The sequence below is a fragment of the Neoarius graeffei genome, chromosome 8 (genome assembly GCF_027579695.1).
Source record: "Neoarius graeffei isolate fNeoGra1 chromosome 8, fNeoGra1.pri, whole genome shotgun sequence".
Classification (NCBI taxonomy): Eukaryota; Metazoa; Chordata; class Actinopteri; order Siluriformes; family Ariidae; genus Neoarius; species Neoarius graeffei.
The window spans coordinates 12718610-12790698 of record NC_083576.1 but is presented as its reverse complement, the minus strand read 5'-3'; the positions used below and the strand labels follow the sequence as shown (position 1 = coordinate 12790698).

Sequence of the window (72089 nt, the reverse complement as noted above, 5' to 3'; positions counted from 1 at the left end):
AGTTGGGACAAAGTACAAATTGTAAATAAAAACGGAATGCAATGATGTGGAAGTTTCAAAATTCCATATTTTATTCAGAATAGAACATAGATGACATATCAAATGTTTAAACTGAGAAAATGTATCATTTAAAGAGAAAAATTAGGTGATTTTAAATTTCATGACAACAACACATCTCAAAAAAGTTGGGACAAGGCCATGTTTACCACTGTGAGACATCCCCTTTTCTCTTTACAACAGTCTGTAAACGTCTGGGGACTGAGGAGACAAGTTGCTCAAGTTTAGGGATAGGAATGTTAACCCATTCTTGTCTAATGTAGGATTCTAGTTGCTCAACTGTCTTAGGTCTTTCTTGTCGTATCTTTCGTTTTATGATGCACCAAATGTTTTCTATGGGTGAAAGATCTGGACTGCAGGCTGGTCAGTTCAGTACCCGGACCCTTCTTCTACGCAGCCATGATGCTGTAATTGATGCAGTATGTGGTTTGGCATTGTCATGTTGGAAAATGCAAGGTCTTCCCTGAAAGAGACGTCGTCTGGATGGGAGCATATGTTGCTCTAGAACCTGGATATACCTTTCAGCATTGATGGTGTCTTTCCAGATGTGTAAGCTGCCCATGCCACACGCACTAATGCAACCCCATACCATCAGAGATGCAGGCTTCTGAACTGAGCGCTGATAACAACTTGGGTCGTCCTTCTCCTCTTTAGTCCGAATGACACGGCGTCCCTGATTTCCATAAAGAACTTCAAATTTTGATTCGTCTGACCACAGAACAGTTTTCCACTTTGCCACAGTCCATTTTAAATGAGCCTTGGCCCAGAGAAGACGTCTGCGCTTCTGGATCATGTTTAGATACGGCAGCTTCTTTGAACTATAGAGTTTTAGCTGGCAATGGCGGATGGCACGGTGAATTGTGTTCACAGATAATGTTCTCTGGAAATATTCCTGAGCCCATTTTGTGATTTCCAATACAGAAGCATGCCTGTATGTGATGCAGTGCCGTCTAAGGGCCCGAAGATCACGGGCACCCAGTATGGTTTTCCGGCCTTGACCCTTACGCACAGAGATTCTTCCAGATTCTCTGAATCTTTTGATGATATTATGCACTGTAGATGATGATATGTTCAAACTCTTTGCAATTTTACACTGTCGAACTCCTTTCTGATATTGCTCCACTATTTGTTGGCGCAGAATTAGGGGGATTGGTGATCCTCTTCCCATCTTTACTTCTGAGAGCCGCTGCCACTCCAAGATGCTCTTTTTATACCCAGTCATGTTAATGACCTATTGCCAATTGACCTAATGAGTTGCAATTTGGTCCTCCAGCTGTTCCTTTTTTGTACCTTTAACTTTTCCAGCCTCTTATTGCCCCTGTCCCAACTTTTTTGAGATGTGTTGCTGTCATGAAATTTCAAATGAGCCAATATTTGGCATGAAATTTCAAAATGTCTCACTTTTGACATTTGATATGTTGTCTATGTTCTATTGTGAATACAATATCAGTTTTTGAGATTTGTAAATTATTGCATTCTGTTTTTATTTACAATTTGTACTTTGTCCCAACTTTTTTGGAATCGGGGTTGTAGTTCATTGATTAAAGACAGGTGTTCTTTGTTAACGGCGTGCGTGCCGGAGCTCGTTAGGCATGCGCGCAGCCCGAGGTGCGCCTTCAGGTGCGCAAGCCAAGTTCTGACACAGTTCTGCACAAGTGCAACATGATCGCATGACAAATCATGGTCAAGCTGCCAGTGTAGCTGCAGTCTTTTTAGTTGCGAATTACGAATATTTCCTCGTGTTCATAATTCGCCATGTCAAAACAAGCAAAACTTTCCTCCTTCTTTTGACGTGAAGAGAGGTAAGCAATTTATTATATATTTTTTTCCATCAAAGTTGCATTTTGTGGCTTCGAAGCTAAGTTTTAGTGCCGTTTCTAGAATGCAACATCAAGAAAACGTGGAAGAAACAGCAATAACGGAAGAGCCGGTTTCTAAGCTACCCAAAACTAGCAATGGTAATTATTTTTTGTTACATAATGTACTCAGGCTGCCAGTCAGTGTGTGACCCCCCTTTGAAAAATCCTAGCTACGCCCCTTAAATGTTTAAGTGGAGAACATTTGGTGAATTCTCTGTCCAATCATCTTTAAATACAATATAGACTTTTTTTTTCTTTTTTAACAAGCAATGTCTTCACTTATCAGATTTGGTGTGTAATGCAATTCCATTTCTGTATCTGATCAGTGCTCTAAATGTTCATATCTACAGTGGTGCTTGAAAGTTTGTGAACCCTTTAGAATTTTCTATATTTCTGCATAAATATGACCTAAAACATCATCAGATTTTCACACAAGTCCTAAAAGTAGGTAAAGAGAACCCAGTTAAACAAATGAGACAAAAAATATTATACTTGGTCATTTATTTATTGAGAAAAATGATCCAATATTACATATCTGTGAGTGGCAAAAGTATGTGAACCTTTGCTTTCAGTATCTGGTGTGACCCCCTTGTGCAGCAATAACTGCAACTAAACGTTTGCAGTAACTGTTGATCAGTCCTGCACACCGGCTTGGAGGAATTTTAGCCCATTCCTCCGTACAGAACAGCTTCAACTCTGGGATGTTGGTGGGTTTCCTCACATGAACTGCTCGCTTCAGGTCCTTCCACAACATTTTGATTGGATTAAGGTCAGGACTTTGACTTGGCCATTCCAAAACAATCACTTTATTCTTCTTTAATCATTCTTTGGTAGAACGACTTGTGTGCTTAGGGTCGTTGTCTTGCTGCATGACCCACCTTCTCTTGAGATTCAGTTCATGGACAGATGTCCTGACATTTTCCTTTAGAATTTGCTGGTAGAATTCATTGTTCCATCAATAATGGCAAGCTGTCCTGGCCCAGATGCAGCAAAACAGGCCCAAACCATGATACTACGGTACCACCACCATGTTTCACAGATGGGATAAGGTTCTTATGCTGGAATGCAATGGTTTCCTTTCTCCAAACATAACGCTTCTCATTTAAACCAAAAAGTTCTATTTTGGTCTCATCCATCCACAAAACATTTTTCCAATAGCCCTCTGGCTTGTCCATGTGATCTTTAGCAAACTGCAGATGAGCAGCAATGTTCTTTTTCGAGAGCAGTGGCTTTCTCCTTGCAACACTGCCATGCACACCATTGTTGTCCAGTGTTCTCCTGATGGTGGACTCATGAACATTAGCCAATGTGAGAGAGGCCTTCAGTTGCTTAGAAGTTACCCTGGGGTCCTTTATGACCTCGCTGACTATTACATGCCTTGTTCTTGAAGTGATCTTTGTTGGTCGACCACTCCTGGGGAGGGTAACAATGGTCTTGAATTTCCTCCATTTGTACACAATCTGTCTGACTGTGGATTGGTGGAGTCCAAACTCTTTAGAGATGGTTTTGTAACCTTTTCCAGCCTGATGAGCATCAACAACACTTTTTCTGAGGTCCTCAGAAATCTCCTTTGTTCGTGCCATGATACACTTCCACAAACATGTGTTGTGAAGATCAGACTTTGATAGATCCCTGTTCTTTAAATAAAACAGGGTGCCCACTCACACCTGATTGTCATCCCATTGATTGAAAACACCTGACTCTAATTTCACCTTCAAATGAACTGCTAATCCTAGAGGTTCACATACTTTTGCCACTCTAATGATTAGAGAAGGAATGGCTGAAGGGCCCTTGAGCAAGGCACCTAACCCTTACTGCTCCCCAGGCTGCTCTGGGTATGTTGTACATTGCTCTGGAGTAGAGCGTCTGCTAAATGCCATTAATGTAATGAATTTAAACCCAAAGTCGGTCTTACCTTACAGGAAGTTTGGGTTTTTTTTAAATAAAAGTGTGCATAGGTTTTTTTAAAAAAAACTTGCTTGTTTGGATAAACCAATGACATTTCCTAATGAATTTAGTTACTTCAATGTGTCAAGTTTTACATCACCACGACCCTGATCAGGCTAAGGATGAATGACTGCAATTAAAGCATCATTCATGCTCACGTTCATCAAAAGTAAAAACATCTTACACACACGAGTTTATTTTATGAATCCTGTGGAATCACAGCCCGCCCTGATGCACACCTCGAGTCTCAATCAGATGCCTTGTGAACCTTTCGAACAAGCTTTAAAAAACAACGAAAACAACCACCAAAAATCAAATAGTGCACTTCATGTATGGATCTGTTTTTCTGTTCATTCTGTATAATGTATTTTTTAAATTCAAGTACATCAGACCAAAGAAAACGAATAAAATGACACCTCCATGAAAGTCTGTGGAAACTTGTTCCTTGCTTATCTGAAGGTTATCTGCCTTCAGATAAATAATTAACCAAAATCCATGTGAAAGGCTGCAACAAGATGCAACAGAGGATCTGCTATGAAAAAAAACCCCTTTCTATTTCTTCATACATTGATCAGTTTTGATACAGTATTTATTGAGTTCTCAGTTCAGTATCGCTGGGTTTCACGTGACGTCACATCCGCCTCATTAGTTATTCAAAACTTTAGCTGGTGGTCTATGAAAGCTCAGTTGACAAAGCGTTTGTACGGAGAACGTGCATCGCTCGCATGAAAAATGCCTTACGCTTGTATTGTTTTAGGTTGTTTGAATCGATCAAACTGTGAAACTGATAAAAGTTTCTTCAGGGTTCCTTGTGAACTAATAAAAAAGGCTGAACGAACACAGGATTTCACAAATAGACGTTGAGAAAGGTGGCTTTTGAACCTCTCGCTGAAATCGAAGGGAGCCGAGTCGAAGCCTGCTCGAGTTTGCAGTGATCACTTGGTGAAAGGTTTGTATCTCCCTCTCAGCTACGGCCTTAGTGTTTTCCAAGTACTTTTCTTGCTATGTGTCGTTATTTTATGGTACTTTTTTTTAGTCACGAAGCGCTCAAGTCCCCAGCTGTTTCTTTGTTTACTCCTCACAAAGTCCATATGCATAAAGGTCGCGACAAACTTCTTCCCCAGCCGTACAGTCACAATGTGCCGTGATCACTTCTTCTCCGTCTTGTTTAACTAAGATCCAGGTCTTTAAAGGGGTTTCTGATGATCTTTGTGAATGATTTACCTCAGAGATAAGAGCCAACACAAGTGAGAATCAAGCCAACTGTTGTTTGTTTACATTTCAATTTGCAGCGCTTCGTTGTAAAGACGTGAACAAAAAGCTGAAAAAAAATGGCACGGGCAAAAACAATACAGGATTTATTTGGCAGCGACTTGATAGCGAGGTCCTTTACCCAGCTACATACAAAAAAGTTGTAAGCCTCCGTACTCTTCCACGCTTTCATCTGTTTTGCGGTGTAGAAGGACGTCTGCAACACCAGATAGTTCGAGATGTCGGGGAACTCGACTGAAGGGTTTCGAGATCGTATGACAAACCCTTCTTTCCCAGACTGTACGGGTCGAGTCCATTGCACATAGCAATCTTCTGAATATATCTAAAGCGAGCAGTGGCTTCTAGATTACGAGCGTACTCTGATAAGTTATCGCTAGTTGTTTGCACTATGGCAGCCGTTTAGACCACCAGCTATTTCACTTCCGGTAAAACTGCTAAGAAAAGTCACGTGACTGAAACCCAGCAATAGGTCCATATCTGAATGAATCTTACCACATTTCCCTGTACTGAGAAATGAAAGGAAAATTTACTTATAATGGAAGCTTATGGGCCATTGTTGGGGCATCAGTTTATAGCGTAAAACCTTTTCCAAAAAAATAATCGGACATATATGCTAAACTTTGCAAAAAAAAAAAAAAAATTATTTACAGCAGTCCTTTGCATCTGCAACTTCAATTTCTTTCTACGTGCACATAGATATCAAAAATGTCGGAAAGTCATAAATAAAACACTTTTTACTTTAATTAAAATTTGAATTAAATTTCATTCATTTTAGTTAGACATTGGGCGGCACGGTCGTGTAGTGGTTAGCGCTGTTGCCTCACAGCAAGAAGGTTGTGGGTTCGAGCCCCGTGGCCGGCGAGGGCCTTTCTGTGTGGAGTTTGCATGTTCTCCCCGTGTCCGCGTGGGTTTCCTCTGGGTGCTCCGGTTTCCCCCACAGTCCAAAGACATGCAGGTTAGGTTAACTGGTGACTCTAAATTGACCGTAGGTGTGAATGTGAGTGTGAATGGTTGTGTGTCTATGTGTCAGCCCTGTGATGACCTGGCGACTTGTCCAGGGTGTACCCCGCCTTTCGCCCGTAGTCAGCTGGGATAGGCTCCAGCTTGCCTGCGACCCTGTAGGACAGGATAAAGCGGCTAGAGATAATGGATGGATGGTTAGACATTCTGCCAAATCTGTCCTGTACACACTGTATATACACAATATATTATATATATTTAACAGTTATTCCAAGAAATCGAGTCATATGTGAGCTGATAGCCGATGAGGCACGTAGCACTGAGTTAGCTATAAGCCATGTATGACAAGATTGAGTGGAATAACTATTTTATTCTATCCACATTCACTGGATTTTGAGAAACAGAGTATTTTAATTTTTTTGCAAATTTGATAAAAACTTTATACAAAATGTCCGACAAAATTATTTCCGCTTAGAATGTAAAAAAAAAAAAAAAAAAAAAAAACACGGTGAAATGACAGGAGCAATTTGCGAAAAATGCAATAATAATAATAATAATAATAATAAATACTTGAAAAAAAGAAAAGATACATTCTTACCATCAAACACTTTCATTCCATATTTTGCTGCTTTTTTTTTTTTGAGTGGTTTTTATTTCATCCTCGGTTGGCTCAGCAGCACGCTCTGCCATTTTGTTTTTCTTTACTCACGGTATATGAGCTGATATCCTTGTAGGAAAGTAGCCAATCAGAGTGCATGATTGCTCATACCCAGTGAATGTGGATAGAATAAACACACACACACACAGTATATTATATCATCACATCGTTTCAACATTTAAATTTTTTTTAGCATTAAAAAATATTTAAATGTTGTTTACTCAAAAGTCACTTAGACATCCATTGTAAGTGACTTTTGAATAAACAAAGCTTTTTGAAATTCTTCTCAGGGGTAATCACACATGAGGTGAAGAGAGATTAAAAAGCCTGGAGCTTTCCTTTAATCCCTTCGTCAAGCCTGGAGAACATCTGTCTGTAATTAATTCTTTCCATGTCTTTATACAGTAACATTTATCGTTAAATCTTGTCATTCACTTTATAAGTAGTTCAGTGAGTTAGCACCAAGCGAGCAAAAACAGTCATGGAGCACTAACGTAGCCTACCGTAACTCTTTGAGTAGAATGGCTACCGTAAAAACCCTAATAAATGAGATTTTTAAGAAATGCTAATATTATGCTGTTTCCTTGCATACGCTTTTAATCAGGCAAAAAACCAAACAGTGTCATGTTCAATTGTGTTTGTACGCTGTTAATATGCCAATATGGAAATATGCATTCTATTATCTGTCGCGCAAGTTAATGATCATGCCACAACCCTACGTACAACAAGTATTTTACCATATTCAATTAGAGGAATCAGAACAAGCTGATGAAAATGTGTTAATTGCGCTGTACTCCCAAAACACACTGGGAAAATATCCAGCGAGAGAGATCATTTAACATCCTGATAATTGTTTTGTCAGGTGAAGTTCGTCAAGAAGAGAAGGCAGCACCATCTAGAGGTAAAGTCCACATTCATAACGCACAAAAGAACAGCATGTGGGCATGTTATAAATCCATGGACCACCGGACCAGCGTGTCGGTTCATGAAACCCCCCCCTCACACACACGCCTGCAGACAATCACATGTGACTGTCAAATTACAGAGACTTTTATACATCTATATATACACTAGCATGCAGACATAAGTATGTGAACACATGTCACCAGAGGTACACTAACCACTTCCATCTGCCCACTCTTTATTTATGTGACCGGTTGGTGCACAGACTAAATGGCTTCCACATGTTTTATTGTTCGAGACGGAACCCTAACGACTGCAGGGCGAAAGAGGGCCACGTCTTCAATCTTTCATCAGTGAAAGACAACATTGGGGAAATAAGGTAAAAGAAACCATAACCTCGTCGAGTGTTACCTCAAGGCACCTCGGATGCATTATGATTATTAATGACTGATCACTCATCAATGTAAGGAGACGAACACGAAATTTTGCATAGCCTTTGGATGAAATGAGAGAGACACAAATCGCCATGTTTCACAGATATTCCCTGATTTTACGAAAAGTAATGAAAATGGGCAAAGTGCACGCTAAGAGATTAATAGTGAAAATCATCTACATTAGAACAGCTGAAATAGTTTGCATTTTCATCAATAAATGTCATTAACATTAAAGGAGATACGTCGTAGACTTGGGCGGCACGGTGGTGTAGTGGTTAGCGCTGTCGCCTCACAGCAAGAAGGTCCGGGTTCGAGCCCCGTGGCCGGCGAGGGCCTTTCTGTGTGGAGTTTGCATGTTCTCCCCGTGTCCTTGTGGGTTTCCTCCGGGTGCTCTGGTTTCCCCCACAGTCCAAAGACATGCAGGTTAGGTTAACTGGTGACTCTAAATTGAGCGTAGGTGTGAATGTGAGTGCGAATGGTTGTCTGTGTCTATGTGTCAGCCCTGTGATGACCTGGCGACTTGTCCAGGGTGTACCCCGCCTTTCGCCCGTAGTCAGCTGGGATAGGCTCCAGCTTGCCTGCGACCCTGTAGAACAGGATAAAGCGGCTAGAGATGAGACGTCGTAGACTTTTCAATTATTTTATATCATTCCTTGAGATGCTTTTGGAACATTTGCGAAGATTTTAATTGATAAACAACAAACAAACAAAGAAAAAAACCCACCTTGGTTCGTTTTTCTCATGCTGTTTTAGCATGGTATGAAATGGTTGGGTGGGAACTGTTCTACGTCCTCGACGTCCGTCTTGGGCAAGTCTTCCGAGTTAATGAACAAATCAGCAGTCAACAGTTTGAAAATTGTTCAAACTAGATATTTCCTTGAACAAGTTTTAGCACGTCTTTCCAATCTTGGAATTGAGTTCAGGAGGCACGGTGGTGTAGTGGTTAGCACTGTCGGCTCACAGCAAGAAGGTTCTGGGTTCGAGCCCAGCGGCCAACGGGGGCCTTTCTGTATGGAGTTTGCATGTTCTCTCCGTGTCTGCGTGGGTTTCCTCCGCGTGCTCCGGTTTCCCCAACATTCCAAAGACATGCAGGTTAGGTTAACTGGTCACTCTAAATTGACCGTAGGTGTGAATGTGAGTGTGAATGGTTGTCTGTGTCTATGTGTCAACCCTGTGATGACCTGGCGACTTGTCCAGGGTGTACCCCGCCTTTCGCCCGTAGTCAGCTGGGATAGGCTCCAGCTTGCCTGCGACCCTGTAGAAGGATAAGCGGTTACAGATAATGGATGGAATTGAGTTCACTGAAACAAGATTCCCACTAAAAACCACTGTCTCACAGCTCCAGAGTTCCCAGTCCATCCTTCATGTATGTGTGGGTTTCTTCCTGGTTCTCCAGTTTCCTCTCACCTCCTAAACACATGCCAGTAGGTGTATTGGGACTTCAAATTGGTATGGATGATGTATGTGTGTGTATACCTGATGTCCTGTAATAAACTAGCACCCCTTTGAGAGTGTTTTCCTACCTTGTGCTCCTGGGATACGCTCCGGATCCACCAAGACCAAGTGCTTCCTGAAGACCAGTGAATGAATGTTGGGAGTAAGTGGAAAATTTTGTCCATTTTTTTGCCTTTAACTTAGTATATGAAACTGAGGAAACATCTGAGGAATACATCTATTTTCAATTTCCTTGAATAGTGTTTTGAGATATTAGGTATTCCCCCCATGCTCTAACACATTAAAAAAAGTATACTATATATTTAAGTTAATCCACGAAATTGAGTCGTACATGAGTTTATAGCAGCTATAAGCCATGTACGACGAGACTGAGTGGAATAACTGCTTTATTCCATCCACATTCACTGGATTTTGAGAAAACAGAGCATTTTTATTTTTAGCAAACCATTTCCGCTTAGAATGTAAACAAAATCGGCAAAATGACAGGAGCAATTTGTAAAAAAAAAAAAAAAATCAAAATACCTTCTTACCATCAAATACTTTCATTCCATATTTTGTTGCTTTTTTTGGGGTTTTATTTTCGAATAGAATTTTTATTTCGCCCTCGGTTGGTTCAGCAACACGCTCTGCCATTTTGTTTTTCTCTACTCGCAGTATCGCTGGGTTTCACGTGACGTCACAACCGCTTCATTAGTTATTCAAAACTTTAGCTGGTGGTCGGCCAAAGCTCAGCTGACAAAGCGTTTGTACGGAGAAGGTGCATTGCTTGCATGAAAAATGCCTTACGCTTGCGTTGTTTTTGGTTGTTCGAATCAAACTGAAACTGATAAAAGTTTCTTCAGGGTTCCCCATTAACTAATAAAACAGAATTTCACAAAAAGACGTCGAGAAAGGTGGCTTTTGAACCTCTCGCTGAAATCGAAGGGAGCCGAGTCGAAGCCTGCTCGAGTTTGCAGTGATCACTTGGTGAAAGGTTTGTATTTCCCTCTCAGCTACGGCCTTAGTGTTTTCCAAGTACTTTTCTTGCTATGTGTCATTATTTTAAGGCACTTTTTTTTTTTTTAAGTCATGAAGTGCTAAAGTCTCCAGTCCATATATAGTACACATGAAGGTCGCGACAAACTTCTTCCCCAGCCGTACAGTTACAATGCGCCATGATCACTTCTTCTCCGTCTTGTTTAACTAAGATCCAGGTCTTTAAAGGGGTTTCTGATGATCTTTGTGAATGATTTACCTCAGAGATAAGAGCCAACACAAGTGAGAATCAAGCCAACTGTTTGTTTACACTTCAACTTGCAGCGCTTCGTTGTAAAGACGTGAACGAAAAGCTTAAAAAAAAAAAAAACACTTAGACGGGCAAAAACAATACAGGATTCATTCGGCAGCGACTTGATCCCGAGGTCCTTTACCCAGCCACATACAAAAAAGTTGTAAGCCTCCGTACTCTTCCACGCTTTCATCTGTTTTGCGGTGTAGAAGGGCGTCTGCAACACCAGATAGTTCGAGATGTCGGGGAACTCGACTGAAAGGTAGTTTTCGAGATCGTATGACAAATCCTTCTTTCCCGGACTGTACACGTCGATTCCATTGGACATAGCAATCTTCTGAACATATCTAAAGCGAGCAGCGGCTTCTAGATTACGAGCGTACTCTGAGAAGTTATCGCTAGTTGTTTGCACTACTACGGCAGCCGTTTAGACCACCAGCTATTTCACTTCTGGTTTAAAAAAAAAAAAACCCTCACGTGACTGAAACCCAGCAATATGAGCTGATAGCCTAGTAGTAGAGTAGCCAATCGGAGTGCGCAATTGCTCATATCCAGTGAACGTGAATATAGACAGACACACAAAGTAAATCAAAGAAGTTTCCAGAACACAGTAGTGCACCCAGACTTTTGACTGGTAGTGTAATATTGCACAGTGTGTCCATATGGCGCACTAACCAAGACGAATGAATCATCTCTCTCTCTCTCTCTCTCTCACACACACACACACACACACACACACACACACACACACACACACACACGTGTAATATTTGAATGGGTTTGTGGGAATGATACAAAGAGACTCAAGAACCAAGCAGTGGATTATGGGAGATATTTTACTGCTTCACACCGGCCCATACACAGCATCACACTAACACACAGGAAAGATTTTGATGGATGGTGTTTACCTGTAAACTTTTTCATCTATATTCTACTCTCGTACACAAACGCACACACAAAAAGGGCAAGGTCACTTGCTTGAAAAGCGTTATGATACATTTGAATTAACATTAGCATTTTACTTCTTTTAAAGAATGAAGAGGTTAAAACAAGGGCGGCACGGTGGTGTAGTGGTTAGCGCTGTCGCCTCACAGCAAGAAGGTCCGGGTTCGAGTCCCAGGGCCGGCGAGGGCCTTTCTGTGTGGAGTTTGCATGTTCTCCCCGTGTCCGCATGGGTTTCCTCCGGGTGCTCCGGTTTCCCCCACAGTCCAAAGACATGCAGGTTAGGTTATCTGGTGACTCTAAATTGACCGTAGGTGTGAATGTGAGTGTGAATGGTTGTCTGTGTCTATGTGTCAGCCCTGTGATGACCTGGCGACTTGTCCAGGGTGTACCCCACCTTTCGCCCGTAGTCAGCTGGGATAGGCTCCAGCTTGCCTGCGACCCTGTAGAAGGATAAAGCGGCTAGAGATAATGAGATGAGAGGTTAAAACAAAATCACATGACTGAAAGCTCACTGGATTCTTAATACAGGTCAATAACCAACACCTGATTTGCTAGAAAGGAATAAAACACTGAGGGACGTCCTGTTTCTAAAAAAAAAAAACAAAAAACCTGAGAGATGTTTTTTGTGATGTGGAATAAGATGAAAAGTTACTGTTACCACCCTGAAGTCTTCTTTTCAATAACAGCATGTCTTGAAGTGTTTTATTTCCCTTACGCCACAGCAATTTGTCAATGATCACAATGTTTAACATATTACTACACGACACGTGATGCTATACTCTTTATCCATTCATACCTACAGCCGGTATATAATGCTGTGGAATGAACAAGAAACACGTTACTTCCTGTTCTCTCCTGCGTTATACACAGCTACATTAGAACAGCTCTTGAAGATAATCAGACTAAAAACACAACTAGTTACTGAGAAACTGAAATGCACAGACTTTACTCCTGTGGTGGAAAACTGGATGATACAAAGCTCTGACACTGGAGACTCCTTCCATACATATTAAACGTCAAACGATTCTTTACAGCAAACGTCATTGATCGCAATGATTTTAACCCTTTCATTATTAGTCCTAAATACAAATTCCTGTGAATTAGCAGTGCTGTGATATGATTAAATAATATTGCCTGCCTTTTTTCATGGTATATCAGATATATTCCATTCAGCTACTCGTCTTTGAGTCGTTCAATAGCATGCTAGCTGAATGGAATATATCTGGTATACCACGAAAAAAAGGTAGCTATTATTATAATACATACACATTCCTTTTGAGTGGGCGGCACTACGGTATAGTGGTTAGCACTGTCGTCTCACAGCAAGAAGGTTCTGGGTTTGAGCCCAGCGGCCGACGGGGGCCTTTCTGTGTGGAGTTTGCATGTTCTCCCTGTATCTGTGTAGTCCGAAGACATGCAGGTTAGGTGATGTTGGTGTGAACGTGAGTGTGAATGGTTGTGTGCCTCTATGTGTCAGGCCTGCAATGACCTGGTGGCTTATCCAGGGTGTACCCCGCCTCTTGCCCATAGTCAGCTGGGACAGGCTCCAGCTTGCTCGCAACCCTGCATAGGACAAGCGGTTACAGATCGTGGACAGATGGATTCCTTTCGGGTCTTCAACGCCTCTTTTTCAAAGAAGAAACCTTTATTCATCACATGCACACTTCAAGCACAGTGAAATTCATCCTCTGCATTTAACCCATCTGAAGCAGTGAACACACGCACACAGAGCAGTGGGCAGCCACACCAGAGCGCTCGGAGAGCAGTCAGGGGTTCGGTACCTCGCTCAAGGGCACTTCAGCCCAAGGCCGCCCTGCGTTAACCTAACTGCATGTCTTTGGACTGTGGAGGAAACCCACGCGGACACAGGAGAACATGCAAACTCCACAGAAAGGCCCTCGCCGGCCACTGGGTTCGAACCCGGACCTTCTTGCTGTGAGGCGACAGCGCTAACCACTACACCACCGTGGCGCCATTCTCTCAAATTTTTCTGTATTTAATAAAGCAAACCTGGCGGCCATGTTTGTTTACAAATTGTCCCAGTCGCTTGCTAGCATGGAAGTTTTACGTCTTCGACGTGTGATGTGGTGGTTAGCACGGTCGCCTCACAGCAAGAAGGTTCCGGGTTCGAACCTAGCTGCCGGCGAGGGCCTTTCTGCGTGGTTTGCACGTTCTCCCCGTGTCTGCGTGGGTTTCCTCCGGTTTCCCCCACAGTCCAAAGACATGCAGGTTAGGTTAACGTAGGGCGGCCTTGGGCTGAAGTGCCTTTGAGCAAGGTACCGAACCCCTGAGTGCTCTCCGAGCGCTCTGGTGTGGCTGCCCACTGCTCTGAGTGTGCGCGTGTGTTCACTGCTTCAGATGGGTTAAATGCAGAGGATGAATTTCACTGTGCTTGAAGTGTGCATGTGACAAATAAAGGTTTCTTCTTCTTCTTGTCGTCTTGCCAACCATGCAATATCGTAAACCACATTCAACGCTCATTCTCCACTGGACAGAGTGACGCAATACACATAGGATAAGTGATATGCGAACAATATTGCATGCTATCGAACCAAATGAATGAATCCTGCTAGAAGGGAACAGAACACGTTATTATTCGATTGAATAAACGTCCTGTATGTCTCATCTCATCTCATTATCTCTAGCCGCTTTATCCTGTTCTACAGGGTCGCAGGCAAGCTGGAGCCTATCCCAGCTGACTACGGGCGAAAGGCGGGGTACACCCTGGACAAGTCACCAGGTCATCACAGGGCTGACACATAGACACAGACAACCATTCACACCTACGGTCAATTTAGAGTCACCAGTTAACCTAACCTGCATGTCTTTGGACTGTGGGGGAAACCGGAGCACCCGGAGGAAATCCACGCGGACACGGGGAGAACATGCAAACTCCACACAGAAAGGCCCTCGCTGGCCACGGGGCTCGAACCCGGACCTTCTTGCTGTGAGGTGACAGCGCTAACCACTACACCACCGTGCCGCCCCGTCCTGTATGTATAATATTTAAATAATATTGGCTGGCTTTTTTTTTTGTGGTATAATCAGATGTATTCCATTCAGCTAGCATGATATTGAACGAGTAGCTGAAGGGAATATACCTGATATACTACGGGGGGGAAAAAAAAAAAAAGAAAAAAAAAAAAAGCACCAGCCAATACTATGATTTTTATACATACACATTCGATGGAACGGTTACAGATTTGTTTACAAATTAGCCCAGTCGCTCGCTAGCATGGAAATTTTACGTCTCTGACGCGAGACGTCATGTCGTCTTGACAACCATGCAATATCATAAACCATATTCAACGCTCATTCTGCACTGGGTAGAGTGATGTACGGTAATATACGGAGGATAAGCGATATGCTAACAATATTGCATGCTATCGAACCAAACGCATGAAACCCGCGAGGAGGAGATAGGAACGTTTTTATTCCATGGAAAAAAAAAAAAAGTGTCCTAGATGTATAATAATATTCTTTAAGCTCAATTTAAGACTAAAAATGAAAGATGATGTAAGCAAAAACAAATACAGACGATGAATATTAGATGGCCAAATGATAAGGAGTAGTGTAAAGCGTCAGCAGGTTGCGCTGTTGTTGAAATGCTATAAGGCTGAACGGACTCCCTTTACAAGGTTATTTTTGCCCTTTAATTTCTTTTATGCAGCTGAATACTGAATGTTTGCTTTAGCTAACCCTCTTTTCTTCTCCTCCTCCTCCTCTTGTCTCACGGTTTTTACTGAACCGGCGTGGCCTCTGTCTTTCCTCCTGACGTCACCAGCTGGATCAGACTGCCTGAGGCCGGACGCTCTGACCCACTGGCCCAGCTGTAGAACATTCTGGAAAAAGAGATAGAGCAATGAGAATGATAGGAGGAAGGAGAACAGGGGTAGGATAACGAGTTGGGAGGGAGAGAGAGAGAGAGAGAGAGAGAGAGATACAAAGGAAAAAAAAATCATGATGAAAACTAGTTTCACTGGCTGTCAGCAGCCATAAGCCCACGTAGAAAATTCTAGAAAGAGAAAACCTTCAGCATTTAGTTATTATCTGATTACAGGAGTGTTTGTTTTAATTAACCACGACCCTGCCCCTAGCTGCAGAGCCGATTTCTATCCCTCTATGTCATGTCTCGTGCTAGCTCGCTAATCCCTGGAGCTCTGCAGAGATTCTCTGGAGTAACTGTCTCTCGTGCTAATGACTCTACAGTACATACACTCGCGTTTTATCTTGGATATGTATGAAAAACAAAAATGACACAGATGACGCTATGGCAAAATTCACAGGCCTCATTATATTACATTACAGCACTTGCTAGAAGCCAGAAATGCACTACATGGCCAAAAGTATGTGGACACCTGACCACTGAACATCCCATTCCGAAAGCACATGGAGCTGGTCTGGCCACTCTTCTCGGAAGACATTCATTCAACTAGATTTTGGAGTGTAGCTGTAGGGATCGTACTCATTCAGCTCAAAGATATTCGTGAGGTCTGTCCAGAGGGGCTGGAGCACATCTGGAGTTACAGTTCATCCCAAAAGTATTCAGTGAGGTTAGGGCTCCGTGAAGGCCGCTCGAGTTCTTCCATCTTGGCAAACCATGTCTTCATGGAGCTTGCTTTGTGCTAATCAGCACTGTCATGTTAGAACAGGTTTGGTTTCCAGTGAAAGGAAAATGTTAAAAACGTGATAGGACACTCTCGACCATTATGCGTTTCCAATTTTGTGGCAACACTTTGACGAAGACCTACATGCGGATGTTATGGTCAGGTGTGCACAAACTTTTGGCCATGTAGTCCATCTTGTAATCCAGAAAATGCAGCCATATGCCTGTGCCTAGAAATGATCGTCCAGCCTCCCTACAAAAAAATATTCATTCTGTCTTTTGTATAAATTAAAGCTAGACTGCCTTTCAGATTTTTCAAGTGTAGGTCATAAAAATAATTTCCCCCGACACTCAGCTATTTTTGTTAAGTGGACCGAAAGCCACTGAATTCAAGTCACAGACTTCCAATTTTATTAGTTTAAAAAAAAAAAAAGTTAAGGAATTTAAGGCCATGTGGCCCTAAATTCTCCGCTATGTTTTCCTGCTTCACCATGACCCAATTCAAGATACTACGTCATGCATCACGTGGTGGGCTTTCCCCATTCGCGCAAGGCATTGTGGGATACAAATTTGAAACAGGAGAGAAAAATGGAGGACGTGAGTGTGCGAATGAAACGTGAAAGACCGACTACAGTAACGGAAAGAAGCGAGAAGAAAAGACGTTATGTTATATACGAAGGAAAGGAAACGCAGGACCAGACTAATAAATATCGGCGGTCAGCGAGCACCTTGGTGTGATCAGCTGTTCGTTTAGTGACAATGTTGTAACGGTCACAGGTAAACCCGTGCGCGCGCACACGGACTTCCTCTGTCTGCTTGATGCGAGCGATTTCATGCACATTATTTGCTCGGGAATCTCTTCAAATTTAATAACTTCCCAGCCACAGAATGATCTGATATTTTGTGAGATATTACAGAAATAAACATACATCACAACGACCAAATTTCAGAGGGAACTAAATTTCACCGATTTTATGAAATCGAAAGGCCGTCTAGCTTTAACTCTATTCAGAAAAGTCTTGGCACTAGTGATGCATGATGCTGTACATTTGAGATTGACTATTCTTTCAAAACTCTACTTTGTCTTCTGGTAACTTGGTCGGGCATTATTAGCTCATCCTGATTGTTACGCAAGACAAGATTTCTGTTTGATTTTATTTTCTATCTGATATTATAGTCAAGAATCCTTTCAGGCATCCTGTACCTTTTATAGGTCTCATCTGACTTTAAAGGGACATTAATTCTGATAGACGTTCATCATGAACTGTACATGACTTACAGATTATACTGTGCTATAATTTGGTTGAATGGCGTACGATTCAACTTATTGGTAGATTTTTAGATAATATTTTTAGTATAAATATGCAGGTTATTACTGAAAACTGCGTGCGGTGATGGTCCGAATTTCTCGACCAATTTCTTGATAATCACCTCGAGCGACTCGGCAAATCGCTTTCACCGTGAGGAAGAATTACACAATGACGAAAGAAAAACACTGTTCCTAAAAGCACTAAAGATGCTACGAAGTTTGGTCTCAAACTATTCAAAGGTACGGTGGGATTGTGATTTATTTTATCCATTTCAAAACAGATACGCTACTGTTCAAAAGTTTGGGGTCACCCAGACAATTTTGTGTTTTCCATGAAAAGTCACACTTTTATTTACCACCATAAGTTGTAAAACGAATAGAAAATATAGTCAAGACGTTTTTCTGGCCATTTTGAGCATTTAATCGACCCCACAAATGTGATGCTCCAGAAACTCAATCTGCTCAAAGGAAGGTCAGTTTTATAGCTTCTCTAAAGAGCTCAACTGTTTTCAGCTGTGCTAACATGATTGTACAAGGGTTTTCTAATCATCCATTAGCCTTCTGAGGCAATGAGCAAACACATTGTACCATTAGAACACTGGAGTGAGAGTTGCTGGAAATGGGCCTCTATACACCTATGGAGATATTGCACCAAAAACCAGACATTTGCAGCTAGAATAGTCATTTACCACATTAGCAATGTATAGAGTGTATTTCTGATTAGTTTAAAGTGATCTTCATTGAAAAGAACAGTGCTTTTCTTTCAAAAATAAGGACATTTCAAAGTGACCCCAAACTTTTGAACGGTAGTCACATACCCCTTTTCCCACCAAATCAGTTCCAGGGCTGGTTCGGGGCCAGGGCTGAAAAGCCAGAACAGATACGTTACTGTTCAAAAGTTTGGGGTCACCCAGACAATTTTGTGTTTTCCATGAAAAGTCACACTTTTATTTACCACCATAAGTTGTAAAATGAATAGAAAATATAGTCAAGACATTTTTCTGGCCATTTTGAGCATTTAATCGACCCCACAAATATGATGCTCCAGAAACTCAATCTGCTCAAAGGAAGGTCAGTTGAGAACCAGTTTGCTTTTCCATAGCTCGTGGTGCTAAGCGGAGCCACGTCATTACATCGCTGTATACGTCAGTTACGTCGCTGTATACGTCAGTTACGTCGCTACGTTTGCATAAACCTTGGCACAAATATCAAAGCAAAAACAACACGGAAGAAGCAGCAGTAACAACAATAATAATGGATGACTTCGCATTTGCTTCTCGTCGCTTAAAAATGGCGATCTTTCGCAGTCTTGTTATTGTTGTTGGTCTTAACAACTCCGCCCCCCCGCTGACGTAAGCGGTTCTTTCCTCTGGCCCAGCAGAGAGTTGGTGCTAGCCTGGAACCGGTTTTTCTGGCCCCAGAGCCAGTTCTTTGTCAGTGGAAACAGAAAACCCGGTTCCAAACTAAGCACTGGCCCCGAACCAGCCCTGGAACTGCTTTGGTGGAAAAGGGGCAACAATGACAAGCCTGTTTGTGTGCCGCTTTTGAAGTTTGAAATATTCTATGTTGCATGACTTGATGTCGTATTGCCAATTTTGGATTTATAATATACTAATCTAGTAATTAATAACCCGGCAACCCACAGTGTTTTCCTTCACTGATCTGAATGAAATCTTTACAAAACCACCATCGTGTTTATTCTCACTCTTGATCAGTAAACATTCAGTGTCTGGAAGAACATCACTGCCACCTTGTGGCTGAACCCAGCAATGCCAAATCCAGTGTAATGGTTCTCCCCTTGTGTGTCACATGCACTCATGAGCAAATGTATTTGTATTCATTCATTCATTCTTTCATCACTTACTAATGCGCACTCTAAACACTCACTCTGCAATGTACTCCATCGGTGTCCAGCTGCTGAAGTCTGCATCAGGCATGAATTTCCTGTTCATCGGCGTATCCAAGGTAACCCTGGAACATGACGTCATTATGGGGTTATCTAAGACAAGCTCTGGAACAGAACAGATGCCTGAGGCGGCAACAAGAGGACTGAAACGCCATTTAAAATTGCACTCCTTAAAAACACAAAAGGAGAATCTTTTTGAATTCTGATAAATTCCAGACTGCACTGAAAATTAAAGCGCAATGAAATTCCAGACAAATCCTAAAAATGATACCCTGTAAAATCATACAAGCCACAGTTTTGCACTGGCTTCCAATCTTTGTTTGAACATTTTGTTCATTTCAACTCTCATCATGATTTACATTTTTCCGGCCCTGAAATAACCCCAAAAACAGAGCCGTCCTTAGTCCTTCCCCTTTTCCTTAAAATACAACTTCCAAAGTATTCACAGTTACAGCAGAAAAAAAAAAATTGGGTTTGGTTGGAAGAAAGGATGAGGATCAAGTGTTTTTACTGGAATTTCAATTTGTATCACAGGAGGCAGACGAGGTTATTTGCTTTCGCTGTCGCTTTGGAAGCATGATGTTAAGATCATTTGAGCGGTTTGTGGGACTTGACTGGAGCCACAATTAATTAGGACGTCATAAATGGCCTAAATTAGTCGAGAGAGTCATTTTTAATTGCAGCACAGATCTGGAATATTGACAATAGAATATTTTCCATTCAACATCTCATAACTCTCCTAAGCCTCTGTCCTTCGTGTTTGTTTTCTCGCTTGGCACCAAATTGTGACCGGACTCGTTTTGAGGTAAAAGAAAGAAAACAAAAAAAACAAGAATGCTCCGAGAGGACAATATCCCCTGCTGGCAACTCGGCCATAACTTTGGTAAAATGCGACTGAATTGAATGAAACTGCCGACATTAACAAAGAATCCTGCCAAGTTTTATGAAATTCCTCCAAAAATTGAGAGAGGAGTCGATTTCAGAAGCTGAGTACCCTTCCTGGGACGGATGGCTGGACGGACGGACATTGCCACGACATAATCCCCTTCGGGCCTTCCTGCCAGCGGGGGATAAAAACTCCTGGTGACTGCTAGGGAAGAGCACAGCAATCCTGAGCATTTCGGGATTCAAACTCTCAATACAGCAAAAATCTTCCTGCTGCGCCATCGGCCACATTTCGTCTACCTTGTGGCTGCTTACCGTAGGATTGCATGCAAAAAACGTACTGAGAAAAAAAAAATTGAAAGCACTCAAAGGGATCTAAAATTCATAGACCAACTGCTTCATTTTCTAAAACGTCTGTTATGGTAACTGGTAAACGGACATACAGGTATTCCTAGAACACACTCGTCTCGCTTGTTTGTATTTAAGAGGTGCTATATGCACAGAAAATGCAAACTAACTGCTGGAACTAAAGCTACAGTGAGGAACTGAAGAAATATCGGCTCGTGTGAGACACAGTAACGGTCTGAGGAATCAACAGGCACAATCGTTTTGAAATATTACCGAAGACTGATGCTTTCTTATCATTATTAGTCTGTTCTAACATACACTTGTGTTCAAAATAATAGCAGTCCAACACGACTAACCAGATCAATCACTGTTTTTGGTGGAAATTCTATTACTACATGGCAAATAATTTACCAGTAGGTGTAGTAGAGTCATAGAAAACCAACAGACCCAACATTCATGATATGCACGCTCCTGAGTCTGTGTAATCGAATAATTAAGTGAAAGGGACGTGTTCAAAATAATAGCAGTGTGGAGTTTAATTAGTGAGGTCATTCAGTCTGTGAAAAAACAGATGTCAGTCAGGTGGCCCTAATGTTAAAGTGCCATTCCACCATTGGATGTATTCTTTGGCATAAAATACAATATATTTTATGACAACATGACTAGACAGAAATCTTTTAGCTTCAAAATGATATATCAAACATAATTTTTTGACAACGACAAGTATATTAATTTTGCGACCAAAGTCACCTACCCTTTTAATTTCCGCGCGGTAGTGAAACGTGATGTCATCGGCAGGTTCCCCTTCTTGTGTACCACGTCACATGTGACGTGGCACAGATTATCAGCAATGGCGGATAGAACGCGATTTCCACTTGTCGATTGCTGTGCCGATATTCACCATCGACATCACTTGCTATTTTCCTTCGCTTCTTTTCTGAAGCTGACAATCGCGTTCTATCCGCCATTGCTGATAATCTGTGCCACATGACGTGGTACACAAGAAGGGGAACCTGCCGATGACATCACGTTTCACTACCGCGTGGAAATTAAAAGGGTAGGTGACTTTGGTCGCAAAATTAATATACTTGTCATTGTCAAAAAATTATGTTTGATATATCATTTTGAAGCTAAAAGATTTCCCTGTCTAGTCATGTTGTCATAAAATATATTGTATTTTATGCCAAAGAATACATCCAATGGTGGAATGGCACTTTAAGGATGAAGCCAGCACATGTACATCCGTTTCTCTCTGAAAACCTGAGAAACATGGGTCGTTCCAGACATTGTTCAGAAGAACAGCGTGCTTTGATTAAAACGTTGATTGGAGAGGTAAAACGTATACTGTAAAGAAGTGCAGAAAATGATGGGCTGCTCGGCTAAAATGATCTCCAGTGCTTTAAAATGGACAGCAAAGCCAGAGAGACGTGGAAGAAAACAGAAGACTACCATTCGAATGGATCGAAGAATAGCCAGAATGGCCAAGACTCAGCCAATGATCAGCTCCAGGGTGATCAAAGACGGTCTGAAGTTACCTGTGACAATTAGAAGACGCCTGTGTGAAGCTAATCTATCGGCAAGAAGCTCCCGCAAAGTTCCACTGTTTAAAAAAAAAAAAAAAAAAAAATGTGCTAAGAGGATACAATTTGCCAAAGAACACATTGACTGGCCTAAAGAGAAATGGAGAAACATTTTGTGGACTGATGAAAGTAAGATTGTTCTTTTTGGGTCCAAGGGCCGCAGACAGTTTTTCAGACGACCCCCAGACAGTGAATTCAAGCCACAGTCCACTCTGAAGACAGTGAAGCATGGTGGTGCAAGCATCATGATATGGGGATGTTTCTCTTACTATGGTGTTGGGCGTATTTATCGCGTACCAGGGATCATGGATCAGTTTGCATATATCAGAATACTTGAAGAGGTCATGTTGCCTTATGCTGAAGAGGAAATGCCCTTGAAATGGGTGTTTCAACAAGACAACGACCCCAAACACACCAGTAAGCGAGCAGCATCAGGGTTCAAGACCAACAAAATGAAAGTTATGGAGTGGCCAGCCCAATCCCCGGACCTTAATCCGATAGAAAACTTGTGGGGTGACATCAAAAATGCTGTTTCTGAGGCAAAACCAAGAAATGCAGAGGAATTGTGGAATGCTGTCAAATCATCCTGGGCTGGAATACCTGTTCACAGGTGCCAGAAGTTCTCAGAAACCGTGGTTATACAACTAAATATTAGTTTAGTGATTCACAGGAATACTAAATCCTTAAGATTTTTTCAGTTTATACAGTAAATATTTGGAGTTTGTAATGAAAAATGCAGACACTGCTATTTTTTTGAACAGCCCAATGTTCATTTTTCTTCATTTTCTGTAAAGTAATTAAAATTTCATACATTTTTCTTCATGTTTTGATGTAGAATATAATGTGCAGTGTTCCCAACGCATGGGAATAAAAACTATAAGGATTTTGAGCTTTACTCACGTTTTTAAACACACTGCTATTATTTTGAACACGACTGTATCTGTGAAGAATCCCAGTCATCCACGTACATACTGTAGTAATCTGTGGTTGGTTGAAGAGAGCAACTGGACTTGCTTGAAGATTCTTGAAGACGTTTCGCCTCTCGTCTGAAAGGCTTCCTCAGTGCTGTCTGACTAATAGGGAGTATCCAGTATTTATCCTCTCATGGATCATCATAGAATCCGAATCAGAATGCTGATGGCTGCATTGTAGGTGGCTGATCAAAGATGTCATAGACCCCCACCTCTGTTCAATGATGGTCGTTCCAGGTTGACAAAAAAATGAACGATCCTCTCTGGCTAAGATGTCTGCCAGGTGGGGTTTACATTAGACCGTATCAGCGGATCATCAGATTAACGTTTTTAAAACGATTAGTGTGCACACAGCAACACCGATACACGATTCGCGTGCACACAGCAACACCAATACACGGATACGCTCGGCTCCGCAGGCATCCTGCGCTCCAAATCACTCCGCCCTGAACAGCGAGTGCCCTCTGGAGGGTGCGCACTCCGGCCCTGCGCAGCTCACAGAGCGCGCGAGTGAAGCGCACGAGCAGTGATTCGGGACTGAGCCGCTGTGTGTGTGATCCCAGCGCATATCACTTACCACTTGCAAGTGGAAGGATGGCAAGCCTAAAGACAATCATAACTACACAATGGGCAGTATTTGCATCAGTATTTGCAGTATTTTCATACTTTTATACTCTTTAATGAAAGGTGATACAAGGCGGAAGTCCGCACCGTTTTTCAGCAGTCGCGTCACATGACCAACGCCAGCGAATCAGGAAGGTGGATGTCACAGTGACGTTGTCCAATGAGACGCCAGCTAGAGCTCAGCACAGCGTATCCGCGTATTCTCAATGTTTACACAGCACCGGAGCTGACACGATCTGGATTGAATACGTGGACCCTGGCGGATTCCCGTTTCCCGGCGTTTCCAGGCGGTTTAATGTAAACGGACAGTGCATCCGCGAAGAAAACAAGACAGATACGGTCTAATGTAAACTTGGCCCCAGTTTTCTGGAAGTCCTCTCATACTCCCGCACCAGTCGAAGGGATCTCATCCCAAAGTGCGTAGAAACATCTCAGAAGAATTTCCGGATGAGAGGCGAAACGTTTTCAAGAATCTCCAAGCAAGTCCAGTTGCTCTCTTTTACCAACCACAGATTACTATGTACCTGGATGACTGAGATTCTTCACAGATATGTTTCTACGCACTTTGGGATGAGATCCCTTCGACTGGTGCGGGAGTATGAGAGGACTTCCAGAAAAGTGGCAGACATCTTAGCCAGGGAGGATCGTTCATTTTTGTCAACCTGGAACGACCATCATTGAACAGAGGTGGGTGTCTAAGACATCTTTTATCAGCCGCCCACAATGCAGCCATCAGCATTCGGATTCTATGATGATCCATGAGAGGATAAATACTGGATACTCCCTATTAGTCAGACAGCACTGAGGAAGCCTTTCGGATGAGAGGCGAAATGTTTTCAAGAATCTTCAAGCAAGTCCAGTTGCTCTCTTCAACCAACCACAGATTAGTCTGTTCTAACCATTTTTTCCAAATGGACTCTAGATTAATCTACGCTCAGGATTCTTCGACTACGTCGTGTTTCTCTTCAAGATGTAGAGGAAAAATGCCGAGGCACCCAGCCACTGATGAACAGATGTACAGTTCAGGTTAGGACCAAGAGCAGCAAAAGCTGATTTGTGTTCATAAAAGACAGACAGACAGACAGGGACAGAGGAAGAGCATTTACGGGAGGATGGCCACGGCTGCAGCGCCTGCAGGAAGACCGCTGTTCTGCCCAGCCGCACTTTCACACAGCTGATGCACTGCTGCCTTCGCCATGCCATAACCCACCATACCTACAGCGAGAGAGATCAGAAAGCAACTTCAAGAGACAGCCATCACTACTGGCACAAGCATTAAAACAGGGATCCCAGCAGTAATTGAAAAAAATAGAGGAATGTAAGAAACTATCAGCAGGGGTCAAGGGCGCTGCAAGGCCCCTGAAACTGTTGAGATTTTAACATTTAAAGATGCTATAGAACACATTTTTTTTACATAGATTTAACATAGAAAAGCAACAGAATTTAACAATAATGTGTATCTATTTGATGCCATATTTTGTAATCAATGACATAAGTGGCAAAAAAAAAAAAAAATTATAAAAATTAGATGAAAATGTACCTTTGAAGAATATACTTCTTCTAACCTGGACACTGTTCCACTATCTCTTTTATGGACGATATCTTTTTTCCACGACATATTGAATGAAGTTCAACGCATTAGAAACAAAAGCACGAACACATTTTCTACAGGGCTTTGAACCGGTTCAAGGAACGAAAACCGGGAACTTTTTCTATTTCACATGGAACAGAAACGAAACCAGAAACTTTATTATTTTTTATGTTCCGGAACAGAAACGCTTATTAAAAATAATGGTAACCGGTTAATACCGGTTTTTATTTCGTTCCTCAAAGTTTCCGTAGCCTACAAATAAAAAAGTCATTCTTCTCCTGCGCAAGTTTCTATGACCCGCTGGGTTCACTTCCTGTGTGACGTTCGCTGACTGAATGGAGAGAGCGGGAGGGTGGACTACTATCACGTCTGCACATCTTAAATAAGAGGTAAATATTGCAGTCTATCGTTATTCGAAAACGTCAATTTCAAACACGATATCAATATATTTGCCCACGTTAATGAGAGGCTCGCGAACATTAAATGATGTTAACCTCTGTTAGCCTATCAATGCATAGGGCCTGACTAGCCTTTGGTAACACACTAAACGAATTATCTTTCATTTTTGGCACTTTTTCTGTTTGTGTAGATGGGAAGACATACTGAGAATCCAAATCGCCAACATTTGAAATAATAATTGTTTTGAATTATTTCTTGTCTTATTTAATGAAGGCTGTAATAGAATTAGCCTACATTTGGCTTAAGCTGGATGAGACAGAGACATCATTTTATAGCCATTTGTTAAACAGCTGACAGGGAACGTAATTAACTGCTCCGGGAACGAAATTTTTTTGTTCTAACCGGTTCGGGAACGTCTATTTAATGGTGGAACCCAAAACCGGAAACGTTAAAATTCCGTTTCTGTTCGGAACGAACCAATAGGAAAAAAAATTCTGGTTCAAAGCCCTGATTTTCTAGCAAATGGGCGCAGCCATATTGTTTTCTCGTTCTATCGCGTACAGTCTCGCGGTATTTACATCAATTTAACTTCCGAATGTTCCCGAATGTCAACGAGAACAAACGAAGCTGACAAAAACAACGCTAAACAAGCAAACCAAATCAGAACGTATTCTGCTGGTCATTTTACTTAAACATATTTTTAATGGATATACAAGAGATTTAAAAAAAAAACAAACAAAACAAAAACCCACCACCACTTTGGCTAGAAAAATAGCGGAATTCCGCTAAATAGCGGACGTCTGGGATCCCTGATTAAAAGTAGATCAATGAAATAATTTATGTACACTTACATCTTTTAATATAAATTTTATGCCTAAGAGCCTACTAAAATGACCTTGGTCCAAGCATATTCTTTTTCACACTGTACTGTATCAATGCCAGAAATTAATTAATTTCTAGCTGGGCTACTCTACTACTAGGATATCAGCTCATATACCATGAGTAGAGAAAAACAAAATGGCGGAGCGTGTTGCTGAACCAACCGAGGACGAAATAAAAACTCTACTCAAAAACAAAACCCCAAAAATTCCAAAAAATATCTCAAGAATTATCATCACATTTTTCACAAATTGCTCCTGTCATTTCGCTGGGTTGTTTACATTCTTCATCTTTAAGCATTAAAATTTGTTGAATTTTTTTAGACTGGTTCAAACGCTCAAAGAAGTTTGAAAATTACAGAACTGAAATGTCCGAGGAAGAATTAAATAAATGTCTAAACCTATTCTGTACCTCGGCACGACAGCAAGATGACGCTTTCGACAAAAAAACCCCAAAACAAACCACACAAAACGAAAGTCAATTTGTGCCGCCATTGACAGGTTTTTAAGAAGTCCGCCTAAGCAGAAATAATTTTCTTGGATGTTTCGTAAAGTTTTTATTTCTCGAATTTGCAAAAAAAAAAAAATGCTCCATTTCTCAAAATCCAGTGAATGTGGATAGAATAAAAAACAGTTATTCCACTCAATCTCGGTGCTATGCGCCTCACTGGCGATCAGCTCATGTACGACTTGATTTTGTGGAATAATTATTAAATCTATAATTGTTAACCTGCATTTTGGTCTCGTAAATGATGCTTTAAATATAATATACATCTTTACAGTTGTTTATTGTAATATTTTTACAGTACTTTACTGGCAGCTCTAATTTATGGCATCGTTATCTTCCTTTGCTTGAATTATGCTGGAAATAACCACAATTATCGTTATAATCGTGCACACTTTGGCTGTACCGGTGCAAACTTTCCTATTTAGCATGACTAAGTATCTACAGAATCTAAAGTCTAACAACCAGCAGCTGTGTTTTCAGTGCCTCATTGGGATGTTGTGTAAGCTACAAGACACATCTGTACTTCGTACACAAACATCTGGCCCTCACACTGTTCTGCTCTGGAGCGGCCGTATCTCCTAGCCATCAGTGATAAGAGATTAGACCTGAACTTTGGATTAAGTCTTCTCTGTCCAACGTGAAACTCATTCCCCATCCTGAAAAGACTAAACCTTGCTGCAGACCCTGCCCCCTCTCCACATGTTCGGAACCTTGACACCTGGAACCAATAACCAACTTTATGAGAGCATGAATGCTTCTTTAAAGAACAATATTACTTGAAGCCCAAAATTAAGCCCAGGCATGCCAAAATCTCTTATGGAGAATGAGCCAATGAGAACAAGGGGTGTGTAGCTGCTTCCCTACTGTTAAAGCAAATAACTTTTTTTTTTTTTTGTGACCTTTGACTTGAAAATTTTAAACTGAGGATAAAAAGCAGTGTGCTCACATGCTCTAACTCAAGCGTTGGCTTAAATTATTTAAATGCTTTACTGTATATATCAGTTTAATCTACGATGCACCAAGACGTATTTCAAAGGTTCTTCAAGATTAGCAAACCAGCAGAATGACGTTAAAGTGCCATTCCACCATTGGATGTATTCTTTGGCATAAAATACAATATATTTTATGACAACATGACTAGACAGAGAAATCTTTTAGCTTCAAAATGATATATCAAACATAATTTTTTGACAACGACAAGTATATTCATTTTGCGACCAAAGTCACCTACCCTTTTAATTTCCGCGCGTGATGTCATCGGCAGGTTCCCCTTCTTGTGTACCACGTGTCGGTCTATTTTTAGACTAGGAAACCCCCAAAGTGAGAGAGTCATTTCTCCTCGTATATGGGGGGCCAAAAAAATTGCGAAAAATTTTGGAGTTAATCTTTCAGTTAGCTAGATTTATTGGTATTAGCTAGATTTATTGGTATTATTTTTATCGCGTTCTATCCGCCATTGCTGATATGTGCCACGTCACACGGTACACAAGAAGGGGAACCTGCCGATGACATCACGCGCGGAAATTAAAAGGGTAGGTGACTTTGGTCGCAAAATTAATATACTTGTCGTTGTCAAAAAATTATGTTTGATATATCATTTTGAGGGGCGGCATGGTGGTGTAGTGGTTAGCGCTGTCACCTCACAGCAAGAAGGTCCTGGGTTCGAGCCCCGGGGCCGGCGAGGGCCTTTCTGTGTGGAGTTTGCATGTTCTCCCCGTGTCCGCGTGGGTTTCCTCCGGGTGCTCCGGTTTCCCCCACAGTCCAAAGACATGCAGGTTAGGTTAACTGGTGACTAAATTGACCGTAGGTGTGAATGTGAGTGTGAATGGTTGTCTATGTGTCAGCCCTGTGATGACCTGGCGACTTGTCCAGGGTGTACCCCGCCTTTCGCCCGTAGTCAGCTGGGATAGGCTCCAGCTTGCCTGTGACCCTGTAGAAGGATAAAGCGGCTAGAGATAATGAGATGAGATATCATTTTGAAGCTAAAAGATTTCTATCTAGTGATACCGTTTATATATACACATGTCAAAATATATTGTATTTTATGCCAAAGAATACATCCAATGGTGGAATGGCACTTTAAGCTCACGGTGCTGGATTTGGACTGGTCGGAACATGTGCTATGGATTATCTTTAACAGCACTTATCTGTCAGAAACGTTTGATTTTTAACTCCCTTTTTTCATACGGTGGATCAAACACTGAAAACGGAGAGTCCCATCATGTCGCATCAAAGCAGCGCTCTTAGCTGTGGGGCATGCCCTGTGTCCGACACTACTGTGCGGATGTGAGATAGAGAGCAGAGAGAGCACATGTGCTGAGAAACTGCTGAGTCATGTCTCCTCCCAGCTGCACAGCCAATCAGAACAGCTGTTTCAGGCAGTGTGCTGACGAGGGGGTATGAGTGGAGTGGAGGATTAAGGGCAACGCTCTGGTAGAGAGAGTGTATGCTTCAGAGAAGCACACTGATGAGTGGGTTTTACATGGACATGAGTAGGGTGTATGATCAGGTGGTTTTGGAAGGGTATATGATAATGTAGTCTTATTAGGGTAGATAAGGTGGTTTAATGGAGTGTGTATGATAAGATGGTTTTGGTATGGTGTATGATACAGTGGTATTGGTTTGGGACCAAAAGGTTGCCGGTTCAATTCCCTGGAACAGTAGGAATGGCTGAAGTGCCCTTGAGCAAGGCACCTAACCCCTAAAGGCCAATTTACGCCGACAACCCAGTCCTCGCAGACGGCGCCGCAGATAGCGTCTGCGTAGCCCCCCACCTCCGCAGACGCTCTGCGCACACCTCCCAAAAATTGTGACCACCGCAGAAGCCTCGCAGACAGCGTCGCAGACAAGAGGGCTCTGATTGGTCCACTCTACATCCGCTGTACACGCACTTCCGCTTCCCTACTTTCCCGGTTTGTTTTGTTTTCACGACCGCCATTTTTAAAAACACGAGCGAAGATGGAGCACCATGAAGAGCGGTTGATCGAGGAAGTGAGGAAGTGCGTACATCTATACGACTCCAGTTCTAGTCATTATAAGTAACCGGAGGATAAACACTCCACTAACCACACCCACCAACTACTCCTAGCGATTTCACGACTTCTCGCCCCCTTGCATTGTAGCGGTGAATAACACTGCGCACGCCTATTACTCCCCGCTCAACGATAAATTACAACTGTCTGCGAAAAGCTGTCTGCGAAAGCCTTGTCGCAAGAGCATGCAGAGGCCTTCACTGCTCCCCAAGTTGGCTACTCAGGGTATACTGCATGTCGCTCTGGCTAAGAGCATCTACTTAAATGCCTGTAATGTAATGTAATATTTGATAGGGCGCACGACCAGGCGGCACTGGGGCAGGGCGCACGACCAGGCGGCACTGGGGCAGGGCGCACGACAAGGTAGTCTGCCATGGGGGAAGCCATGGCTTAAAGGTTAGAGAAGCAGCTTTGGGACTGTTTCAATTCCCAGGACCAGCAGGAATGGCTGAAGTGTCCCTGAGCAAGGCACCTAACCTACAGCTGCTCCGGGTATGTTGTACGTCGCTCTGGATAAGAGCATCTACTAAATACCTGTAATGTACACTACCATTCAAAAGTTTGGGGTCACTTTTAAATGTCCTTATTTTTGAAAGAAAAGCACTGTTCTTTTCAATGAAGATCACTTTAAACTAATCAGAAATCCACTCTATACATTGCTAATGTGGTAAATGACTATTCTAGCTGCAAATGTCTGGTTTTTGGTGCAATATCTCCATAGGTGTATAGAGGCCCATTTCCAGCAACTCTCACTCCAGTGTTCTAATGGTACAATGTGTTTGCTCATTGCCTCAGAAGGCTAATGGATGATTAGAAAACCCTTGTACAATCATGTTAGCACAGCTGAAAACAGTTGAGCTCTTTAGAGAAGCTATAAAACTGACCTTCCTTTGAGCAGATTGAGTTTCTGGAGCATCACATTTGTGGGGTCGATTAAATGCTCAAAATGGCCAGAAAAATGTCTTGACTATATTTTCTATTCATTTTACAACTTATGGTGGGAAATAAAAGTGTAACTTTTCATGGAAAACACAAAATTGTCTGGGTGACCCCAAACTTTTGAACGGTAGTGTAATGTAAGGTAGTCTTGGGTAAGCGGTATGATTAGGTAGGGTTCATGTCTTAGGGCAGGATTTTCACAAGGGAATTTGGGAACTGTTTGGGGAAGGGTACATGTTTAATGATGCTGTACATAATGGATCGAGTTCATCTTTCACGCCAGTTGTGAGGACAGCATTTGGAGTATGGCGTATGTGTACTAAGGTCGGGGTTTTCTGGAAGAGGGGATTTTACATAGGGTGCATGTTTCAGGTTAACATGCTGATGTGGGGATTTTGCAGTGCGGAGGCAGTAAGGCCTATTGCCCTCAGCCCGTCAGATGATGTCTGCTTTAATCTGGGTCTTTAAGAGGTGTAAGGTCACATGGGTGAGACAGAATAAAATAACCATCTAGTATACTACATATAAGCTTTTGTTAGATAGCACATGCATTGATTATTTAACTAAATAATAACCACAATAACCAAAAAAAAAAAAAAAAAAAAAAATTACCCATAAGCCTTTATCTTCCCTTGCTAATCAATAATGCCCCTTTTCCACCAAAGCAGTTCCAGGGCTGGTTCGGGGCCAGTGCTTAGTTTAGAACCGGGTTTTCTGTTTCCACTGACAAAGAACTGGCTCTGGGGCCAGAAAAACCGGTTCCAGGCTAGCACCAACTCTCTGCTGGGCCAGAGGAAAGAACCGCTTACGTCAGCGGGGGGCGGAGTTGTTAAGACCAATAACAAGACCGCGAAAGATCGCCATTTTTAAGCGACGAGAAGCAGCAGCTGTACAAACGTGAAGTCATCCATTATTATTGTTGTTGCTGCTGCGGCTTCTTCCGTGTTGTTTTTGCTTCGATATTCGCGCCAAGGTTTATGTAAACGTAGCGACGTAACTGACGTATACAGCGACGTAATGACGTGGCTTCCCTTAGCACCACGAGCTATGGAAAAGCAAACTGGTTCTCAGCTGGCTCGCAAGTTGAACGAGTTGTGAACCAGCACCAGCACTGGCCCCGAACCAGCCCTGGAACTGATTTGGTGGAAAAGGGGTATAAGAGACAAGAGTAGTGGTTCAGCTTGAGCATGTGCACGCGCGCACACACAGCAAATAAAACATGAAAGAGGATTTTTGCTGACTATAGCATTTTGCAAAATGCTCTTCGACAAATCGCTTGTAATGACTACTAGAAATTTCTACCAGAGAAAATGTCTCCGAATTTCTAAAATCATCACAAATGTTACATATTGCATCTTTAAGTTCTTACTATTTCCAAGTAGTCACCCCTGATAGGTGTGGAAACTATGCAACGTCTTCACACAAGCAATTTATGCAAACCTTTACTGGCCTTGTATTAAGATATATATACACACACACACACACACACACACACACACACACACACACACACGTGCCTGGAGTTCCGCTGAGAGCAGCCTTGGCTCCGGTCAGTGTGAGCAAACCTCCAGTTTTGAGGTGCCGAGAGGCCAGATATGTGGAGATGGTGGACGTCCAGACACTTTGTTTCCACATCAGATCGCTGTTCTTAAACACATCTGCAAAGACAGAAAACGAGAAAAAGGGCGACAGAGTAAGAGATGAAACACAGATCAATAATAAAAAGAGATTATCAACATGTGCTTGTTTAAGTTACGCTAAGGTACTTTACGTGAAAATGTATGTCTAAATTAGAGATGAGACGTTCTTATATTAAATAATGATTATCGGACTGAAATAAGCAGAAAATGTCAGATCGGATATCAGAGAGGAAAAAAGAAAGGACAAATGCGATCGATTTCTATTAAACGTAACAGATATAACTCTAATACACACAATACTATTATCATGGTCACTTTGGCACACAAATTGTAACAGGAATACTGCATGTGGATGATATTACATGCATCACAAGTTATTATTTTCCTATTACAGTGTGTCATTAAGTGTTTTACTCCTCTTATACCACAGTAATTATTATTAAATTAAAGAACATGCTTCGCTCATCTGGCTGCCGTAAGATCGAGGAGCTGTTGCCATGGTGTGGCGTCAGTCATCCACAGTTCAGTTAAATCATATCTCTTCCGTCAATTCTCCACGGATTTCCGTTCCGACTGGTTTGTTTGAAAGAACTCATTGCTCCGCACAAAACTTGGTCATTGCATTGTCAATTTTTTTGCTAACAAGTTTGTAAAAAGATCAACTGTGAGCTACTGCTCACTTGCGTATCCCCCCGCTCTCGCTTATATCAAAATGCAAGCAATCAAACGAATAGGACACTTATTATGAATGTTGACCAACAAATAATTAAGCCTTTTTCTTTTTTTTAATTGAGATTTGCCACAGGGCGGCACGGTGGTGTAGTGGTTAGCGCTGTCGCCTCACAGCAAGAAGGTTCTGGGTTCGAGCCCCGTGGCCGGCGAGGGCCTTTCTGTGCGGAGTTTGCATGTTCTCCCCGTGTCCGCGTGGGTTTCCTCCGGGTGCTCCGGTTTCCACCACAGTCCAAAGACATGCAGGTTAGGTTAACTGGTGACTCTAAATTGACCGTAGGTGTGAATGTGAGTGTGAATGGTTGTCTGTGTCTATGTGTCAGCCCTGTGATGACCTGGCGACTTGTCCAGGGTGTACCCCGCCTTTCACCCGTAGTCAGCTGGGATAGGCTCCAGCTTGCCTGCGACCCTGTAGAAGGATAAAGCGGCTAGAGATAATGAGATGAGGTTTGCCACAATAAATACATAAATAGCAAAAGTGGCAGGAGAAGAATACAGGGCAAAGCCCCAATTAACATTCAACCCCTTAACAAAATACAAAACATATTTAGATGATTAAAAACAAGAAAAACAATAAATATAAAAAATAATCATCAATTGACCAAGTAACAAAAATATCCAAGGTAAATAAATATAGGTCATGGTGCCCGGTATGAGTACAATCTTGAATTATAATGGCTACGAAGTAGTTTTTTTTTTTAACTCAGGAACTGATGCAGACTTCTTTATATAACTAGGGAGACTGTTCCATAATTTTATAGTTTGAGGAAAATATGAGTTAGTGAAATAATCTTGCTTATGCGACGTAAGAGGACAAAAGTTGTTAGAATCATAGTTACGAGTTCTATAATGGCTGGTTGCAGGTGACAAAAAATTGACAAAATTTGTTATTATCCCAACCTTGAATTTGAATAGGAGGACCAAGTCATGTATCTCCCTGCGAAATTCTAGAGGGAGTAAATTTAGCTTACACAGCCTGTCATTGTATGTTAACTCTACGGCCGGACAGTTTAGAATACACTTTTGGCCCTTTTCCACTACCCTTTTTCAGCTCACTTCAGCCCGACACAGCTTGCGTTTCGACTACCTCAGAGCAGCACGACTCAGCTCGCTTCAGCCCTACTCAGCACCCAAAACTCGCACGGTTTTGGAGTAGGGCTGAAGCGAGCCAAACCGAGCCGAGTAGGGCTAGGGGCGTGAGCAGACACTCCCCTGTGCACTGATTGGTGAGGAGGAGTGTCCTCACATGCCCACACACACCCCGCGAGCACACTGGGATCTGTAAACCCGGAAGAAGAAGAATTACGAGAATTTCTGAAGCCTTATGCACCTCGCCTCATCTATACGCTCTTGCCAGTATCTGTTGGCGTTGTCGGTGACAACAAGCCACAGCACCAAGACCAGCAACACTAACGACTCCACGTCCTCCATGTTTATTGTTTACTATCCGGGTCGTGAGACTACCGCTTAAAAGGTCACTGATGTCACTGTTTGCGCCGCCTAACGACATCACGTGACGTCCACCCACTTTCGCTAACTCCACCCAATGTGTCCACCCACTTCCAGTCAGCATGGTTCAGCGCGGTTGTAGTCGAAATGCAACCCCAACAGCCCCACTCAGCACGGCACGGCTCAGCCCAACTCAGCCGCGTTGGTAGTGGAAAAGCGGCAATAGTGGCGCGACGCTGGATGTTTTCCAACAGCTTTCGATGTTTAACTGTATAAGGGGACCACAAAGGTGATGCATATTCTAATACTGGCCTAACTAAAGGTCATATACAGTAACTGCCTAGTTGATACATCGTAAATATCACGCCCACAAACGCGCTTCACAAGACCTAACACTTTGTTTCCCTTAGCACAAAGTTCCTCAATATGGGTAGCCCACGTGAGCTTATTAGAAACAACCACCCCGAGATCGAAAGTTTCAGAGGCTGTTTCCAATACCTTCCCAGCTAGCTGATAGTTATTTGGAGTCCCTTTACGTGATCTCAGCTTTGAGATGTGCAAAACCTTGCATTTAGAGATGTTAAACTGCATGCCATAATCCACACTCCAGTCATGGAGACAGTTCAAGTCGCTCTGCAAAGAGACGCCGGAACTTGCAGATTCGATAGGGCAATAAAGCTTGCTATCATCTGCAAAGAGGGCGAGGCTCGACCCGTACTCAAGATACCTTGGCATATCATTAACATGTATCAAAAACAGTAATGGACCCAAGATGGATCCCTGAGGGACTCCAGAAGTAACGGGCAACCACTCCGAAAATATGCCGTCAAGAACAACCCGTTGATGCCTGTCCGTTAAGTAGCTTTCAAACCACTTTAAAAGCGACCCAGAGACACCATAACAACTAAGCTTGGACAACAGGAGGTAATGAGGGACTTTATCAAATGCCTTGGATAAGTCTAGATGTAAAACATCAACCTCCTGTCCCCCAGCTAGCAAGTCCAAGATGTGATGATGGACTTCAAGAAGCTGAGTTACAGTAGATCTACCTCGCAAGAAACCATGCTGCAGGTGATAAAGAAATGGTATAAAATATGGATAATGTCCAAAAGACACAGCGTTCAAAGACTTTTGAAATAATACAAAGTAGAGATATTGGTCTATAATTCTCTGCCAAGGTGGGGTCTCCCTGAAACAAGTAAGTAAAGAGCAGTGTTCTCCTCAGGGATTTCAAATAGCATCCTGGTAAACTCATTCTGAAACTGCATTTTGCTTCTTGAAATAGCGTCAAAATCCACCCTACGGTATCTGTTTTGTAAATACTGTACATTCAGTCGGTAAACAGGAAGTCGATGTGTGACAGACCTGAAAATGGTAAACACGGTATAGAACCCCAAGCCGAAGCTCGGTACCAAATATCAAACAGTAGTGATTTGTAGCTGCTGAGAAAAATGCTACGTAAATTTTGTAAACCCATGCTGTGTGTTTCATACACTACGTTCAGACTGCAACCTGAAACGACCCATATCCGATTTGTTGTGAAATCCGATTTTTTTGTTAGGCCGTTCACATTACCAATTATATGAGACTTGTATGCGATCTCCAATATGAACGGAAAACGACCCAAAAGTGTCCCGCGTGCGCAAATTGACACGTAATAAGCACATCTACGTAATACGTAAACAAAAAAAAAAAAGCGCACTCTTCATGTTTAATGATTTCTTTTTTTGTTTGTTTAATTATCTGGTTAGTGTTAAAGTGTGAGGTCTCGTGTGTGTTTGTTTCTGAACTGAAATGAAAACGTGTAGCCTGGTAACGAGGGTTGACTCCTAAATGTCTCTCTAATTTCTATATAAGTGCACTACATGTTACTAGGAAGTAATGGATTTTTAAACTCTATATAGTGCACTCGAGCTTCAGTAGGCAGTCATTTGGGATACGGCCGCTGTATTACCAAACTCTTAATTCAGGCTTAATAATTTGCACATATTTATTTCGTCACATTAATAAACTTTTTCTACATTTTTATAAATATTTATTTAGATTGTTTATAGCCAGCTGAATTCTGCAACTTCTCTCAGCGCTGGCTCAAGGTGCAGAAACACCAGTGCAGTTTGCTATGGAGATGAGGCGAGACCTGGCGATGTGGTTTTTGTGGCGGCGGCGGCACTCGCACAATAATCTGATTAATGTGGGCAGCAGACTAATGAGACCGAAGGTGTCAAATTACTGGAAATTTCCAGAACAATCTTATCTTGTAATACAAGATGGTTTAAGTTATAAATCAGTTATAGAAACTGTTTTATTTAATCAGGCTAACAGATCAACATCCAGGTCCCTACCAAATCCACCATTAGCTTGATCAAGTCTATAAAAGTCTATTTAAATTCTGAAAACTGTACAAATGTTGTTTTCCACCAAAGAGGCGGGATTAGCCAACGCAGAATAGTGACGTTTGTCTCTTGTTGATGACGTGTAGGTCGCATGAATGCGACCTGTCCGGTCAGACTGCAGTCGCATGTGAAAATATCGGATATGCATCGGAATTAGGACCACATATCCAAGCGGCCTGGGTCGCATGTGAAAAAAATCGGATCTGTGTCGTTCAGATTGTCAATAACAAATCGGAGGGGCAAAAAAATCAGATATGGGTCATTTCAGGGTGCAGTCTGAACGTAGTCATAAATACATTCAGTCGGTAAACAGGAAGTTGATATGCGACAGACCTGAAAACGGTATACATGGTATAGAACCCCAAACTGAAGTTTGGTACCAAGTGGCTATGATTTGTAGTTGCTGAGAAAAAGGGGGTTTCGGATGGACAGAAATGCGGAGGAGATATGGACAGAGATAAGGGTTGTTTTACAATCAGGGTACAAAGTTTGTGTCACAGGGGTCCAAAATTCAAATTGATTCAAACTGGTTCTTGTACCAGTTTTTAAGTGAAGGACAAGTTAAAGAACAGATTTCAGGTAATTTTTTGACATATGTGTGTATGGTAGTTTTGTGTAATCTGCTATAAGATGAAGATTAAGTGTCGCTTTAAGCAGGGCTGGGAGAAACAAATGAAGTGATTCTCAGAGAGGACTTTTTTTTTTTTGACAATTCAGAATCCACTACTTCCATAGTGCTTTTAAATATAAGGCTGTAAGCTTTGTGTTGTGTTAGTTGTCTCTAATATTTATGTCCCAATATCTTGACCACATTTTAGGATGAAAATCATTTTAGATATGTTATTTTATATTGAAAAATTAGCTGTCTCGGAGAGGACTTTTTTTTGGACACAATTACAGACTAATTTGATCAAAATAGTCTGAAAACTTACTGGCATTCAACATTAAAACTTAGCTACTGTATGTTTCCAATGATATGGAACCAAATGTGTGTTTTATGGTATAAAGAACGATGTAAGCGCATCCCTTTTGGAGCTACCTGTGGTCAAAAAAGCACTTTTTCTAAATGACACGAGTAATTTTGCTAAATATGACATATTGCCATACATTCAAAAATAACGTTATCACCAAATTGTTTTTTGCATGGTAAATAGAGCTATCACAGGGCTACGATAAACAACCAAGTTTATTTAGTCAAGCCTTTCGATATTGAAGATAATGTGTTAAATGTGATTTTTAGCTTGCGTACCCTGATTTTAAAACAACCCATAAACCAGTAGACCCCCCCAGAGCAGGGGTATAAATAATTAGGCCAAATTAACTAAATTTTCCAGGCCTCTCATTAGAATTGTACTGTACGTCCTCTCTTATTTCTCATCCGATTTCAGTTCTGATGGATGTTTGGGGTAGAGCTTCTCTTGAGGAACAAAACTTGTTCGTTTGTTGAGTTTCCTGTTGTAAACAATCTGTTTACAACTTTATTTTCAGTTAAATCACATCTCCTCCCACAGTTCAATAGATTCCAATTGACTGTTTTATTTGACAGAACCAGACCTTCTGCACAACACTTGGTCATTGTATTGGCAATTGTTCGCGAACAAATTAGTAATTAGGCCACCTTAACACACTTTCTTCTGACTAGAATTGTACCTCCTCTCATTTATCATGTGAATTCAGTTCTGATCGATGTTTTGGGTCGATCTTCCCTCGGGGAACAAAATTGAGTCCTTTGTTGATTTTCCGGGTGAAAACAAACAATTTGTCCTGGAGGTTGGTCCTCCCTCACATGGTCACATTTCAGTTCTGTTTGATGTTTTGGTCGTCATGGGTGTTTTGATGGCAGGCCAGATGAGCTACTACGTCCTTGACGTTCTTTATCTATTTGGGTTACATTTAATTTAGTGGAACATCTGCGAAAGTTTCCGTTCTCACTTCCACTATTGAGGTATTTCACCCACGTGACCAAGTCACGTGACGCAGCCATTTTGGACGGCACGCTTAAGTCCTTCAGTGCAAGGCGGTACGAGATGGTGGAGACCTTTGCACATTTTAACAAGAAAGTAAGCTGTGATTCGTGTTAAATTGGATCTGTCTTTTATCACAAACACTGTACCCAGCCTTGGTATGGAGCCCTGTTTATTTATTTCTGTTTCCTGTTTCTTTCTAGCCTCTGTTATTGCGTTTTATGTCTGATGTCTGCTACATGCAACCCTAGACAAATTAACACTGCCTTGTTTCATTGCTCAGATGGGTTAACAAACAATGACCCGTTTACTTTTTGCTATATATTTTATCAAAATTGCGTTAACTGATAAACTAAACTGAAATGAAATGATCACTGCAAAGTCTGGAGTACTCTGTTGGCTCCCAATCCTGTCTCTTCACAGCTGCAATCCATTTGGCCCTCTTGTCTGGGTCAGTAGGAAACCGGTAGTGATGTGTCGGTCGCGAACGATTCGGTTCAAAGAGCCGGCTCTTTGAAGTGAACGACGGGAGCCGGCTCTTCGGTGGGAGCCGAATTAGTTTTTTGTCCTTAGGTGCCTCAGAGAGAGAGACTTTCACAAAAAAAGTTGCTGTCCGATTGCGTCTTTGTGTTGTCTATTACCATTCAAAGGAAAAAAGTAGCATGGTGTACGCCTACTTTTTTTGGTTGATGTCACTCACAGCTGCGAAAATACGAAAATTGGTGTAATGCTTAAAGCTGTGGAGCGCAGGGGAGAGGAGTCTGTGAGGCACCTGAGGAGGGGAAAATCAGCTGTGTATTTTATATTGGTAATATAACACAGTTTTGCATTATGTTTGTGAGAAAATAATTTATTAATTGGTACGTAAGTTTTATTTCTATAGCTAGAACATTGTTACACTGCTATACTTTACAAAGCTTTACAATGGCTACAAAAACTAAAAAATAAAATGGAAAACATCCTATTGATAAAATATAAATAATGTAATTAATTAACTAGTTAATTGCAGCAATTAAATCAAAAATAAAATCTCAGGAGCCGTTTGGGAGCCGAAAGAGCCGGCTCCTTATAGTAAGAAGAGCCAAAAGAGCCGGCTCCCGAAAAAGAGCCGAAATTCCCATCACTAGAAACGGGTAAAAGGAGCGTCCTGCACGCTGTCCCTGTCTGTTGTGGCAGCCCACAGCACAACAAGCAAACACCATGGTTATTTATAGAGTGCTTACTGACAAATTAATCTATTCTAGGTGTCTGCAATACGTTTTTTTTTTCAAGCTGGTTCTCCCTCTCTGTCTGCAGCGTTAGTATGTAGCTTGACGTTCAAAATGGTGGACACCGGGGCGTCACGTGACCCTGTGACGTCAGGTGAAATACCTCAATAGCAGCTGTGGTTTCCTGACTTTCTTATGAAGTCCATTCCATTGACAATAGGCTATTTATTTTATAGAGGAATTGCACTGTTACCGGTATGTACGGAAGCCGAGAGAGGCCCTTCATATAATCCTTTTTTTTTTTTTTTTATTCACCTTGTTATCCCGAGATAACGACATAATTAATTCAGGATCTCGAGAAAACAAAACCGTTATTCCGTGATCTTGAGAAAACAAAATTTCATGATCTCGAGTAAACAGCTGAGAAATGGTTCATTCAGGTGCGCCAAGAGACTTGTGATATGCTGACTTTGGGGCTATTTCTCATTCTGTATAGACGCAACTTTGGTCATTAGAATGTCTGGAATAATCGATCACCTAAGATTCAAGATTCAATAGTTTACTGCCATGTCAACACAGTTGATAGGAATTTGTTTTGGCACATCCCCAACATCAAATATACAACCCCGATTCCAAAAAAGTTGGGACAAAGTACAAATTGTAAATAAAAACAGAATGCAATAATTTACAAATCTCAAAAACTGATATTGTATTCACAATAGAACATAGAGAACATATCAAATGTCGAAAGTGAGACATTTTGAAATTTCATGCCAAATATTGGCTCATTTGAAATTTCATGACAGCAACACATCTCAAAAAAGTTGGGACAGGGGCAATAAGAGGCTGGAAAAGTTAAAGGTACAAAAAAGGAACAGCTGGAGGACCAAATTGCAACTCATTAGGTCAATTGGCAATAGATCATTAACATGACTGGGTATAAAAAGAGCATCTTGGAGTGGCAGCGGCTCTCAGAAGTAAAGATGGGAAGAGGATCACCAATCCCCCTAATTCTGCGCCGACAAATAGTGGAGCAATATCAGAAAGGAGTTCGACAGTGTAAAATTGCAAAGAGTTTGAACATATCACCTACAGTGCATAATATCATCAAAAGATTCAGAGAATCTGGAAGAATCTCTGTGCGTAAGGGTCAAGGCTGGAAAACCATACTGGGTGCCCGTGATCTTCGGGCCTATAGACGGCACTGCATCACATACAGGCATGCTTCTGTATTGGAAATCACAAAATGGGCTCAGGAATATTTCCAGAGAACATTATCTGTGAACACAATTCACCGTGCCATCCACCGTTGCCAGCTAAAACTCTATAGTTCAAAGAAGAAGCCGTATCTAAACATGATCCAGAAGCGCAGACGTCTTCTCTGGGCCAAGGCTCATTTAAAATGGACTGTGGCAAAGTGGAAAACTGTTCTGTGGTCAGACGAATCAAAATTTGAAGTTCTTTATGGAAATCAGGGACGCCGTGTCATTCGGACTAAAGAGGAGAAGGACGACCCAAGTTGTTATCAGCGCTCAGTTCAGAAGCCTGCATCTCTGATGGTATGGGGTTGCATTAGTGCGTGTGGTATGGGCAGCTTACACATCTGGAAAGACACCATCAATGCTGAAAGGTATATCCAGGTTCTAGAGCAACATATGCTCCCATCCAGACGACGTCTCTTTCAGGGAAGACCTTGCATTTTCCAACATGACAATGCCAAACCACATACTGCATCAATTACAGCATCATGGCTGCGTAGAAGAAGGGTCCGGGTACTGAACTGGCCAGCCTGCAGTCCAGATCTTTCACCCATAGAAAACATTTGGCACATCATAAAACGGAAGATACGACAAAAAAGACCTAAGACAGTTGAGCAACTAGAATCCTACATTAGACAAGAATGGGTTAACATTCCTATCCCTAAACTTGAGCAACTTGTCTCCTCAGTCCCCAGACGTTTACAGACTGTTGTAAAGAGAAAAGGGGATGTCTCACAGTGGGAAACATGGCCTTGTGCCAACTTTTTTGAGATGTGTTGTTGTCATGAAATTTAAAATCACCTAATTTTTCTCTTTAAATGAGACATTTTCTCAGTTTAAACATTTGATGTGTCATCTATGTTCTATTCTGAATCAAATATGGAATTTTGAAACTTCCACATCATTGCATTCCGTTTTTATTTACAATTTGTACTTTGTCCCAACTTTTTTGGAATCGGGGTTGTATATGAAAAAAAAAGAAAAAAAACCCCAAAAAACAGAACACATACCTAAGGGCAGACAGCCATGGGTAAAACAGACAAAGACAGTGAACAGTAGTGGGGTACCCAGTAGTCATTGGACAGCAATAATGGCTAAAAATAAGTTGCATTTAAAGTTGCATGATAAAGTGCATCTTAGAGTGTTCCAGTGGTAAAGTGCATACCATGCATATAGAGTGCTACATATCACGGCAGTCAGAGAAGGTTCAGATGTCTGATGACTAGTGGATATGTGCTATCCCTAAACCGTGATGCTGAGGTTCTCAAACTTCTATATCTCCTTCCTGATGGGAGGAGATTAAAAAGATGGTGTGCTGGGTGGGAGGGGTCAACTATGATATTTTTCTTGCCTTTCTAATTAACCGCGATGAAAAGAGGGAGGAAAGTGAGGGGAGGTTGGCGCCTAGGATTTTGGATGCTCTGCGTACAACCCTTTCCAGCCTTGTCTTGTTCCATGAGGTGGTGTTACCGAACCAGACAAGGATGGACAATGTGAGAACACTTTCAATTGTAGCTCTGTAAAAATGAAATCATGGCTGTCTGACTGACTTTAAACTTCCTGAGCTGCCGCAGGAAGTGAAGTCGCTGATGGGCTTTGCTGATCTTGATGTTGGTGTTAAGGTCCCATGATGAGGATTCATGAATAGTAGCCCCAAGGAACTGGAAGTGAGTGACCCTCTCCACCTCCACCCCCTTGATAGAGAGAGTGGAGAGGGGGCCAGAGGTTTTCCTAAAGTCAACGACCAGTTCCTTAGTCTTAGAGATGTTAAAGGGATAGTTCGGGATTTTTGACATGAATCTGTATGGCATCCCCATCAATAGTGTCGTGCAAACACACGGACTTACCCCGACAGCATCCTGTGAGTCCAGTTCTTGTCCAGTTTTGGTCCAGACGAAAGTAGTCCGGCAAGTTTGTGGGGGTCACGAAAGTAAAACGTTTTTCGTCTCAAAACAGTATGTGTTCAAAAGAGTGATATATTTGCATCACAAAACCGTTGCCAAATAAAAAGTCAGACCTCGAAATCGCTTGGCACTATTTTCTCTCCCTCGGTATCACTGTGCGCTGCCGCCAGGTGACAGCCACGGCTGTTTCATTCATTGTTTACTAGTGATGGGAATTTCGGCTCTTCTTACTATAAGGAGCCGGCTCTTTTGGAAGATTTTTTATAATTATTTCTCATGACTTGTACATTCACATCGAGTACACATATCAATGCAAATTAACACGAAGGGATTTACTAGACCAGTTTATATCTGGAACTATTTTCAGCCACAGCACAGGCAAAGCACCGCTGCAGGCGCAAAGACACCGCGCAGCGCCTGAACACGGGTGGGCAGCGCCTGAACACGGGTGGGCAGCGCCTGAAAACCCGTTTTCAGGTGCTGCACGGTGTCTTTGCGCCTTCCTTTTCCTACCTATTCCTTTAATTGCTGCAATTAACTAGTTAATTCTGATTCTATGGCCCAATCCCAATTCTAATTTCTACCCCTACCCCTCCCCCTTGGCCCTTCCCCTTGAAACTGAGCTACAAGGGATAGGGCTTGAAATTCAACCCTTACATATTGGGATAGCCCTTCAACGATCGCATACGTCATCGCGTACCTCCGTCAGCGTTTACGTTAGCAAAACGCGAACAAATGCGTCATTGGCTGCGACCAGCCGCTACAGTCAGAGCCAGAACCAGAAATCTCTGCTGGCAGGGTGTGATTTGTTAACTAACACCACTGAATGGGATATCTTTGGCGCTTCGTGCACCACATCCGACAGAATGAGGTGTCAGAACACTCATGTAAACAATAAAAGCGAGAATAACAGAACAAAACGTACGCAGTCAAGCAACCGAAAACAATACTCACTCCCAAAGCTTTTTAGCAGCAGCTTGGATTTCAGAAATCGCTGCTCATTCTCAGCTCGAAAGCGAATCAAGCGGCGTGTTTCCTCTGGATAACAACTTAAAACATGTAAATAATGGAGAAAATACATTTATGACAATCTTTCGCCGCGGGAACCGCCATCTTTCTGAAATCCGCATGAAATCTCGCTGAAATCCGCATGGCATTGTGGGAAATCACTCAAACCCCTTCGTTCGGAGTCAGCTCCAGGAAAATCTCCGTTTGGAGGGGTACAGAAGCCCTACCCCTTCCCCTACCCGTTAACTGGGATTGGGATACCCCTACCCCTTCACGTGAACGCGCAAAATGGAGGGGAAGGGCCAAGGGGTTGGTCCAAGGGGTGAAATGGGATTCGGCCTATTTCTCCTCTCAGTTATAATCTGTCCTGCTTTTGAAAAGATCCTCTCTGGGGGGACAGATGCTGCCACTATACACATCCTCCGTGCCATCACGTGTGTAAGCCGTGGATAGAGTGCAGCCTTGGTCTCCCACCAGCTTAGTGGGTCTGCGTTTCGCTGTCACCTGGCGGCAGCGCGCAGTGATAAGAAGGGAGAGAAAATAGTGCCAAGCGATTTCGAGGTCTGACTTTTTATTTGGCAACAGTTTTGTGATGCAAATATATCACTCTTTTGAACACATACTGTTTTGAGACGAAAAACGTTTCACTTTCGTGACCCCAACAAACTTGCCGGACTACTTTCGTCTGGACCAGAACTGGACTCACAGGATGCTGTCGGGGGTAAGTCAGTGTGTTTGCACGACACTATTGATGGGGATGCCATACAGATTCATGTCAAAAATCCCGAACTATCCCTTTAAGAATCAGGTTGTTCCTATCACACCAACCCACCAGCTCGTCCACTTCCCTGCGGTAGTCAGATTCATCCTTGTTTGTGATGAGGCCAACAACTCATGTATCGTCTGCAAACTTGTACAACAAAACTGAATTGGAGTGAGACTGACAGAAATGTGTGTATAGGGAGTACAATAGAGAAGATAAGACACAACCTTGTGGTGCGCCGATGTTTAGGAGCATGGGCTGTGAAAAGCAGTCACCAATTCTAACAACCTGCTTTCTATCACACAGAAAATTAAAAATCCATCTACAAAGTGATGTACTGACACCCAGCTCTTGCAGAGTGTTAATCAACTTTACAGGTACAATGGTGTTGAATGCAGAGCTAAAATCAACAAAGAGAACACGGGCATATATACACATTTCGATTCCAGATGTTGGAGGATGGAGTGCAAACAGAGGGATACTGCATCATCCACGCTTCTATTTGTTCTGTAGGCAAATTGCTGGGGGTCTAAGGTAATGCTGGACAGGTGCTTACAAACCAGGCGCTCAAAGATTTCCATAATGACAGATGTTAGGGCAACAGGCCTATAGTCATTAAGACAAGTGATTTTATGTTTCTTTGGGACTGGGATAAATCACAGCAGATTTGAAACAGGCAGGCACAATAGCAAGTTGGAGAGACCAGTTGAAAATACAAGTGAGGACAGGGGTGAGTTGGTCAGCACAGTGTCTAAGTGTAGCAGACGCCACACCATCAGGCCCAGATGCCTTCCTGGCGCAACAAAATTCTGACGTCATGTTCAAAAACGGTGGGTGGAGGGCCACCTTGTTCTTTGTAACAGGGGGCAGGCAGCTGAACACCGTCGTCAAAGCGGCAGTAAAATTTATTAAGCTCATCAGGGAGGGCTGGGTCGCTGACTGGAGCATGATGCTTTGTTTTAAAGTCAGTGATGTCCTGCAGCCCTTGCCAGACACCTTTAATCATTTGCCTGTAATTTTTTTTTCAAGTTTAGCTTTATAGGAAGCTTTGGCATTCACCACAGCTCGCTGAAAATCGTATTTCAATTTTTTGTAATTAGTCATGTCACCACATTTGAAGGCAGAGTGTTTCTTCCTACAGAGCAGTCTTAGTTCATTATTAAACCAGGGCTTACTGTTATTAAAGACAGTCACAGTTCTCACAGGAATGCAGACACTCTCACAGAATTGGATGTAGGCTGTGACGGTATCAGTGAAGGAATCAGGGCTTTGAACCGGTTCAAGGAACGAAAACCGGGAACTTTTTCTATTTCACATGGAACAGAAACAAAACCAGAAACTTTATTATTTTTTTATGTTCCGGAACAGAAACGCTTATTAAAAATAATGGTAACCGGTTAATACCGGTTTTTATTTCGTTCCTCAAAGTTTCCGTAGCCTACAAATAAAAAAGTCATTCTTCTCCTGCACAAGTTTCTATGACCCGCTGGGGTTCACTTCCTGTGTGACGTTCGCTGACTGAATGGAGAGAGCGGGAGGGTGGACTACTATCACGTCTCCCTTACTGAGTGTCTGAGCAAAGAAGAGCCTGAACGTTGCAACCTCCCTATTGGCTGTTTGTAAAAATGTATCAGTTGTTGCCCCTCCCACGGGAATCATCGCGGGCTCGAGAGACGAGACCTGACGAGTTAGTCCGTTGGTAGCAGAACAAAATGTCTGGACACAAATCGGGTTTTCAGAAAAGGAAAGAAAATAAACGGAGGGTCGAAAATACAAAAAAGGAGGCAGAAAATGCAGAACGAGTTTTAAGGTAGGACAAATGGTTACTTTTCTGAGGCAGCCCGCCGTGGCTGCCTGCAGGCTTATTTATTATAGCCCATTTAGTTAAAATAGTTGATATAAAATGTTTATAGTTATAGTTATGTGATGGTTGTCCTGATTTAGACTGGTGTTTTTTTTTTTGGGGGGGGGTTGCGCGATGTTGCACCCGGGTCCAGATTAGGGCAGAACCAGCCCTGGCTACATTTCAGGTGTAGTGTGTTTTATGTATGTATGTACTTGCATAGATGTGTACTTGGTCTTCCAATATGGCGACTACCGAAATCTCGCAGCGCGGTGACGTCATGCGGTAGCCCTCTATAGGGCCTGACTAGCCTTTGGTAACACACTAAACAAATTATCTTTCATTTTTGGCACTTTTTCTGTTTGTGTAGATGGGAAGACATACTGAGAATCCAAATCGCCAACATTTGAAATAATAATTGTTTTGAATTATTTCTTGTCTTATTTAATGAAGGTTGTAATAGAATTAGCCTACATTTGGCTTAAGCTGGATGAGACAGAGACACAATTTTATAGCCATTTGTTAAACAGCTGACAGGGAACGTAATGAACCGTTCCGGGAACGAAATTTTTTTGTTCTAACCGGTTTGGGAACGTCTATTTAATGGTGGAACCCAAAACCGGAAACGTTAAAATTCTGTTTCTGTTCAGAACGAACCAATAGGAAAAAAATTCTGGTTCAAAGCCCTGGAAGGAATCAATATTATCCTGGCCGTCAGACCAGAAGTTGCTCCAAACAGTGGAGTCCAAGCAGTCTTGTAATGTTTCTATGGCCTGTGGGGACCAGCACTTCAAGTGTTTGACAGTTGGTTTTGATACCTTCAGTTTTTGACGGTATTTGGGAATCAAGAGAATAGAGTTGTGGTCGGACTTACCCAGGGGGCCCTGGCCACAGCATGAAAAGCCTCGGGAATTGGAGAACAACACTGATCCAGTGTTTTATCCAACCTGGTGGCGATGTGGATGTGGGGTTTGTATCTGGGTAAGACTTTTTTTCAGGGTGACGTGGTTAAAATCACCCAGCGCGATCATAGCCGCATCTGGGTTGCTGTTTTCCACCTTCATTATATGATCCGCCAGTTGTTGCAAGGCAGAGGGCGCAGAGGCGTCGGGAGGGATGTAAACAATGATCAGGACAACGGCAGAGAATTCTCTTGGAGAGTAGAAGGGCTTGCACATCACCGTGAGAGACTCCAACTCTGGGGTGCAGGTTTGTGACAAGATCTTGTAGTCAGTACACCAGTTGCTGTTGATGTAGCAGCCAACACCACCCCCGCGTTGTTTCAGTGAATTTGTGGTGCGATCTGCACGATGAAAAGAGAAGCCGGGTAGTTGTAGCGAAGAGTCTGGGAAACTTCCATCGAGCCAGGTTTCAGTTAGGCAGATAGCAGCAGCATCCCTGAAGTCTCTCTGTGAGAGGGTGAGCAAGGAAAGTTCATCCATTTTATTCACCAGGGAGCGGACGTTGGAGAGAACCAAGCTTGGAAGAGCCGGGCGGTGGATGCGGCGCCGTAGCCGGACAAGTGTGCCGCCTCTCGCACCTCGCTTCCAGAATTGCTTTTGCCGCTCCCTGTGTTGCTGAAAGTCCAGTGGGAGATCAGGCCGAAAAGTGGGCATGTTGTCACGGATATGAAGTAGAGCAAATCTGTCATACTGGACAATGCCAGAACTGGGATCCAGGAACAAACAAAATAACGCAAGACAAACAAACAAAACAGGGAGTAATGCCGAGTCGCCATAGAACGGCGCCATGACGTCACATGACCAAATCCATCATACGTATGGCCTAATAAGGCAATATTTTGATCTGACCCACAGGGGGCGCAGCTCTGCTAGAAATCTCAGCTGTTTTCTTGAGATCTCAAATTAGTTGTGTTGTTTTCTCGAGATCCTGAATTAATTATGGCGTTATCTCGGGATAACAAGGTGAATACAAAAAAACGAAGATTATATGAAGGGCCTCTCTCAGCTTCCGTAGTTCTCATCTCATCTCATTATCTGTAGCCGCTTTATCCTGTTCTACAGGGTCGCAGGCAAGCTGGAGCCTATCCCAGCTGACTACGGGCGAAAGGCGGGGTACACCCTGGACAAGTCGCCAGGTCATCACAGGGCTGACACAAACACAGACAACCATTCACACTCACATTCACACCTACGGTCAATTTAGAGTCACCAGTTAACCTAACCTGCATGTCTTTGGACTGTGGGGGAAACCGGAGCACCCGGAGGAAACCCACGCGGACACGGGGAGAACATGCAAACTCCACACAGAAAGGCCCTCGCCGGCCACGGGGCTCGAACCCGGACCTTCTTGCTGTGAGGCGACAGCGCTAACCACTACACCACCGTGCTGCCGCTTCCGTAGTTATGGTGAGTAAATATTACACTGGAAATACTAGAATAAAGAAAAGCTGTGGTGTGTAAGTTGTGTTAATGGTTATTTATTTAAATGTGTTATAGTGCTTCAAAACATTAAAAACTGGTTAATTTAAAATTTAGGAGTATGGGATTGGTATCAGTGTGTGTGTGTGTGTGTAATATATATATATATATATATATATATATATATATATCGTACAGTACCATCTCTAATGTAAATCTCAGACAAGGTCCTTATTACTCTATTATCAGGTGTCAAGATCTGTAAACTGCTCATCTTGTTAATACGTTTTACAATTATGTTCTGATGAAATCTAAAGTGATGGCCTGAGACATCCTTTGCTAGTGAATGGAACTTAAGGGGTTAAAAAGCTGTAATGCAACAGGATAGCGAATGTATGTGCAAGAACTTTCACATGTATACTCATTCAAATACTCATAATACTCCGAATACTCATTCTGGACCTTTGGAGGCACAGTTACCCCCAGCCCATCCTCCGGCCACACACACAATGGCGTCCACTTTCTGGTCTCCCAGCAGCCGAGCCATATCTGACGTCACCTGCATAAAACACAGCACGTCAGATCAAAACCAGTCGGACTCCGGGTGTTCAAGAACCATTAATTAAACATGAATCAGCAATTAATTATATGACAGATCACAATATTCTTTACACCATACTAGTATCATAGTCACTTTGGCACACAATAATAAACTAACAGGAATACTGCACGTCAATGATATTACATTTATTACAAGTTATTATTTCCCTATACAGTAATAGTGTGCCATGAAGTGTTTTACTCCTCTTATACCACAGTAATTATTAAATTAAAGAATGCTAAACATTTGTGGAACATATGTGAAAGTTTGTCATCACTTACACTATAGCAGAAGTGGTTTCCTTACTTTCTTATAAAGTCCAGAACAAAAAAAAAAAAAAAAAAAAAAAAAAAGCAGCTTTTCCCTACATCCTCTGACCGTAAGACTTTCCCATGATGCAAAACTTCAAGTTGCAGCTTTACTTCTGATTGTAACAAAGCACGAACACCGGAGACTCCTTCCATAAATGCAAAATAAACATCTCCTTACAGAAAACTAAACAATATTAACAATTATTATACATATGGGCCACTTTTTCCATGGAATAAAAACGTGTCCTATTCCCCTCTAGTGGGTTTATCGATGGCATGCAATATTGTTATCATATCGCTTATCCTCCATGTATTACGCCACTCTCCCCAATGGAGAATGGGCGTGCAATATTGTTATAATATTGCATGTTATCAAGACAACACGACGTCACACTTTGGAGCTCGTGTGAAGATCCAATGGCAAAACTCTTCTGCTGCGCATGCGCACAATCATTTCTTTGTCGGCCGGGGGGGAAGAGAGAGAAAGAAAGACAAGGCTAATCCAGTGCTACTGTAGATTTTAAAGCACTAAAAAAAAAAAAAACGAAAACTGAAACTAAAGACACCCAAAAGGCTACCAAAACTTCTTTACATATTCTTCATGCATATTTACAAGAGAAAAACAGACCAATGGACATTGAAAAACTGGAAAAGGGAGCAATAACGGAAACATTGTCAAAGTTCTACTTGGAGGTGAGGAAAAGTGACGGAGACTTTTACAAGAGGACTTCACTCAGCAAAGCCCTTTTGTTTTGAACAACTGCAATGTAGCAATCAACTACGACCAAAAGTAACTTTGAAGTCGAACTGTTAACCTGGATATACGTTGGGTTGCTGTTCAGGCTTTTTGGACTTGTACTATTTTTATTGCTAGAACTTTGTACATGTACATTGGATTGACAGAACACTGAATTACATTCGATCAGAATCAGCATTCAATATTGGTAAGCCCCGTTCTTAACTTTTTGTAAAATCTATAATTGTTCCATCGAATGTGTATGTATAATAATCATCATATTGGCTGGCTTTTTTCATGGTATATCAGATATATTCCATTCAGCTACTCGTTTTCGACTCGTTCAATATCATGCTAGCTGAATGGAATATATCTGATATACCACTCAACGCCAGCCAGTATTATTTATTTATTATCCATACAGGACATTTTTTCGATGGAATAAAAGTGTGTTATATTCCCTTCTACCGGGTTTCATTCGTTTGGTTCGATAGCATGCAATATTGTTAGCATATCGCTTATCCTACATGTATTACGTCACTCGAGTCGACCCGATGGAGAATGAGTGTTGAATATGGTTTACGATATTGCATGATTGTCAAGACAACATGGCGTCACATGTTGGAGATGTTAAACTCCTGCGCGAGCGAGCGAGCGTCTGTGACAATTTGTAAATGAACATGACCGCTAGGTTTGCTTTGTTAAATACGGAAGATTTTGAGAGAATTTTGAAAGAGAAAGATGCGTTGAACACCCGAAAGGAATATGTATAATAATAATACTGAATCATTAGTTTTCTTTTGTTTCAGACATGTAAAAGTTTTTTCCTTTACCTGACATGTTTCGACGGTGTACAGTAACTTCCGTCTTCATCAGAGGGTCACCCGGATGTTGGTGTGTGACGTGCCTTTATAATCAGCTGATGTTACGGAGGTGTGACCTCCCTGTCAATATTGACAGGTTGGTCACACCTCCCACTGTCAGTGTTGCCCTCTCAGGATGGCGCTCCAGGTGTGGGAGAGCATGTACGCCCCCTCATCCCTGTTTATTGTTCTTGGGCTATGCTTTCTGATTTCTATTGACTCCTTAATCCAACGGTGGTATCTGTTGTTCTCTTGTATGATTTGAGCATTGTCCCAGTCCATTATATGATTTTCCCTTCTGCAGTGGTCTGTTATTGCTGATTTGAGGTTCTCTTGCATGGCTTTATCTTTTATTGCTCTTGTTTGTCTCGGTTCTGTTTCTTTTTCACATTCCTTTTTTCGTGTACTAAAGCTCCTTCCTGTCTCCCCAATGTAGGTTTTGTTGCATGACTGGCATGGTATTTCATATATGACATTGCATTTATTGTGTTGGTCGATTTTGTCCTTAGGGTGAACTAGTAGCTGTCGTTAGCCTGGCAAGCCAGACTAAATGTGAATATTTAGTCTGGCCTCGATCCGTAGACATTTCCGAAGCAGGTAGGAGGAACAACCCGCTGTCTTTCAAACTGTCTCTGTGCGTATAGGCCAATCAGCCCAACAGTGACTGTGACGTAGTCAGAGCGACAGAAAGCAGTGGGGGAGGCCTTGAAATAAATTTTTCAAAATGCGTATTAATTAATAAACAGGTTCTAGATATTAAGAAGTTTGGAGATAATGACCACAAGTTTGGAGTCTGTACCACATACACTCATTTTTTTCCCCCCAAGTGTTTAAGGGTTTGCTTAAACTGTTTTTGAAAGTTTTTATTTAGTGGTGTTTGGTGAAATAATTTCCCTTAAATTTAAAATAACGGGAAAATAAGAAACAATCAAAAAGTAATGTTTCAAAGCTGTTTATTAATTCTTCGTACTGCACAAACTAGCCCCATCCTTTTGGCTACGAGCGGAGCCAGCTGGTAGATCAGACTTTTGCCATAGCCGGTCGGCAAAACAGCGAAAACGTCCTTCTTGAAAAGGAATGAGCGGAGAGCCTCTTCCTGCTCATGTTTCAACGAAAACTCCAAGTCTAATTCTTCTAAAACTGATTCCAAAGCGGAGTCAAACTAGCGCTGTTCACTAGCCGTAGCCATCTTTCCTGCTGTGCTTTCTCCAGCGTCGCGCAGCTTTGCCGTCACTCCTGCAAAAGCCCGCCCAAAGAATCCAAACAAAAACCTTGCGTTGTGATTGGCGGGCACGATCTGATGCCCGGGGTGTTTTTGTTGATATGATGCGAGGCTAGACCCACTCGTAGGCAAAAATATTTTTGGCCGCTAGGCGGGTGGGTCTAGTTTACTAGGCTAAGCTGTCGTAGTTTGGTGTGTGGTTTCACGGGTGTTTGTATGTTGTGTTTTTTCATGGCTCTTTGGATTCGTTCTGTAACTCCTCCGACATACGGTAGAGTCACTACTGCTTTGCTTTCCTGTTTTTGGGTTGTCTGTTTTCTTCCTTTTTTCGTCTGTGTCTTTTCTTTTGTTGTGCGCCTTTGTGTATGGCCCATGGTGGATATTGACATGTGATCAAAGCTTGCCGTACGTGTTGTTCTTCAGTTGCGCGTTCTGTGGGATCGGTTATGATCAACACTGACAGCGGGAGGTGTGACCGACCTGTCAATATTGACAGGGAGGTCACACCTCCGTAACATCAGCTGATTATAAAGGCATGTCACACACCAACATCCGGGTGACCCTCTGATGAAGACGGAAGTTACACTGTCGAAACATGTCAGGTAAAGGAAAAAACTTTTACATGTCTGAAACAAAAGAAAACTAATTATTTGATTTAATAAGACGACAATGAACGCAACATATCTAATAATAATAATGGCTAGCTTTTTTTCCATTGTATATCAGATATATTCCATTCAGCTACTTGTCTCTGACTCATTCAATATCATGCTAGCTGAATGGAATATATCTGATATACCACTCAACGCCAGCCAATATTCTTTAAATATTCTTCATTAAATAACAATACACAGGCTTTCGTATAAACGGGGGAACAGGGGCGCTGCGCCCTCTTACTCTCGGCGTGCGCCCCCTTACCGACTCCGTGAAAACATCCCAGCAACACTACGTGACAATGTGTCTGATCATCAAATATGTTATAATTGCTCCAAAAATATTCCAATCATAGTAGATACACCGCCAGACGGTGCAAAAACAATCCGAATTGGCGTTTTCCAGACTGAGGCGCCATGTTGTTTAGTTGTTTACTTGTCGCGGCTGCTCTCGCGAGATTTGACATGGGTTACATACAAGGTCAGCTGACTTGTAGAGCGAGATTTCTCGAGACTGAATGACCTTTCACCCACCGGCGCGGGAGCTTTTGACAGAAGTAGTTCGCGAATTGTTTTTGTTGACACTTGGGCATTTAAAGATGTCATCCTGCGGCACGAAGCGGAAGAAAGCCAAAGACTTTCCGGGGCAGAAGATGATTACTTCTTTCTTTTTCAATGTTGACAGACAATTTGTTACAATTTCCCTCTCAGCCTCAGAATGTCCCATTGGAGCATTTTTCAAAGGCTTTGCACGGCGCGGGGGGGGACGACAACCGGCACCATCTCCCCCCCCCCGCTTCGCTCCCTCGCCATGGTGAGCGCCCTCATACTAAATTTTTCTAGAAAAAACCCTGATACATACAATATTTGAAACTTATTCTTATCAGCCTTGGATTACATAGAGCGTCCTGCAATGCAGCAAGAACTACCATCAGAAATGCTGTTATAGAAGATTAAACATCGTTGACCAGCCAGAATCAAACATTTGACAGCACTATGGAATTAGGAGTGTTTCCACTTCCTCTTCCAAAGACAGCAAAAGTTCAGCTGTTTTTAAAGACCTATTGTATACGGTACATCAAATGACCAAAGGTTTGCAGACACCTGACTATCACACCTATCTGTCCTTGTTGAACATCCCTTTCAAGATATTTCGTCCCCCTTTGCTGTTATAATAACCTCCACTCTTCTGGGAAGGCTTTCCACTTGATTTTGGAGCATGGCTATGGGGGTTTATGATCATCTGACAAGTTCAAGAGCATTACTGAGGTCAAGTACTGATGTTGGGTGAGGAGGCCTGGGGTGCAGTCGGTATTCCAGCTCACACCAAAAGGGGTTCAAGTTAGGGCTCTGTACAGGTCACTCAAGCTCTTCCAGCCCATACTTGGCAAACTATGTCTTTATGGAGTTTGCTTTGTGCACATGGGCGTTGTCATGCTGGAACAGGTTTGGGCCTCATATACCCCTTTTCCACCAAATCAGTTCCAGGGCTGGTTCGGGGCCAGTGCTGGTGCTGGTTCACAACTCGTTCAACTTGCGAGCCAGCTGAGAACCAGTTTGCTTTTCCATAGCTCGCGGTGCTAAGGGAAGCCACGTCATTACATCGCTGTATACGTCAGTTACGTCGCTACGTTTGCATAAACCTTGGCGCGAATATCGAAGCAAAAACAACACGGAAGAAGCAGCAGCAGCAGCAACAACAATAATAATAAATGACTTCGCGTTTGTACAGCTGCTGCTTCTCGTCGCTTAAAAATGGCGATCTTTCGCGGTCTTGTTATTGTTGTTGGTCTTAACAACTCCGCCCCCCCGCGGACATAAGCGGTTCTTTCCTCTGGCCCAGCAGAGAGTTGGTGCTAGCCTGGAACCGTTTTTTCTGACCCCAGAGCCAGTTCTTTGTCAGGTGAAACAGAAAACCCGGTTCCAAACTAAGCACTGGCCCCGAACCAGCCCTGGGAACTGCTTTGGTGGAAAAGGGGCATTAGTTCCAGTGAAGGGGAAATTATAATGCTACGGCATACAAAGACATTCTAGACAAACATGTGCTTCCAAGTTTGTAGCAACAGTTTGGGGGAAAGAACCACATATGGGTGTGATGATCAGGTGGTGTTCACATACTTTTGGCTATATAGCGTAGTCCTGCAGGGGGGAAAAAAAAAAAATCCAATAGTGGATTTTTCAGCTCGATCAAGATCCATTTCATTGAAAATTCTGCTTCATAATAACATCATGACATTCTGATAACAGCTTCAACCATGACATAAATTTGGGGAGATCAAGTTTTAATACCAGGACATACTGATTACAATTTATTCCACCCAGTAGGCTTGACTCGCTGTCTTGCGTATAAACGATGACATATCAGTTTACCAGGCAAACAAGAGAGGCAAATCTGTTTGCATGGATTTACAAGGACGTCATTGTGTGTCCTCCATCAGGACTCATTATATAAGGGGATGAATGATGTCTATGGCAGACAATGGATTGGATGATGAAAATGGATAGGGCTTGGTGGATGTCAATATGCGGCTGTGTGAGGAAATTGCCTCGGCTGTACGGGTACGGAAAATAAATGGCGTTTCCGTGGTAGCTGATGTGTAATAAGCCATTACGTTGGAACAGATGGGATAAAGGCACATGATGCTCTCCTCCTACAGACGCCAAGGGCAGGAATTAATTTCAGAGGTTGAAAAATTTTAGAAATGAAAACAAAAGGATTTGTTTTGGGTGAATGTAGTAGAATATACAAGTGCTAAAGTGGATTTAAGACTTTTTTCTGTAATTATTCAAGTTATTTTGTAGAAACTACATACGAAGGCGGACAGCATTGTCGACTACCTTCTTTCAAACCAAATTACATTCGCAATCTCCACGTTTTGCAAATGAATGACGTTAACCATATGTTAACCATTTTTGTTGATTGTTTAGAAACAGCAGACAGTCCACTGAACTTGGTTCATGTCAATTACAGCTTCACCATTTGTATAAAATGGCACCCAAGACTATCGGAAAGAAATCAGATTTTCTTCATACACGTGTGTGTGCGCATCTCCTTTCCAAAAGCTTAGCCATTTCAATGATCATGACTTATTATATGGCGCGTCCACCATACCAGTCTCGGTCCCAGTGGATTAACTGTTACTATAGAAAAGACAATGTACCAGAACCAATCAGATCTGAGCAATGGTTTAACATCGCTTTATAATGCAGCTGGAACCAAGTAATGTATGGTAAATAGTGCATAGTGTGCCACAGGCTTGTAGTACTCGAGTCCGACTCGTGCCCTAATTTTAAGGACTCGTAACTTGACTTGGACTCGTAAATTGGAGACGAGGACTCGGATTTTTTCTTTATTTTTTGTAACTTGACATACTAATTTGCAGGGATGAGAATGAAAAATATTTTAAAAGTCTGAAAAAACCGGGGCGGGGCCCATGGGGCTAATGATTTTTGGCTTTTTTTTTTTTTTTACCCCAAAACCATTAATTTTTTCAGCAAAAATTTGCAATTTGGAAATAAATTCCCCTTCTTGGTGGACTCCCAGGTGAAAATGATTAATATGGTACAAGAGACTTGTTTTTAATCAATTCACATTTGATGATTTCAAAAAAATCAATGCACCTTTTAATATAAACGAGCTCTACAGTATTATATTTCTGCATTTTAGCTATTCATGTCTTTGAATCCTCTAATCCTTTACAATGAAGTGCAAACCAGAAAAAAAGTTCCATCCTATAATTCTCTGAAGCTTTCTTCTGATGTTATCATGGTAGCAGGAGGTCTTGCATATTAAGCAGGCAACATTCAACATCACTTATCACTTCCCTTTCGACTGTTGTGTGGACTAACTAGGTTTTATCTGGACAGGATGTTGTGTAATGTAATACAGATACCATATGGTCAATTTGAAGATCGAGATGGTGATTTTTGAATTAAAGAACAGGCATGTACAATGGGCGTCTACATATTGGAAATTTTTTTTAAATCAAAAACTATAAGTTCATCCCAGCCTACAGTTTGGGCAAACGCTCCCGCACGGCACATGCCAGCAATTCCGTCCCCCTATGAAATGAGCAATAAGTAGGAGAGTTATACACGGTATCATACTTAAGGCCCAGTCACACAGCCAAAACTTACGATTTACGCATGAATTGCGCATAAATTTCGAGTCGTGCGTGATTCATCAGTGCTGTGTGTAATTCATAAGTTTTTTTCACGTGGAGCATCAGTAGTTGTCAGTGGATGTTCGACGAATCGGGTTTGTGCGCGATTCCAGGTTTTGAGCTGCTCAAAAATATTGATCACGCACAAGTATGCGCGATTGTGCGCCATTTAACGTAATTCGTGCGTCCTTTGCCGTAGTTCTGACGCGGACAATGCGCGACATGTGTGGACCGTTAGTGGTTGATCGCAAGAAATTTACCGCTACCGCGCACGTCGATGACTTTTCACTGACGAATAACGCACATATCACGCATGTCTCGCTGTAGTAACACGTACATTTCACTGATATCCACTGACAAAAAAACAGAAATTGTCCCTCTTTTGACCCTATGCGCTGATGTGCGTGATTTGTACGTAGTTCATGCGCAATTAATCGGTGATTTTCGACCACGCACACCCCCAAAAAATGGTCAATTTCTCCACTGACAATCACGCACAAGCCAACTTTATACGTGATTTATGCGTGATCGGCTGTGTGACTGGGCCTTTAAAATTTCATCAACTGAAAACTCCGGTCCTCGAGAAAAGAGATAAAAGCCCACCCACACTGAAAGCTGATTGGCTTATTTTGCTGAGTAACCCAATCAAGATGCTCTTTGTCTGGCATGCGCTACATGAATAGGCACACAGGCAGTGTTGCCAGATTGGGTGGTTTTAAGTGCATTTTGGCGGGTTTTGAACATATTTTAGGCTGGAAAACGTCAGCAGTATCTGGCAACACTGCACACAGTCTCCCTTGCGCACCCCCTCGCGCGCACACATTCTAAGATGCGTGATGCAGACCTTAATGTTGCGCGCACGCTCTTGCTCGCTTCTATCAATATGCAGGAGACTCCCGGAACTTCTGGGAGACTTGGGATGTCTGCGTTATAAAGTGACCACAGATCGTTAATCACCCCCCCCCCCCCCCAAAAAAAAAAAAAACCAAACAAAAAAAAGTTTCTCACCGGATTTACATCGATCTCAAAAACGATCATTTTGGTCTGAAAAAGTCGGAAATCTGCCAATCGGCGGAAAATTCTCATCCCTGTAATTTGGCATAAGATTTTATATCTGCATTAATTTTTATACTAATTTCGTGCAAGAGAATGCACATTCACCTGTTCATACGTCATGTTCAGGAACAAACTAACGTTAATGGTGCTAAAATGCCTGGACAGAACGCCCCTAGGATTGCCCGCTTTGCTTATAGAGGGCTACCACGTGACGTCACCGTACCGCGAGATTTTGTTAGGGCGCCATATTGGAAGACCTCAAGTACATACATACATACAATATAAAACAAACTACAAGCGAGAGAGAAGTGACACGATGGCTGATAATTCTGGTTATGTGAGTACATTACCAGCTGCAGAAAGGGCACGGTATGTGGAGAAACTGGCTGTGATTGATGGGTTTGACCCATATAAGACAAGACTCGCGGCAAGGGAGAATGGAAACATAAGGAGGACCTGACACCAATTCTGCCATCTGTTTGCTACCCAGACATTGTAAACTATTTGTTGTTTACACCCAGTGCCTACACTGCTGATGACTTGAAGGCCTACAAAGGGCTACAGGCTTACAATTATGTCGTTAGTGGCTTGGGTCGTGATATTACAGCTGTTGTTAAGAATAACCTACACATAGTTATGGCCAAGGTAATCTTGCTGATATTTATCTTTTAATAATATATCTTTTCAGTTGAAAAATTAATACTTTGTTACTATTAAGGTATCCATAATTTAGGTTAATTTATCCAAATTATACATATGTATTTATGATATATGCCTACACAACAACTATGCTTTATTTATATAATAGGAGGGAGAGCAAGCCCCAAACCATCCTAAATTATTATTATTATTATTAAATTGTAGAAGTCTGGGAGGCTTGCTCCTCATACAGTTATCAACTTGGGGCCAATTTAGCATGTTTTAAATCTGAATTTCTTGCGTTTGCTTACCTCAAAGTGTCCGAAGATCATGCACAGACTTATCCATTATATCCACAGTTTTTTGCCAAGTCTCTCACAGGTTTCTTTCAAGTCTACTGTTGGGCCAATAAATCATAAATAAAACAGCTCAGATTTGTTTAAGTCGTTTGCCACTCCACTTTATTCTCGTGGGTTCACATACCGCTGCCGTTATTTCCCCCTAATCACGAGTTTGTTGGTCTTCCAATATGGTGCAGGGTCTGTTTACTTCCGGTTTCGGGTGACGTCAGTGAAATCCCTCTATACAGACTTCTCGTGCAGTGGGAAAAAATGCTCTGCTGTGTGTTCCATATGTAGAAGAACTATCGAGGAGACGACGGGGACGACCTCGAACTTCAATCGTCATTTGGCAAGACTCCACCCAGAGAAGGAAGTGACACGCTATGTTCATTGCTCTGTTGATAGCGGGGCTTGCTTGCTGAACGATGAACTAGCTAGTGTTAACCCTCTCTCATGTTATTTGCCCTGTTGATAGTGGGCAGGGCTTGCTTGCTGAGCGATGAGCTAGTGTTAACCCTCTCATGTTATTTGCCCTGTTAATAGTGGGCGGGGCTTTGCGAGTGATGAACAAGCTTTTTATCTGTAGCCTGTTAAAGGACATGGGACATGAAACATAAATGCACGCTATATCAGTTTCTTTCCATTAAAAATATGAAATAATTGCATCAACAAATACAAAATTATCTATTAAATTCAGCAAAATCGTTATATTCATGATGATTATATGGCATTTCTGCTCGAGCTCCGATATGCATATTTTACAACCAGAAGAGCCGCCGTCACGTGATCATGTGTCACAAAAACTTTCGGGTACAGCACAAGCGGGTAGATGAATATGGAGAAGTGTGAATCGTGATGATGACGAATGCGACAAAATAGTTTTTGTGTCTTGGATGACAAGAAAATTGTTTCGTTTTTAGAGTGTTTAGCGTACATTGAACATCATGGTGTATTGCGACCTCCCAGTCAGTCAGACGTGCTGTCACTCCTGTTAGCAATGTAGCTAGGCTCAGCATGGCCAATGGTATTTTTTGGGGCTGTAGTTAGATGCGACCAAACTCTTCCGCGTTTTTCCTGTTTACATCGGTTTATATGACCAGTGATATGAAACAAAGTTCAGTTACACAAATTGAAACGTGGCGATTTTCTATGCTATGGAAAGTCCGCACTATAATGACAGGCGTACGAACACCTTCTGCGCGCTTCGGCAGCGCATTAATACCTTCACTCGGAGTTGTACCATTATTTTTTAGACAGGGCGGACGGACCAGGGCATTCGCCCGCCTGGCCGTGCCCGACGAGGAGCGCTCTCGGCCGGCTTGGGAGGCAGACGGCAGCCCCTCCTGGAAGTGTGGTTTTACCATGGGCCTCATGCGGTAAGGATTAGTATTATAATTTTGGGTGTATCAATTATTGATTATCATAATTCTGACTCGTTTCGCCATTTTGAATGTTTTCATCTCGGACTCTGGAAGCATTGTATCTCAATCAATCTCGAAAAATATATATAAAAAAAAAAAAACTAGCTTGCAACGGACTTTAGCTAGATCTATGATGAACTTTCAATGTATGATACAAAAATAATACTTCTTTCAACAGATCATTAGCCTTTGAGCAGAATTGTTTTTAACTTACCAGGAAGTGTTATCGAGCCGACCGCTTTCAGTTTCATGAGGGCTGAATGAACTCTCACTCTCAGAATCATCTGACCCGTCAGAGTAAAGACAAGATCCATGTTCATGTGAATTTCCAGCTATCGGTTCGAATTGATAGGGTCTAACTTCACATCTCTGTGAAACATCGGGAATGTCACTGTCGATGGTGTCCATTTCAGTAACCTGTTTACATTAGATTCCCAAGCGCTGGCTCCTTGAAAAGTTTGTGACGTCACGGGTCACGTGACCGCTTAGCTAATTAACGAATCATTGTTTTACGCTGATGTATAAAAAAGTTGAATAATGTGATGATTTTCACATTTTTGACGCCCTGCAGTGATTTACATGGCATTTCTTATGTCCTTTATACATAATTATACCCAGAAAAAAATCCATCTCCCATGTCCTTTAACTAAAATGGGGCAGTCGAGCAGTAACGTTAGTCCAACACAGTAGCAGAGACGGTTTCACATAAAGGCAGCAACAGCCACCGTCACATGGTGCGGTTGGAGTCTTGTTCTCGGACTCGACTCGAAATTTTCTTTAATGACTCGGACTTGAGGTTTAGTGACTTGACTATGGTACAACACTGGTGTGCCAAATATTTGACAATCCGCTTACAACAGAACGGTATGGTATTTAATTAAAAAAAAAAAACACCCGACAGCTTTCTGATGACTCAATCTGATTGGCTGTTGAGGTGGTATGCAGTATGACCAGCTGATTAACTTTTCGGTCCATATTCACAGCTTCTTTGTGTCTTCTGAAAATAAACCTATACCCTTCACGGACACTATTTTTCACCCATGAAGCATCTATCAAATTCCTTATCCCCGCCTCGATGCTTACCTGCGCCGCATGCTCACAGAAACTGTCGCAGATCTTTGCGAGTACGTTCGCGTCTGCTTCTTCATTAGTGGCAATGTCGATGCTGGCCACCCACTACAACATAACACAAAGAAAATTCACACATTATTTAAGTCACACATTTTTCAATTAGGGATATCACGGAGCTTCCTCAGTGCTGACTTTTTCTTAGTGCATTTCCATATTACCATTTTTTTTTAAAACAAATCTGAATTTCGCAACTCAACAACAGAACCTGGATGAAACCCACATTATATGTGACATCTTATCTTCGCAATATTTTGGAGATGAAAGAAAGCTACCCTTGTAATAATATCTCATCTCATTATCTCTAGCCGCTTTATCCTTCTACAGGGTCGCAGGTAAGCTGGAGCCTATCCCAGCTGACTACGGGCGAAAGGCGGGGTACACCCTGGACAAGTCGCCAGGTCATCACAGGGCTGACACATAGACACAGACAACCATTCACACTCACATTCACACCTACGGTCAATTTAGAGTCACCAGTTAACCTAACCTGCATGTCTTTGGACTGTGGGGGAAACCGGAGCACCCGGAGGAAACCCACGCGGACACGGGGAGAACATGCAAACTCCGCACAGAAAGGCCCTCGCCGGCCACGGGGCTCGAACCCGGACCTTCTTGCTGTGAGGCGACAGCGCTAACCACTACACCACCGTGCCGCCCTGTAATATCTATGAGTTGCAAATGAAAGACTGGCGTCAATGATCACCCCAAGGTCTTTTACTGCTGCACGTGAAGAAACAAAGGCCATCCAGAGTTACTAGGTTACGAGAACAAATTCTGAGTATGACACTTTTTTGCATAGTTCAAGAGAACAGACACTGTCTCAGTATAGTGGAACCTGACTGATGACACTGCAGCGAGCAGATGGTCAGTTTAGCCTCTTTGTCTGCTCCTTGGCTCTGGATTGTTGTTGATATTAAACCAGAATGGATGTAGATGGCCTTTTCTTGTGGTCTCTTTCGGAAAAAAAAGCGTTCTTTGAGAAAATGAGGCAGAAGGGAAAGTGAAAAATACAACAACAAAACGATAGTGAAAAATTATTGATGATAAACAGAAAAAAAAAAAAAAAAAAAAGGTTCCCTCCAAAGAACTGGCAACACTGCTTGTTTGTAATTAAGGCAGCTGGAAATGTAATCGACAGTATCTGTTTTAATGTTCCACAGAGTTTCAATTATAAAATTATACCCATCAACCCATAAGGAATAGTTGTAATACGGCTTACAGGCGTATTCTAACACTCTTACGGATTACTTGTTTTTCAGCCAAACATTTTTATTCCGCAAGTACTTCTTCCATGTGGTCACAGTGCACATGCAACAAGCAAAAGACAAATCGAACAGGAAACCATCACGTCACGCAGGCAGAGGGTCTCATTCGCAACATCTCGGCTATTATCGTGCCGCGACCAGGTTTGCTAGGTGCTTGAAAGCTCAGACTTGGATGTCATACTCGAAAGTCAAGCGGCCACGTTTTGCGCTATCGTGAGCTGAACAAAACAGCCATCCTGTTTTTCCAGTCGAGTCGTTTTGAAAAAGTATTCAACAAAGACAGACAGAGAAGCAAGAGGAACCCGGGCGAAAAGAACGAGGTACATCGGGAGGTTTCTTCCTGAATGGGTCGACCTGTTTAAAGGGCAGATTGTTAATTAGTTAAAAATGTTTTACTGTTCATCTGTGCATTCCATTTATAGATTCTTTTCAGTAAGTCAAGTGTACAATATACACACGCTTGTACATTCATATTGAGCTGAATTCTGAAAGAAATATCATGATTTAGAATTACGAATTACATGGACATGATCATGAACTTCACAGAGCAAATTATGTGGAAAAAAAGGTGCTCTTGAAGTTTTTCCTTGTCTGTTTTTCAATCTCCTTCTTTCGTGTTCTGCCTGAGGACAGGTTCGCTCTAACGGCTTCAGCCCTCAAAGCTTCTAGGGAAGAATTACAGTAGTGGTTTCCGGTTGCCTTCTCCTCTCAACCATTCACAATTTAGCCAGTTAGCCTAACCTGCATGTCTTTGGACTGTGCGGGAAACCGAAGCACCTGGAGGAAACCCACGCAGACACAGGGAGAACATGCAAACTCTACACAGAAAAGCCCCTGTTGGCCACTGGGCTCGACCCCAGAACCTTCTTGCTGTGAGGCGACAGTACTAACCACTACACATCACCTGTGCAAAGGCAAACTGCAGTATCTGCAGAATCACTGAATTGAGATAAATGGCAGTTTGCCTTGATTTGACATGGTAAATTTGCAGTTACTGCAAATTTCAAACACTCATAACTCAAAGCTAGAGCAAGGTAGAGCCACAGAACTTTCAGGCATACAGTAATTGAGTGGAATAACTTTTATTCTATACACGTTCACTGGATTTTGAGAAACAGAGCATTTTTAATTTTATTTTTAGCAAATTCAATGAATAAAAAATTTATACAAAAAAGTCTGACAAAAATAATATCTGCTTAGAATGCAAACAAACCGGCGAAATTTGTGAAAAATGCTATAATAAGGCCGTTATTAAAAAATGTTCTGTTTCCGGTCCACCGGCCGGGTGAGTGCCGTTTGTGCGGGTGAAATTTTTTTTTTAACGCCCGTTTTTCAACATTTTTTTAGGGCTCGTAAATCTAAACTCGAACTTGACATTTACGCATTCCCAGGGCTTTCCACTAAGGCTCATACTGCCTCTGTCGAGTGCGCGCGCACACTACTGCCTCTGCCGAGTGTGCGCACGCACACACCGCGTGTCGGGGCCGCGGATGAGTTACTCTCCCCTGATCAACGAAGTCTGCGGGGAATTTGTGGTTATTATCGGTACAAACAGCGCGAATCACAACTTAAATGAGTGCGGTTCAGTTTGACATTATTGTCAGTCTGTTAGATAAACATTTAATTTTATTAAAATCGAAAATTAATATTTAGAGCCTGTGGGCTACAAAAATAGTCATTAAAGTAGCCGGCTGGACTTGATTGTGTGGCCGCAGCCGGCGCTTGTGGAAAGCCCCGTCGAATCAGCTCTGCGCATGCGCCGTGCGGCACAAAAAAATGGCAGCCACCATGAAGGAAGGAGATCCGGAGTTTTCAAACATTTGCTTAAGTGTGAAATCGCAAAATGGTATTCTAGCGAACAACAAAATAGTAAAGATTCAGAAAAACAAATCATTCAGTGATCATTTTAATAGTGTAATTTCATCCGAACTAGGCCTAACGCTCGATTTAGAACTACAAAAAGTCCGTGTGTCGGACATTTTAAGCACCTTTGTAAAAGTTTTGCAAATGTTGCAGTCAGCATTTAAAAAGATAACGTTCTTGTACAAGTTTCAGTTAACTGTCATATTTTATTAAATGTGTCTGCTTTTGTAATAAAAAAAAAGTACTGAAAGAAAAAGCAAACGCAGCATTGCAGTTTCTTATCCATCCATATATAATAAAAAAAAAAAAAAAACCCCATCCCTCCCGACTGAATTTTTTTGCTCACCCGGTGGACAGGAAACGGATTTTTTTTTTAAGGATGGCCTAATACATAGGGCCAAATTACTCAATTCCGATTGGTCAATCAAGGAGGGCTTTTTTTCCCTTAACACAGGGACATATTTCTGAAATGCTATTGGCTGGTTTGTTGCTTGGTTACGGTTACAAAAATTAGCAAATTTTGTCGATAAAATGGCCGACTCTGCTGACTCAGCAGTGCCGCGTTTCGCTATATTTGATGAAGAAACGATAAACCAGTTGAAAGCTGCAAGCGAAAATACCATAAAAAAGTACGAATTTCTGGCTTTCCGTGTTTAAGAAACGGGCTGCAGAAAGACAAATAAACGACTCTCTAGTGGCATATGAATGCTGTGAATTAGACAAGGTGCTATTGCAGTTTTATGCAGAAGTGAGGAAAGAAAATGGGGAAAACTATGAACCAGACTCTCTGAAAGTAATGCAGGCTTTTGTAAAAGAAGTTCCAATAAAATGTTGTAAACCACTTTCAAAATCCTCGTGTCGCGTCGCCGTGTCATGATGAAAGATGCTTTAGAAACTGATCCAAACATGCAAGATAGTCTCGCGCCCTGATTGGTTCAGAAAACGTGAATGACAAATGTTGTGAACTTGAATGGCTTCCGAAGTATGAATTTGGCCCTGTATATTATAAACAAGCAATCGTATGGTTCCTCGTAAAATTAAGGATCAATTTCACCCGAGTCACGAATTTTCAAAACTTCAAAATCACTTGTGAAATTAATCCTTAATTTTACTCAGCCCCATACAATTACCTATACTACTAATAATAATTCTTGAAAAAAAAAAAAAAAAAGTTCTTACCATGAAATACTTTTATTCCGTATTTTTGGGGTTTTGTTTTCGAGTAGTTTTTATTTCGTCCTCGGTTAGTTCAGCAAGACACTCCGGCATTTTGTTTTGCTCTACCCATGGTATACGAGCTGATATCCTAGTAGCACAGTAGCCAATCAGAGCGCACGATTGCTCATATCCAGTGAATATGGATAGAATAATAGAATGCCTAAACTTCACAAAATATGCAGATACTGCAGTTTACCTTTGCACCGCCCTGTTTTTCAATACAGTATGCCTCAAAAACAATATACATGTTATTTACCAGCTGGGAGGGCCGTATGGTGAAATACCATGACCGAGGTCTTGAAAGTAGAGTGGGGTAATACGCCCCCATGGGGTAATACGCCCCCGGCCTGTTTTACCCAAAATAACCACCAGATGGCGCAAAGTTACAATTCTATTGTTGCTATGGACTGGCTTGACAACGGGGATATACAAATATCCACTGTGGATCGCATATCAGCAACGCAGTGGAGAGAAATCAAATTTCATGGTAAGTGATAATTTTCAGATATCAGTAAAACTGTATTTAGATAGCTGCTATTTCGTCAGATATCACAGCTGTGTATGTGGTATGAGTAGACAAGTCAGTACGTAAAAAAAAAAAAAAATACGTTAGGTATAAAAAGTGTAGTCTGTGGGGTAAAACGCCCCGGCGGGGTAAATGGAACCCCAGGGGGCATCGTTTCCTTTTATCATAATTACTGTATTTCATACATTTCTGAATAGCAGATACATAGTCTTTAATAACATCTCGCTTACCTGGTTGAGTAAAGCAAGTAATTTGAACTTAATATTAAAAATAATTGAAATTTAAAAAAAAATTGAAATTAAAATGCGAAATATAATAAAATAATGCATCTATTCATTAATTCAGGGATATTTTCTTGTTTCTTTCACATTATAGGCACTTTTGCTATCCAAACAGCTTTTTTTTGAGTGAGGGGGCCTATTGCCCCACCTCAGGGGGCCTTTTACCCCACGGGGGGGGTAAAAGGCCCCCTTGGCACAATGTTTGTTTTTGTTAAAAAAAAAAAATTAACTTTAGGCAAACTTTAGGTGGCATTATTGTTCATGTCACTGTTGTCAAAAACTATGTTTAAAACTAAACACATGGTTCATTTCAACTTGGAGAAAAACTGAATTTTCCTTAAGGGGGGCTTTTTCCCCCCCAATCTACTCTACTGAGCGAGGCTCTCTGGGCCGAGGTCAGTATTCAAGGCCGAGGTCACGGTATTTCACCATACGGACCGACCTTAAGCTGGTAAATAATACATTTATTTTTTTCTTTACCAAATTTTAACAGAAAACGAGAGCGCCCGAAAGGGAAAACCGAGCCGAGCCGCCATTTTGAATCCTCATTCACGGCTGTAATGCAAATGGCTTCCTCCTCGGTATACAAGTGCACTTCCATGGCAGGAAAAAAACTACATTTTGCCGCCTATGTAGTCCCCTATTTATACAAAATTGAGTCATTCAGGATTCAGCCATGTTTTTGCTCGGCGTTAGCAACAGTTAGAGGTTTTTAGCCTTCTCCTGAAATGTTTTATTTTATTTCTTCTTCCTCAGGGTAGTAAAACTCGCTTTCGCTGTGAACGCTGTCATTATCGCTATCCATGCTGTAAAATTAATGCTATGTTGAATCCTCATTCATGGCTGTAATGCAAATGGCTTCCTCCTCGGTATACAAGCGCACTTCCATGGCAGGAAAAAAAAACTACATTTTGCCGCCTATGTAGTCCCCTATTTATAGAGTCATTCAGGATTCAGCCATGTTTTTGCTTGACCAAAGTTATACAGTATTATGACCTTTATATTGCATAAATAAAGCCATTTGGTGAAACTTCGAAGAGATTGTACTGGTTTAACGTTTTTACTGAACATAATATTATGTATTAGGATAATATGGTCCAAAATAGGCCTCATTAACTAATGAGATCAAACTGTTAGCAAGTTAGAGGTTTTTTAGCTTTCTCCTGAAATGTTTTATTTTATTTCTTCTTCCTCAGGGTAGTAAAACTCGCTTTCGCTGTGAACACTGTCGTTATCGCTATCCATGCTGTAAAATTAATGCTATTTTGAATCCTCATTCACGGCTGTAATGCAAATGGCTTCCTCCTCGGTATACAAGTGCACTTCCATGGCAGGAAAAAAACTACATTTTGCCGCCTATGTAGTCCCCTATTTATACAAAATTGAGTCATTCAGGATTCAGCCATGTTTTTGCTCGGCGTTAGCAACAGTTACAGGTTTTTAGCCTTCTCCTGAAATGTTTCTTTTATTTCTTCTTCTTCCTCAGGGGAGTAAAACTCGCTTTCGCCGTGAAGACTAATGCTGGCAAAAGTTTACAAAAATTTTTTGATAATCTTATAAAAAAAAAAAAAAAAATGTTGACCAAAACAATGCTATGTTTGTTGTGAATGAGCGAGTCTCCAGAGGTCTGTAACCGGGTCTGTACTGTCGGATCCGGAACCACTCGGCAGCCAATCAGAGCGCAGGATTTGATGGGAACCGGACCGCGAAAAAAATAAACAGATGTCTTATTTTTTGTTTGCATTGATTTTTTTTTTTTTTGTGATAGGTTGACAGGTTGGGAATATATATTTTTTTTAAAAAAAGAAAAAAGCCTAGTTGTTACATTCAATATAAGTAAGAGCCTGAAAACATAAAATAGGAGTTTCTTGTTTATTCAACAAGTGTCAGTGATGCAGCGTTTCTGAATAATCCTCCCCTCAGTGTTTGTTCAAATGAATCTAATAAACACACGGCACAGCAGAAACCCGGAACACCGGTAACCCGGGTGAAGCGGCGGCGGTGGTGCTGCCGGAACTCGGGCTGCCACTCACTCACTCACTCACCCAGCCTCGGGATTTAAAATGGCGGACGCAGGTCGAGCCGAGCGCTCCTCTTCCTCCGTAAATCAGCACTCGGTTAGCGGAAACCGCAGCCATCACTTCCACTCGGTCTGTACACGGTGGGAGAGAGGAAGGAAGGAGAGAGAGACACTGAGACTGTGTGTGTGTGTGAGAGAGAGAGAGAGAGAGAGAGGTTCACTCTGGGGGGCGGATCATTAATTGGTGCTGTACCGCGTGATGATTGGTGCAGGGTGGGAGAGAGAGAGACACTGAGACTGAGTGAGAGAGAGAGAGAGGTTCACTCTGGGGGGCGGATCATTAATTGGCGCTGTACCGCGTGATGATTGGTGCAGGGTGGGAGAGAGAGAGACACTGAGACTGAGTGAGAGAGAGAGAGAGGTTCACTCTGGGGGGCGGATCATTAATTGGTGCTGTACCGCGTGATGATTGGTGCAGGGTGGCGCGTGCGAGGCGCAAAGGTGAAGTCATACTTAGAGGCCCTTCATATAATCCTTTTTTTATTCACCTTGTTATCCCGAGATAACGACATAATTAATTCAGGATCTCGAGAAAACAACACAACTAATTCGAGATCTCGAGAAAACAAAACTGTTATTTCGAGATCTCGAGAAAACAAAACGATTATTTCATGATCTCGAGTAAACAGCTGAGAAATGGTTCATTCAGGTGCGCCAAGAGACTTGTGATATGCTGACTTTGGGGCTATTTCTCATCCTGTATAGACGCAACTTTGGTCATTAGAATGTCTGGAATAATCGATCACCTAATAAGGCAATATTTTGATCTGACCCACAGGGGGGCGCAGCTCTGCTAGAAATCTCAGCTGTTTTCTCGAGATCATGAAATAATTTTCTTGTTTTTTCGAGATCACGTTATAATTGTCTTGTTTTCTCAAGGTCACGGAATAATTGTCTTGTTTTCTCGAGATCACGGAATAATTGTTTTGTTTTTTCGAGATCACGGAATAATTGTCTTGTTTTCTCAGGATCACGGAATTGTCTTGTTTTCTCGAGATCATGGAATAATTGTCTTGTTTTCTCGAGATCACAGAATAATTGTTTTGTTTTCTCGAGATCACGGAATAATTGTTTTGTTTTCTCGAGATCACGGATTAATTGTTTTGTTTTCTCGAGATCACGGAATAATTGTTTTGTTTTCTCGAGATCACGGAATAATTGTTTTGTTTTCTTGAGATCACGGAATAATTGTCTTGTTTGCTTGAGATCACGGAATAATTGTTTTGTTTTCTCGAGATCACAGAATAATTGTTTTCTCGAGATCACGGAATAATTGTTTTGTTTTCTCGAGATCACGGAATAATTGTTTTGTTTTCTCAAGATCACGGAATAATTGTCTTGTTTTCTCAAGATCTCGGAATAATTGTCTTGTTTTCTCGAGATCTCGGAATAATTGTCTTGTTTGCTTGAGATCACGGAATAATTGTTTTGTTTTCTCGAGATCACAGAATAATTGTTTTCTCGAGATCACGGAATAATTGTTTTGTTTTTTCGAGATCACGGAATAATTGTTTTGTTTTCTCGAGATCACGGAATAATTGTTTTGTTTTCTCAAGATCACGGAATAATTGTCTTCTCGAGATCACGGAATAATTGTTTTGTTTTTTCGAGATCACGGAATAATTGTTTTGTTTTCTCGAGATCACGTAATAATTGTTTTGTTTTCTCAAGATCACGGAATAATTGTCTTGTTTTCTCAAGATCTCGGAATAATTGTCTTGTTTTCTCGAGATCTCGGAATAATTGTCTTGTTTGCTTGAGATCACGGAATAATTGTTTTGTTTTCTCGAGATCACAGAATAATTGTTTTCTCGAGATCACGGAATAATTGTTTTGTTTTTTCGA

The 72089-nt window shown here is 42.0% G+C and overlaps 1 protein-coding gene across 1 annotated transcript; it reads right to left on the bottom strand.

Annotated features, from left to right (window-relative positions):
* Positions 1-14875: 14875 nt before the first annotated feature.
* qdpra (quinoid dihydropteridine reductase a) lies at positions 14876-70363 on the bottom strand. The gene is made up of 7 exons (XM_060926838.1): positions 70210-70363; positions 62964-63056; positions 50337-50433; positions 32851-32991; positions 25093-25201; positions 19560-19643; positions 14876-15599 (listed from the first exon to the last, which is right to left on the bottom strand). The coding sequence occupies exons 1-7, from the start codon at positions 70300-70302 to the stop codon at positions 15497-15499; spliced, it is 720 nt and encodes a 239-aa protein (XP_060782821.1). The 5' UTR covers positions 70303-70363; the 3' UTR covers positions 14876-15496.
* Between the last annotated feature and the right edge of the window lie 1726 nt (positions 70364-72089).

Excerpts from the sequence above, each read along its gene's own strand:
- qdpra (XM_060926838.1), bottom strand. The coding sequence starts at position 70,302 with ATGGCTGCGGTTTCCGCTAACCGAGTGCTGATTTACGGAGGAAGAGGA. Across the intron at positions 50,434-62,963 it reads TCTGTGAGCATGCGGCGCAG|GTGACGTCAGATATGGCTCG; the intron begins GTAAGCATCGAG and ends TGTTTTATGCAG. Across the intron at positions 25,202-32,850 it reads TGCTCTCAGCGGAACTCCAG|GTATGGTGGGTTATGGCATG; the intron begins GCACGTGTGTGT and ends CTCTCGCTGTAG.